Source organism: Larus michahellis, unplaced genomic scaffold (genome assembly GCF_964199755.1).
Source record: "Larus michahellis unplaced genomic scaffold, bLarMic1.1 SCAFFOLD_34, whole genome shotgun sequence".
In the NCBI taxonomy this organism is placed as follows: domain Eukaryota; kingdom Metazoa; phylum Chordata; class Aves; order Charadriiformes; family Laridae; genus Larus; species Larus michahellis.
In genome coordinates this window covers 690202-760188 of record NW_027436399.1, presented here as the reverse complement: position 1 = coordinate 760188, position 69987 = coordinate 690202, and the positions used below count along the sequence as shown (strand labels likewise).

At 52.6% G+C, this 69987-nt stretch overlaps 2 protein-coding genes and 2 pseudogenes across 2 annotated transcripts; 3 read left to right on the top strand and 1 right to left on the bottom strand.

The window, feature by feature from the left end:
* The first annotated feature begins 1935 nt into the window (after nt 1-1935).
* LOC141737307 (olfactory receptor 14C36-like) lies at nt 1936-2522 on the top strand (annotated as a pseudogene).
* Nucleotides 2523-11053: 8531 nt separating this feature from the next.
* On the bottom strand, nt 11054-12451 carry LOC141737360 (olfactory receptor 14C36-like). The gene has a single exon (XM_074572046.1). It carries the CDS (start codon nt 12434-12436, stop codon nt 11504-11506), a length of 933 nt encoding a protein of 310 aa, XP_074428147.1. The 5' UTR covers nt 12437-12451; the 3' UTR covers nt 11054-11503.
* Nucleotides 12452-29378: 16927 nt separating this feature from the next.
* LOC141737306 (olfactory receptor 14J1-like) lies at nt 29379-46487 on the top strand. The gene is made up of 2 exons (XM_074571985.1): nt 29379-29932; nt 46484-46487. Exons 1-2 carry the CDS (start codon nt 29379-29381, stop codon nt 46485-46487), a joined length of 558 nt encoding a protein of 185 aa, XP_074428086.1.
* A 1803-nt stretch (nt 46488-48290) lies between these two features.
* On the top strand, nt 48291-49404 carry LOC141737305 (olfactory receptor 14J1-like; annotated as a pseudogene).
* Nucleotides 49405-69987: the final 20583 nt, after the last annotated feature.

Here is a 69987-nt window from a genome sequence, read left to right as displayed (position 1 = left end):
TTTGGGATGACTGCAGGGGTACCAACCTGGGTGTGCAGCCAGAGGAGCCCAGGGCTGTCCTTCCGCAGACGGTCCCTGCACCCCGGGGGATCACTGCCAGGGCATTTCCAAGGAAACTTTTCAAGAGGCTGGTCAAAGTGGGGATTACCTGAAAGGGAAGGAGTCTGTGCTTTGAGACGAGTCACCTTGTTTGGCTGGGTGGACAGTGGGAGATGGGACTTTATTTTCCCACTCTTGCGAAGGCACGGGGTCGCCCACTCCCTTTGAGTTCTCTGAGCCGCCCCTTTGCCCCTGTGCAGGCAGAGATGCCCTGGAGCAGTTCCCTGCTGCCAGGAGGTGTTTGCAGGGCAGAGCTGAGCACATCGCAGGTGGGATGGAGTTCTCTTTCTGTGAGCACTGCAAAGGAGGAGACCTGGGCACAGAGAAGTGGTTCCCAGCAGAGACAGCTCCAGGCAGCAGAAACCTTGTCAGAGAGGGAGAGGGAGGAGATCCCAGAAACGTGAGGGGAGGGGGGATTCGGGCACCCCCCTGCCATCCGCTGCAGTGCAAGCACCTTTCCTGCAGCAGCTCCCAGGTCTCCTCTCCCACACAGTGCAGCCCCCCACTCTCAGCGTCACAAACGCTCGGCCATCACTTTCCTTCCCAACAGCTCAACCAACACAGAGGGAGATGGGGATTCAGCTTCAGCTGAGACACAAGCACTTGGGTCCTGCCATGCAGATGTTTCCATGGAGGAAAAGCAGCCAAATCCCCTCGCGGACTTTGGAGCCAGGCACCAGAGTGTGCCTGACTGGAAAAGACCTTTTAGGACACCCCATCTTAAAGACATTGGGCTCTTTCCCTGAGGGGGCCCTGCTGAGCTGCAGGCTGCCCTCCAGAAGGTCACAACTCTCCCATGGCATCTCTGTGTTTTCTAAGTACCCGACAGAGAAGACACCACAGCGCTAAGGCCAAGGAGATGCCACGGGACGGCTGTAGGTCGGCAGCTGCAATGAGGCCTCTGTGTCCCTGGCTGGGAGGGGAGAGATGAGATTCCTCTGCTCTCAGCAGTGTCCTGGTCTTCTGGGGGGAACACCTGGGTGTTACTGTCCTCCAGCTCAAAAAGGTGCCTGCCCAGGGCAGCTGGGAGCAGGGCTGAGGGACAGGTCAGCTCTCCACACTCTTCACTGAGGGACAGTCCCTTTGCCTGCCAGCACCCACAGGATTTCACTTGGAGTGCAGCAGGAATGCTCCAAAACTCCTCAGCTCTTGTGTGACAACTGGAACAAAGTCCACAAAGCAAATTCCCCTCAACTTTGCTCTGCCGTCGGGTGAATTAGGAGTGACAATGCTGAAAAGCTCTTCGATATCAAAAGTGGATATAGGCTAAGATCACCCCGTCTTCCTATCGACCAATTGCTGTAGGCAGGACTGAATCCTGCAGAGCCCCCTGCTCCCAGCGGCACCCTCAGCCAGCACCAACCACAGCTCATGAAAGGGACCTGCCAAAGGTCTGCTTGAAAGGGGAGAGGAACTTTCAGAAGTTTTTCTGAGAAACTGAATAGACTTTGGTCTCCTCCTTGAACAGGTCCCCATGTCCAGAGGACAAAAATGTCCAACAGCAGCTCCATCACCCAGTTCCTCCTCCTGGCATTCGCAGACACACGGGAGCTGCAGCTCTTGCACTTCGGGCTCTTCCTGGGCATCTACCTGGCTGCCCTCCTGGCCAACGGCCTCATCATCACCACCATCGCCTGTGACCACCACCTCCACACCCCCATGTACTTCTTCCTCCTCAGCCTCTCCCTCCTCGACCTGGGCTCCCTGTCCACCATTGTCCCCAAATCCATGGCCAATTCCCTCTGGGACACCAGGGACATCTCCTATGCAGGATGTTTGGCCCAGCTCTTTTTCTTTTTCTTTTTCATTTCAGCTGAGTATTTTCTTCTCACTGTCATGGCCTATGACCGCTATGTTGCCATCTGCAAACCCCTGCACTACGGGACCCTCCTGGGCAGCAGAGCTTGTGTCCACATGGCAGCAGCTGCCTGGGGCAGTGGGTTTCTCCATGCTCTCCTGCACACGGCCAATACATTTTCCCTACCCCTCTGCCAGGGCAATGCCCTGGACCAGTTCTTCTGTGAAATCCCCCAGATCCTCAAGCTCTCCTGTTCAAACTACTACTTCAGGAAAGCTGGGCTTCTTGTAGTTAGTGTCTGTTTAGGCTTTGGATGTTTTATTTTCATCGTGCTGTCCTATGTGCAGATCTTCAGGGCCGTGCTGAGGATCCCTCTGATCAGGGACGGCACAAAGCCTTCTCCACGTGCCTTCCTCATCTGTCTGTCATCTCCCTGTTTGTCAGCACTGCCGTGTTTGCCTACCTCAAGCCCCCCTCCATCTCCTCCCCAGCTCTAGACCTGGTGGTGGCAGTCCTGTACTCATTGGTGCCTCCAGCAGTGAACCCCCTCATCTACAGCATGAGGAACCAGGAGCTCAAGGATGCCCTATGGAAACTGGCTCAATGGACGTTGTTTCACCATTAATAAATTGTCTCCCCTTCTCCGCATGTTTTCTAGACTTTCTCTTAGGCAATAAGCCTGCTTTTTTCTCTTGCAGTCATCCTGCTTCTGTATAATTTTCTGGGCTTGTACCACTTGTCTTGAGGTTTGTTCCAGTTGTGTCTGACCCTTGCACAACACTGTGTCAAAGGTGACCTGCCTAATAGCAGCTCTTCAAGAAAAAGGCATCTCCCAGGTGCAGTGCCTGGATGCTAGGTGCTTCCTCCAAAGGTGCTGCCAATAAAATGTCCAACGAACTGGTCTTTCAAAGAGTCTCTTCTCCCTGTGTTCTCCCTGTGTTTGGGGTTAAGCTCACTGTACTGTTGGGTTCCGTGGACCAAATGTTCTGGTTTGAAAGGCTCTCTTCTTGTCTCCAGTGGTAGTGGAGATGGTGCATGAGCTCCCGATTACCTCCTCAGGCTGCTTCACATGTGTCAGGACTTATGGCATACAGCAGACTCTATGGAAATGAATTGGGATGTGTGAGGAGAGAATGGGGACTCACCACGTGCCCTGAGCTGGGAGTGAATGAAGACACAGGAGATGAAACATCCACAGAGGTGAAGTCCCCCACAAGCAAAACACTAAACTGAGGTATGCACAAACAAGGACTCTGCAATGCCCAGAAAGTCAGTGTGGATCCCGTAGGCGTGGGAAAGGGAGGCTGGAGAGGTGTGGGAGCTGCCGGAGGACCCTCAGGGCCAAGGAATGTTGTGCTGTCCTGGGGAGCAGGAGGAGGCACCTCCTCATGCTGGTTTGCTGCACAAGGAAAGGTGACACCATGCCTGGCTCAGTTCCTGGTCCCCGTAAAGGTGCATCAGGATGGGAGGGAGGACAGGAGGCTGTTTCCCACCTCTCTTCCCCAGCACAGGTGTGTCACCCCCCGTACTCGAGGATTTATAACCTGTAACTCCAACAGCAGCGCAGGGGCCCTGCAGAGGCCACAGGTACCATGGGCCCTGCAGGCGTACAGCCCCCTCTCCTTCCAGTGCTGCTCTGGGAGCACCCATTTCTCCTGGCTTTTGTGGTTCCGACCCCACAGATAGATTTTCATTTGGCTTTTTGTCCTGCCAGCTCCAGCTGGAGCTGTTTCTTAGCTCTGTCTGCCTGGGAGGGGGGACGTGAGGCTGTGCCCCCTCGCTCGGTGCTGGCAGGGGGGGCTGTGCTCTTCCTCCAGGTGCCGCTGCCCTGCCAGGACCCATCATCTCCAGTGACACATGCCACCCTGTATGTCCCATGTGCTGCCGTTGCCCTGTCCTTGCCTGCAAGGACTGGATCTGCTCTGCTCCCGTATCACTTCTGAGCAAGACTGTCCATCCCAGTGCTGTCTTTTGGGGGAGCTGCATCCAATTCCTGACAAGGAGGAAGAAAAATCCAGAGGCGGCATTCAAAACGTTTCAGTTTGAATGGGAAAAGACTCCCAGGGCAGGTTCCCTCCCAACCCTGCAACCACCTGGCTTTGAGACCTGCAAGTTGCAGGGTCTCAGGGTGCAGGTTGGAAGGGTTTTTCAGCTTGGCAGTGAAAAACCCCTCGCCCCCCGCAGTGCCCCAGCTGCTTCAGCCCTTTGTCCATCCGGAAAGCTTCTACCCCCACGGTAGAGACTGGCCCCGACCCCTGCAGCTCGGGAACACTTTTGGGGAAAGGAGTGAAGGTCATGGCCGGTGATCCGTCCCCGAGCAGAACCCTGGGTCTCCCGCATCTCGTGGACGTGCACCAACCCGCCTCCACCAGTCACCGCCACGCTCGGCCACGGCGCTGCTTCTCTGCCAGGGGCTGCCCTTTGGGGCCGCGGGGCTGCAGGACCCTTGCCTGCCCTCTCTTGCCCAAGAAATCAGGTTCCTTTCCATAGCACCATGCAAAAGGTCCCTGGGAGGGTCAAGGTCCTGAAGGAAGGTCCCACAGATGGCCCTGCTTCCAGCACCACGTTGGGCTGATCTCAGAGCCATGGCAAACTGTAAAACCCTTCTCCCCTGTTCGGGGGAAGGACCGCTGTGAACAACTTCTAAAGTCAACACCCTTTAGCAGCATCTCTCTTGTGTTTTTCTTCGTCTCTTTCCTGAGCTCCTTGTGTCCCGAAGACAGAGGGATTCCTCTGCCTGGGCTGGGTCACAAACCTCCTGCCCCAGGGCACGAGCACCCCAGCGCAGCCAAGAGGCCGCTCTCCCGCAGGGGAGGTGGAAAGGGTCCCTGGCACTTTGTGTCACAGGGAGCTGTCACGAGTGTTTCTCCAGGGTGACCCAGCTGCAGGTCGCTGGGGGGTTTGGGCCATTCCGGCTGGTGGCTGCACCTCCGTGGATACCTGGATCGCGGGATCCCCCACCTGCCCTTGCTGCAGCTATGACAGGAACGGCGGGCAGAGCCCGCAGCCGTGCGTCACAGCCCTGCTTCCAGCAGCCGCTGGGCAGGGGAGGAAGATGAACGAAGCGATGCAGGGGAGGAGTCCCGCAGAGCTAGCGGCCATGGACCTGCCTCCGACATCGACAGCATTCCTCAAGGAGCTTCTTTGGAGGAGTCTGGGGGTGACACCCGGGACTTCAGTTGTCTCCAGAGGAGGCCAAAAGTCTTTGGGAGCTGCCTGGGAGTAGTCATGGGGTGCTAGAATACGTGGACCTGCCTTGACCATGGCCACGATTCCTCGGATAGCTGCCTTGGAAGAGCCTGGGGCTGCTCCTGGGCCTTCAGGTTGCTGCAGAGGAGGCCAACAGAGTGTGGTAGCTGCCTGGCAGGAGTCCTGGCAGCTGCTGGGCACGGACATGCCTCCTAGAGCAACAGACCATTCTGGGTAGGTGCCTTAGAGGAGGCCGGGCCTGGGGTGTGACATTGTGCCCTGGGACAGGAGGTTGGGGACCCAGGCCAAGCAGAGAAATGGATGGTGGCACCGGAGGCGCTGGGGCCTGGGGGAGTCCAACAGGTTTGGTGGGACCGTCTGGGTGACACTGGTGGGCTCGCCTGCGGCCTCGGCTCACCGACGTTGTGTCTTCCTTCAGCACGGCTGTCAGCACCGTGCTGCTGAGGGTTGCCTGCCCACAGCCTGTTGGGAGCAGGAAATCCAGGCTGTTACCCACTTGTCCTCATCCCGGAGAGTCTCGCCAAGTCTGGCCTGAGCCCCGGACCCAGTACGCAGGACCAGACGGAAGGACTGAACATCATCCCGTGCCGAGGGGTGGTGGCAGTAGAGCCGAGGTGCCGAAGGGCTGCCTTTCGGAAGGCCTTTGCTCAGCTGGCAGGGTCAGGCACCGAGTGTCTCTCTTGGCTCCGAGGTGGCTCCCGCCAGCAGCTCTCTGCCTTGTCCAGGAGCCTTAGCTGGGATGGAGTTCCCTTTGTTTGCCAGCAGTGTGGGAAAGCCCTTAGAGTGGGAGCGACTCCTTGTGCCCCGGAGCCCGCTGTGGCCCCCGCCCTGGGCGTGCCCCCTGCACCTCACAAGAGGCCATTGTGGCTCCCACAGCCACCCCGGCCACGGCCACCAGTGTCTGGCTGTGCTGGCCCGGGCAGCGCCGGGGAGAGATGGGCTCTGAGCGGAGCAGCACTGCCCTGCTCAGGGACATCGCTCCCCACCCTCGGAAGGCCTTGCTCTTCCCCTTGCTGAGCACTTCCATGGCACAGCCATCTCCTTGGCCGCGGCACGATGGGCCAGCTGAACTGCTGCTGGAGTACTGGGCGGGGGGACTAAAGGCAGGCGTCTTCATGTACCTTTGGGGAGAAAGAGTACCACTGACCTATGGAAAGTCATCTGGGAGGGATTTGTTTTCCTCCCGCCTGCCCAGAGGATACCACATCAGTGTCCTCAGACTCCAAGGCACAGAGAAGTCCACAGAAGAGCACGTGCTTCTGCAGCAAGCGCAGAAGCAGCTGGAGCCAAGAGCACCAGAGCCTGAGGAGGGCAGAGAGCGCGCTGACGTGCGGGCAGGTAGAATGCAGAAAAGGTTTTAATTTCTTATCCAACTCCAAGCCCGTAGATCCAGATGCACCTTGAGCAGACAATTCATGGTGCAGTTGGGAGCACCACCTCGGGTTGCAGTTCTCTAACCGTTGCCCTTAGAACACCCTGCAACTCGTGGCTTTGATCATTAATAAGCAGGGCGAATTAGGGTGAGTTTTTCCAGCGGTTAACTGATCTTTATTTGGGTTTCAGTGCACGTTTTGGCACACAAGCCAGCGCCTCTTTCTTTGGTATCTCCAGATGCTCATCAGACATGGCCTGAGGTTTGGGAACCGTGCCACTGCCGGGGCCCCGCCAAGCCTGCCGCACTGCTGCCCGGCTGCACAGAGGCTTTTCTCCATTGACGCAGCGTTTGACCCAGAACGAGGGGGTCTGCTGGGCAAGTTTTTGTCTCTTAGTGCCTGACTAACACAGCTGGTCTTGTGCTCTCTCTAGCCCTTTTCTGAGGAAGGCCCCTCAGCTCTCCCGTGGGAGACAGGTACAATTCAGACCGAGTGCCCACATTTCAGATGGGCTCTTACCTCCAGGGCTCTTCTGGCAGGGGTAGAGAGAGAACGTGCATGTTCTTCACGGTGAGACCTGGTGGTCTGACACCTGCTGAGGGACACCTTCTGCCAGGCGTCCTTCCAAGGAGGGCAGCAGGGGATGCAGAGCACGTGGCACCAGTGAAATTGGTGGTGATTTAGGACACTTGACCTATAGCCTAGAGCCCTTCTCTGCCCTCTGCAGTGTCCCTGGGAATGCTTCCTTCCCCCTGCCCACAGGCATTTCATGACACTAGAGAGCTGCTCCAGTACCTTGATGCTGACAGCGGTTGTTTGGTTGTCATGTCCCACTCAGAAGAGAGAGGGGTGTGTGAGGGACTCAGATTCACAAATCCTCAGCAGCGCGGACTGAGGTGAGACAAATCTCAAGGTCCCTATACAACCATTTATTAGGTCAGTAACCAGGTCTTAACTAGGTCCACAACAGTTGCTTAGGTATGTAACAACTTATGGCAAGCAGTACGGTATGCCTTGTGTTACTTCTCTGAAAGGAATAAGAAGCTAAAATGAAAGATAAAGAAAGAAGCAACGGAGTAGAGAAGGAGAGATCGAGAGAGAGAGATAAAGAGATCACCGGTCCTGGCTCCAGCGTTACTCCAGTCAGCGCGGGTCGCAGAAGTGTCTTGAGGGTCTCTTCAGGGAAAAGTCTGACCAGCCAAAACTCTTCTTTTCTCCAGGGAAATTCTTCCCCCTTTTATGTTCGCCCACTCCTAGGGGCCGTTTTGTCTCAGGTTCCCTGCCCCCGCCCGCCAGGTGACGCGCAGCATGATTTGGGTGGGAGATGAGAGCTACAGTCATATACGTTTAGCATGATCTCGATAATCTTCATTAGCATATGCAGGGGTGTGAACTTTAATAATCATTTCACGCATAATGAGGCAAAGGTCAACACCAGGCATAGTGTCTTTTGTGGAGAAACAGCTCATCCTTCACGGGAGAGAAAACAGGGCTGTTGTGTTTCTTTAAAACTGGTCGTCCAGGCGCCAGTTTTCTTTCTCGAGTCGCACAAGAGATAAGCAGGTGTTGGCCTTATCAGTTCCGTGACAGAAGGCCTGGTACTGCGAGTGTTTGAGACATGAAAAGTCTCTTCAGGCTGCTTTGTTTAGGAGAAATGACTAGTCGTCCCTTATATGAATCCATGTTCACCACTCCCCATAACCTTCCGTTCCTCTACGTGCTTAGAGATGACATCCAGAATGAGCTGTTCCCTCACATCCCTAGGCACGGAGCAGGGACTGACTGGCCTGTACTTTCCCGGGCCTTGTTTCTTGCCCTTTTTGAAGACTGGCATGACATTGGCTTTCCTCCAGTCCTCAGGCGCCTCTCCTGCTCTCCAGGACCTTTCAAAGGTGATGGAGAGCGGCTTCGCAATAACATCTGCCAGTTCCCTTCAGCACTCTTGGGTGCATCCCATTAGGGTCCATGGATTTGTGCGTGTCGAGTTTGCCAAAATGATCTCTAACGCGATCCTCCTCTACCGAGGGAAAGTCTTCCTTTGTCCAGGCTCTCTCTCTTACCTCCAGGGTCTGCGATTCCTTAGGGCCAGCCTTAGCAGTAAAGACTGAAACAAAGGCAGCCTTTAGTAACTCTGCCGTCTTCCCCAGTGTCATGGTTTGGGCTGGGCTGGCCACTAAACCAAATGACAGATGTTCCCTTTTACCTCTCTCCCTTTCAGAGGAGGGAGAGCATCTCCCTTCAGAGGAGAGGAGAGAAAACGAGAGAGAGAGACGTATGAGTTGAAGAGAAACTAAACCAACATAATACTATAATAACAAGAAAAGCTAATAATAATATTGTGACAGTGTGCTCCCCTCCCCAGGCACAAACCTGACCTTTATCTCCTGTAACCCTGCCCAACTGGTGGTCACAATGGGTGCATGTAGTCATGATGGCTGCACCGGGTTGGACGTGGTTTTGGTGAGACAGACAACAACACCATAGCCAAGGGCTAACTTGAGCAATACTGGCACGGTGGTCAATATGCAAATATGAGTATGGGTCATTCATCTTGGCCCCATAAGTAGGGAACAGCCCCCTTTGAGTGGGCTGCACGCCAGGATCTCCCCTTGAGCAGGGACACCCGCTCAAGACGTGCCACAACAGATCCTCGGTAAGTGACTGATAGCATGTAACCTTTGAAATCTTAGCTAAGTGATATAAAGGACTGATTGCGCATTCATAATCCTTTAGGCATAAACCATTGAGGAGTCTGGGACTAAGACGGGATCCAGCCGCCCCTGGACTCCTCTCTGAGAAGGAGTTTAGAAAGCAAGGGGGTCCTCTCTGAACCTCGTGACTCAACGGGAGGGTCTTCCTGACAGCTCTGTCCTCTGTGCAGTAAATAACCAAGTGTTATCTTAAAACGCTGTCACATTTACCATCAAACTGTTAAATCCCTGGTTTATGTCAATAAATGCATTGCTGCTTCTCTCTATGAGTGAAGTGCATTGCTCCATCTGTGACAAATATTAATAAGAAAATAATGGAATATATACAATATATACAAAACCATGTCAAGCTCCCAGGATGACGATCATGTCACCGGCAGGCACTGGGAAAGCCCCAGACTGGAGTCAGTGACGGAAGGGGACTGAACTCAGGGGCTGGATTCAGGAATGGGAACAAAGGCAGACCAACAGCCAGAGGAGCCCTCCTGGGACACTGGACATTGAAGAAAGAGCCTGACCCTTTGATCCCTCAGCTTTTACACTGAGCGTGGGGCAGGTGGGATGGAATACCCCGTTGGTCAGTTTGGGATCCTGTCCCCTCCTCCCCGCAGGTGCCGCCCCTCTACGCTTCTCCGCTTCCCCCCCTCCAACGGGGCAAATAACACAGTGAGCTGAGCTTGGCTGTGACAGCAATAAGGATGAGCAGGTGTGGATGACGAAGAACCTGCGGACACGGCACCCGGAACGAGCCCTGGAGTTCTCATGGCTCTCACTGGCGGCGAACCGCGGGATAAGTAAACAAGCCCTAGCTGCACGGCACCTGGGCCATGGTAAGAGGAAGAAAAGGAGAGAGTGCTGACGGCCGGCCGCGTTGCTGAAGATGAATAGTTTGTCTTTGTTTACACCATGTGTGGTATGTGTGGTATGTGCTGGGTAATCACACGATAAGGATGTAGCAGTGGGAAGTTGCTAGCTCTGAAGCAGAAGGTATTTAAGGAGGCTGTTGCCTAAAATAAAGCGATTTCGTTTGTACACCGAAACGCAGTCCGTGCCTAATGGCCACAAGCAGGAGCCCCTCTGCACACCATTCCTTGGTATTAATTATAAACAAGCCCTTACCACTCTGGAAGCGGGCTATGGTCATAACATTATGCCATGAACTTCAGAGAGTTAGAAGAGGCTTAACTGAAAAGTAAAGTTCCTAAAAAGAAGGTCAGTTCTGTTTTACCTCAAACCAGGACACTGTCTACGTGAACTGACCTCCAGACGCTGTCTCACAGGCCTTCAAGGCACCTCTAGGAACAGCTGATGGCATTTGTGCTCACTCAGGTTCATCCCACCACCCCCGCACGATGGGCATGCTTACGCCTCGTCTGTACGATGCAAACACGGAGTTCTGAGCCAGTCACTCCGCGTCCCTACGTGGAAGGAGAAGCAACGTCTCCGAGCAAGGGTGAGCGGCCAGTGCTGGAAATGGTGGTGGTTCTTGGCTGGTCTGTGACGATTGCCCTGGGGACGCATCCCCAGGGTGTCCAGTGAACAAAGGCACAGACCAGACCCTGCTCTGCTGGACCTTCCTGTCCCTCCCAGGAGCCTGGCTGTGCAAGGACACTGCTGTGTGCTCCCACCCTGCACACTCGCTCGCTTTCACTCTTCACTGATGTTTTTTCTCCTATGCAAATTACTGGCTGTGCGTTTGAGAGCCATTTTGGCAAGAGATCTGAGCCTTCAGGCACTGCCCTGAGGAGATCCCCTGGTATGATGGAAATGCTCTTTTGGAGGCCAGCTCTGTCACAGAAGTGCTCATTCCCTGTCCCTGCCTGCAGCTACAGGACCACCACACCGCAAAACTGCCGCCAAGCTTCAAGAGCACTCAGGCCTTATACCAAGAGACGAGCTAAGAAGGGGAGCGCTGAAGTGGAAAGTGAGCAGCTCTGGGAAGACCAAGCGCTGGTGCTCCTTGTCAGTGCTCCGGTGCCAGGACTCTTTTCCCCTCCACCTCTGCACACAGGATCTGCCCCTGCAGCTCAAGAGAAGGTCTCAAAGGAAGGATCAAACAATTCATTGAAGGTCCTTTATTTTCTTAAGACACAGAGAGAGCATGTCTCCTCCTTCACACAGCCTGTGGGTCACACCACACAGAAGGTGAATAGATACATAATTGGAAATGGCATAAAATAATGACATATTTTGTGGACAATATTAAAATAAAAAAAAAAAAAAACAAACCAAAAAACCCCCCAGAAACTCACAACCAAAACCAACCTGCAATGAGTTCCATTAGGAGTGATTTGCAGAAGAAAACAAGCAGCTCAATGCTTCTGAAACCATCCAGATATCAATTTCCACACTGCATCCTTGAGGTCCTTATTCCTCATGCTGTAGATGAGGGGGTTCAGTGCTGGAGGCACCACCGAGTACAGAACTGCCATCACCACATCCAGGGATGGGGAGGAGATGGAGGGGGGCTTGAGGTAGGCAAACACGGCAGTGCTGACAAACAGGGAGACCACGGCCAGGTGAGGGAGGCACGTGGAAAAGGCTTTGTGCCGTCCCTGCTCAGAGGGGATCCTCAGCACGGCCCTGAAGATCTGCACATAGGACAGCACAATGAAAACAAAACAACCAAAGCCTAAACAGGCACTGACCACAAGAAGCCCAACTTCCCTGAGGTAGGAGTGTGAGCAGGAGAGCTTGAGGATCTGGGGGATTTCACAGAAGAACTGGTCCAGGGCATTGCCCTGGCAGAGGGGCAGGGAAAATGTATTGGCCGTGTGCAGGAGAGCATAGAGAAACCCACTGCCCCAGGCAGCTGCTGCCATGTGGTCACAAGCTCTGCTGCCCAGGAGGGTCCCGTAGTGCAGGGGTTTGCAGATGGCAACGTAGCGGTCATAGGCCATGCTGGTGAGAAGACAATACTCTGCTGCAAGAAAGAAGACGAAGAACAAGAGCTGTGCAGCACATCCTGCATAGGTGATGGCCGTGGTGTCCCAGAGGGAATTGGCCATGGCTTTGGGAAGAGTGGTGGAGGTGGAGCCCAGGTCAAGAACAGAGAGGTTGAGGAGGAAGAAGTACATGGGGGTGTGGAGGCGGTGGTCACAGGCGATGGTGGTGATGATGAGGCCGTTGCCCAGGAGGGCAGCCAGGTAGATGCCCAGGAAGGTCCAGAAGTGCAAGAGCTGCAGCTCCCGCGTGTCTGCGAATGCCAGGAGGAGGAACTGGGTGATGGAGCTGCCATTCGACATTTTCTTCCCCTGGGCTTGGAGACCTGTTAATGGAAAGAAAAGCAGTGAGAAGTTAGGGAAGATTTCTCTCAAACTAAAGTATTCAATTGGTCTTAGAAATCCACCAAACTGGCTCTCGCCTTTGAGGAAGACCTTTTGCAGGTCCTTTTTGTACACTCTGGTTGGTGCTGGCTGATAGTCCACCAGAGAGCTGAGATCTCTGCAGGATTCAGTCCTGCCCTACAGCCATGGGTAAAAAGGAACACGGGGTGATCTCAGATTAAATCCACTCCTGGCATCAAAGGGCTTTTCAGCATTGTCACCCGACTGCAGGGCAGAGCTCAGGGCACCTTGTTGTTTCTCTTGTTCTGTTGTAGTTTCCCCACCACACCTGAGGAGCGTTTTTAAGGCAGAAATCCCTGGCATTTCTGCTGTGCTGCAAGTGAAACCTTGTGGGTCCTGCCAAGAGAGTCAGTACAGTTCTCCTGCCAAGAGAGTCAGGACAGGGAGACACAGTCAGACACTCAAGGATTTCTCCTCTTTGGTGGTTGGGCTGCTGGGAAGGACACTCAGGACTTAATACCCGGGATAGTCAGGGGTGGAGGACTCTACTGTGTGGGGAGAGGAGACCACGGAATGTCTCCAGGGAAGGCACCTGCACTGCAGGGGATGGCAGGGAGGGCCTGGAATCCCCTCTCCCATGACCTTTCCTGTAGTAGCTCCCTTTCACTCTCTGCCCATGTCTCTGCCACCCGGAGCTGTCTCTGCCTGGGGCTGTGTCATTGTCCCCAGGTCTCCTCCCTTTCAGTGCTCAGAGAACCCACCACACCTGCTGTGTGCTCAGCTCTGCCCTCAGGGCAAGTGCCTGCAAGCGCTAACAAGCAGCTTAGAAAAGTTCCTGCTAGAACCAGGGTATCATTGCCTTCTCCAGAACGGAGAAGTAAAATCCTATCTCTCACAACCCATCCAGCAAAGAAGGAGTGGAAAACTCCAAGCAGGGACCCTGTTTCTTTCAGGTAAATGCTGCCTCTCTGTACTTCTCCAAAAGGACCCTCTGCAAATGTCCTGGGGGTGATCTGGAGCTGGGAGGAAACACGACCCATGCAGCACCCTCACGACTGCAGAAGGACCCTGCCGTGACACGACTGGGGTCACTCCTTCCACCCACAGCTTCTCCCCGCAGCGCCATGGGGAGCTCCCCGGGCAGGCTGAGAGCTGACCCTGGCAGGCAGCAGAGTCCCTGGCCCAGCACACAGTTCCCTGGGACACGGGGACCCTGCTCTGAAGGACAGCCCTGAGCACCCCTGCACGCACACCCACCTTCACAGCCCGGCAGCCGTCCCTCGGAGAAGGCAGCCGACATGCCCTGTGCCTTTGGTGATGTGGTAGGGGTGCCCTGCTCTCGAGCACATCCTTCTCAACACCGACGGAGCCTTGAGAGCCTTCCTGACAGATCACATTAGCCATGGGCTATGCCAGCTTTAGGAGACTGCTCCAGGGAGCCTCTCTGCATTATACTGCAGCAGAGACACAGCATGCCCTGTCCCTCTGACGGTGCAGCAGGGAAGCCCTGCTCCACACGTTGTCCTTCTCCTTGAAACTAGAGAAACTGTGAGAGTTGTACTTGCAGATCCCGTAGGCTGGGGGTTGTTCCAGCTTCTGGAGATCCCTCCAGCAGCTGCAGATTCAATGCCCTGCAGCCAGAGACTGTGCAAAGGCTGTGAGGATTTCTCCCAGTGAGCTCTCAGCACTCTCCCACCCCAGGCTGCCTTTAAGATCCGCTGGCCTCACACGTCTCCCCTCGTTACCTGCAGGCAGTGCCCTCAGCCCTGCTGCCCTTTGCAGAGGAGCTGCTCCTGGGCAGAGCTGTCTCTCTGCAGCGCTGCCCGCTTGCCACGAGCTCCCTCCATGCCAGGAGCCCAGCCCAGCTCAGACGCAGAGGACCAGCCCGAGACGTCACTTTCTCTGCCTCCTCGGGGCTCCCTGGAGGTGTCCCTGTGCCTCCGGGGGAACCTGCTGGGAAAGAGACTGAAGTAATACTGTGTGGTCTCTCTTGCACCTCTGGAGAGACGCTTCTTTCCAGCCGGGTAATTTCTCCTATCAGAGAGAGCTGCGCACGAGAAAGGTCTTGTTCCTTCTGGTATGAGACAGGAAACCTGGACAGTGCCAGATCTCCTTTGCCCCCGCTGAGCGAAGGCAGTCGGCTTCGTCAATTGAGGCATCTCCTCCTTGGTTTGTAGTCCTGGGTGTGAAGTGGACTCAGCTCTCACTTAGGGCTGTCACAATCCTACAGGAGGGGGGATTCCTCTTGCCTCTCTTCAGGTGGGCACAAAATAGGCACCTGCTGCATGGGAGCTGCTGGTCTCAGCTCCCAGCGTCATTCCTGGAGATGGAGGCCAGCAGTGAGCTCTTCAGACTCAAACACCTACTGACATTTCAGGTCTCAGACGTGGTCCAAGATACGTGCCGGTAACTGCAAGATCTAACGGAGCAGTTCATAGAGACAGGGCAGTATCTGCTGCCACCATCTTTGAGATTCACAAGGAATTCCTTTGGCCACCAGCACGTGCCCACATTTCGGACAACTGAACCTTTCCCTACTCTTTCAACCCAGGGCAGCCTTCTGAGGTAGTCAGGGGACCAGATGTACCCATTGCCATTGACCTCATCCATCTTCTCCATCAGCCGTGTATACTAGATCCCCACTGACTGTAACGGCAGATGTCTCATGGACATCCCCACATCACCTAACCTAATTCAGGGCAGCTACTCAATGGCCATGGACAGGCCTGTTGTGCCACAGGAGGTGCCAGGGCTCTCCAGCACAACTGCAGGTGGCCGGCAGGGACTGCACAGGACCTACGGGAAAGGCATCGCCTTCAGAGTGGGTGCGAGACACACACTCCAGATGCCATGTCTCATAGATTCAGTTTCTGTTGGCCGGCAACTGAATCCCACGAGGGCAATGAGGCAGGGTCTGACCCACCTCCATCCAGTCGATGCAGAGCAGTTCAGGAACAGGAAGCACATCACACTGGGATCTCCACTCATTTGCCTATTTAAGCAACACAAGGAAGTCTCCAGAATAATGACCCCAGGTCTTATTGGAGACATTAATGACCCTGACACCACTGCAAGGGGAACACAGCAGCATGCATACTGTCCAGCAGGTTTCTGCGTCTCTTGGGACAACTTCTTTGCACAGGCGCAAGGTAGGCCACCAAAGGTGTTGCTGAGTCCAGTCAATTCAGAGGGAATTCTGATCAGGGGTGTGAAAATGTCAGCCTGGGCTGTAGCGACCATGAAATAGTGGGGTCTCAGCTCCCAAGGGGAGTGAGAAAAGACTGAAGCCAGACTACAGATGCTGGGTCTCTAGAGGAGAAATGGGGATGGCTTTAGGTAAGCTAGAGCTTCCCAAGTGTAGAGCCTTGCAAGGCAAGGGTTCGAGGGCACCAAGAGGAGAGGCTGCTGCTTCAGGAACAGTTAAAGAAGAAACAAAGAGAATGAGTGGCCACTGCTGGAATTTAGTAACAGCAGGTGTAGATGAATCTGAGATTCCCTGTGTCCTTCTTGCCTTGGTCTCCTCCAGCAAGCTCTCCCAGGCCTTTGTGCCTTGAGGCAGGACTCTGGAGGGAAAAAAAAACGTGGTGAATTTGGATAGAGTCAGGAGTTACTTGAGCAAACACAATCCTTACCAGTCTATGGGACTGGAGGGGTGGCATCCGAGGGAGCTGAGAGGGCAGGACGATGCCACAGTAAAGCCACTCTCCATCATCATTGAAAGCATCTGGAGTTTGCGGGAACTCCCTAACAACTGGCAGCACCCAAATGCTGCAGGCACTTTCTGCTGTGACCCTGCTTTGCGTAGAATGTTGGTCTATAGAAATCTTGCAAGGTCACTTCCAGCCTGAACGGAAAGTTCCCAGAACAGGCCAATGTCTGCCACCCTGAGACCCGGAATCTGCACTCTGCTCTTCGTCCTCACTCCCTCGGGAGCTGAGACTCCACTCTTTCTTTGCTACTAGAGCCAAGGCTGACAAGGATGACACAGGTTTTCTGATCCAGGTGAGCATCGCCTTGCTTGGCCCATCTGGCAGCTGTGCTAAAAAGCTGAGGCAAAGAGCCTCCAGACACCTAAAGGAGCATTTGCACCGTGCTCTCCTGGGAATGTCAGGGGGTGCTGGGCTGACTTTTGGCTGCCAGGTGCCCACCCAGCTTCACTCCCGCTCCCCCTCCTTCTCCACTCGCCTTGCTGTCTGCAGGGCTGTTTCTCTCCATGTGTCTCACTCCTCTCTCTTACAGTGACTGCACGCTGCTGTTTAGCCTTGCTTCAATATGCTATCACAGAGGTGCCACGAGAATTGCTTACTGGCTCAGCTTTGGGCAGTGGCATGTCCCTTTTGGAGCCAGCTGAAAGTGGCTCTCTCTCACATGGAGTCACCTCTTGATCCCTTTTCTCCTAAGCCACCTCTGCAGCCCCCTCACCCCTACCAAAACCTAGCCATGCCAACGCAATACACAAGGGTCATTGATGTCCCCGGTAACAAGTTAAGTCACTGATGAGCCCAAGACTTCCTCAGGTTGGTTAAATAAGAGTTGGTCCCCTTCCTCTCCTTCATTATAGGTTCTTTGTGTCACAGCAGAGATGTGCTGGACCTCAGTCGTGGCACCAGGGCCAAGCTCAGGCATGCAACAAAGCCAGCTGTTACCAAGTGCCCAAGTACCGTGCAGGCAAAAGGTTTGCGTCAGAGCATGCTGGGGGGGATGGCAGATGGCAATGTAAAGGGGAAAGGAGGAGATCAATCCCTGCTCTCCTCAGGACGAGAGAGAAGCAGGGCTGGACTCTGCAGCCCCAGCAGGAGAGGGCTTTGCTGTCTGCGGGGTCTCTGCAGCCCCAGAGGGCCTGTGGTGCAGGTGAAGCTGATCTCCAGGCAGGACAAGGGGCTTTTGCAAGTGTCCTTGGCTATGGGTATCCGGAGATCCAGGAACACTGTGAAAATCATTGCTCTGTTCCTTGACTGCATCATCAAAGGGATGACTGAGGGATGTGGGAGAAGCACTCCCTGCATCTACTGGATTGAGATGGGACAGCACTTGCCTCACTGCAGTTGCTTGAAGGAAAGCACTGAACGCCTCAGAAGGTCTCTTGGGGTCTCTTACACGGCTGCTCTGAATGGGGATGATGTTCGCGCAAGTCCTGTGCTGTCCCTGCCGGCTGCACGCAGTTGTGCTGGAGAGCCCTGGCACCTCAGGCAGCTCCACAGGATAGAGTTAACCTTGAAATTGGGCAGCTGCCCTGAATTAGGTTGGGCATTGTAGGGGTGCCAGTGAGAACCCAGCCCTAACTGCCAATGGAGATCTGGTAAAGACAGCTGGTGGAGAAGAGAGAGAGACGTAGCTCTTCAGATGGCAATGACTCCATTTGCTCAGAGGAATAGCTCTATAGGCTGCCCTGTACATAGTGAGCAGGAACAGGCTTCATTGTCCTAAAGGTGGCCATCTGCTGTCACTTCAGCTGCCCAAAGCAATGCCCCAAGAGCCTCCAAAATGATGGCCCCAGACGCTGCCCTGTCCCTCTGAACTGCTCCACCAAAGTTTAGAGATACCTGCACATGTCTCGGGCCACCTCTGGCACTTCAAATGTGCACTGTGGTTTGCAGGGGTACAGGAGATTCCTCCCTTTCATTGTCTGGGTGTCCTGTCTCATAGGTGGAAAAGAAGAGGTTGTTCTGGGACCTAACTCTGCCTCTGATAGGGGAAATGATACTGCCGGAAAGGAATGTCCCCCCCAACAGCTGAGGGAGGAAACATCAGTCATGACTTCAGCTTGTTTCACAGCAGGTTCCCCTGGAGCCTCAGGGACATCTTTGATGGAGCCACAGCGAGCCGAGAAAGTGCCACCTGATTAGGTCAGAAGTCCTTGAGTGCATTGCATGGAGGAGACTCAAGCATGCACATCATGTGCATGTGGGGAGAGGAACCCGAGTTGAGCACAAGTGCCACCAGCTATTCCCAGAGCGTCCACGAAGGCCTGTGGGACACACTCTGTCTTCGGGTAACTTGACTTTGAGAGGAACGTCCTCTGGGAAACCACATGGATGCCGCACTGGGATGTGCTTCCGTGAACCAGGGTGCCTATGTCCATACCTCATGCCATGAGGCATCTCAGATGGGCACCACACCACAGGGCTGAGGTGCCTCCCAGCATCTGGGAGTGGCAGCAGGAGGCCAGAGAGTCCCTACGCCTCTGCACGTGGAAGGGAAGGGCTCGCGGCTTTGAACACCCCTGTCAGAGCCCTGACAATTCTGCGTGTGACTTCAGGAACAACCCCACCGGCCCAATGAGATTTCTCTCACCTGCCTTTTCCGGTCCATCGCAAGTGCCTCTGTGTGCTGCCTCACCCTCCCCTGTCCTTATGGCCCATCCCTTGTTTCACACAGTCTGAAAGCAGCGCGTCCACAGAGCACTTCGCCCGCGCAGTCCGAAAGGGTTCTGCAAGCAGGAGTGTCGCTGCCCTCCAGCAGATGGCTTTTCTCACCCTTCACACAGAACAGAGCACGTCTAGGGACTATGATGCACTCAGGATGCATTTGTCATCATCAGTGGAGTTTCCCCTAATGGGAATGGGGAACGTCCCCAGCCTTCAGAAAAATCTCTTCCTCCTCCCTCCCATGACCTGCCCCATAATTGCAGTTGGGAACAGCCTCAGCATGGGGCTGCTGGTGGAAAACCTGGAAACCTGCTACAGCTCCGCCACCCTGACTGTCCTCCCACTGGGCACAGCACCATCTCTGCTCACAGCGCTCTTAGGGCTATTTCCTGCACCTTTGGCAGGTACAGAGTGGCTCCTGCTGGTGGCCACATGCTATGACCAGTACTTGGCTCTGTGCCACCCCCTGCTCTCTGCAAGACTCCTGAACTGGAAGGGTTGTCGCTAGAAGACAGCTGCACCTTGGCTGGGGGGATTTCTGTCATCTGCAGTAATCATTTCGTTCTTGTCCCACATACATTGGCTGGCCCTGATGTACTAGACCACTTTTGTGATTTTGCCCCAAGGCTGGAGCTCTCCTGCAGTGACACCATGACGCTCATGCTCTCAGCTTTGGAAACGTGCTGTTTAGATCCAGTCTTCCCCTTCCTGGTCACACCGGCATCTTGTGTGTGCATCAGAGCTTCCATGGCCACCGAATTAATTCGCATCAGGTGCAGGGATGCTTTACATGTGCCCTTATACAGCCCTGACCATATCAAGAATCCTTCAATACTCCTTCAGGAGTTTGTTTGATTTCCCAAGGAGTATCAGTACCTATTAAAAAAAATATAAACATACATATGTCCAATGCAGCAGTCTGCATCTCTGTTAGAAGCCTTGAAGCAGTGTCCGGGGGAGCAGGGCTTGAGGTGTGAGCATCCCGTGAGTTGACGGATCCCCTTTCCCAGCAGGTGGGGTCAGGGCTTGGCTGTCCTGCTTGGTGACACACATCAAGGGCTTTCACAACCACATGCCACGTTTGATTTTCCACCTCGAAGCAGCACCTCTGACTTCCTGCTTCACCAGCCTCCAAGGACTCTCGGAAACTCTTGGAGGTTTGCTGCTGACTTTTACTTGTCTTGAGGCTTGTTCAGTCTTTCAGGATCTGCAGTTCAGGCACTTGGCACCAGAGGGCTCATTAACATGCAAAACGCCCTAACAAGTCAAGTCTCTGGGCATATTTTTCCTTAAAGTCTTCAATTCTCATGTGCTTAATTAGAGAAGTTTCAGGAATGTAATCAAAGTGAAATAATATGATTACTAAACAACAAGAAGAAAGGATTTCTTTTATCTTTTTCCTACTTTATTTTTCTGCTTATACATGAATGGAGATCAGCAGTCTCTACGTGATACTGATCCTGAGCGTCTGCTAATGCAGCCTGAACAGATATGAAAATCAAGACCCTTTGTGTTCCACAACCTATGGCCAGTCTTCATCCTGCCCCCAACCCAGCATTTCTCTCATCAGCCCCCTGGGACTTACAGCAGCCCTGTTCAAATCTGAGCTTCCTCCACTGAAGCTGCGCGGTTCAGCCCATTGGCACCGGTTCCCACCTGGGTTACTTGGAGAACGAGCAGCACACGGACACAGAAGGGTGTTTGTCACTTGCCAACAAATGGAAACAAAGGAATGCATAGTTCAGTAAAAAAATGAGACATTCCTCAGCAATGTGTAAAGTCCACATTACCCCCACCGAAATCTGCTTCCTACAGTGGCTACCCTTAGACCAACAGAAAACATAATTTTTGTTAAATCACAGATCCCAAGACTTCCCAAAAGATTCCCTGTCCTGGACTTTCTTTCTTTGTCCATAATTGTTCTTTGCACGCAGTGAGGCACACACTCACGTCACGAGCTCCCTCGATTCGCAGAGAGAAGCAAAGAGACAAAGTAAATCAAATGGTCTTTTGAATACACAAATCTGCCTAAAGGGGGCCCTGAGCAGCAACAAGCTTTTGGACAAATCATGGAATAACAGAATGATGGAATGTGTGGGGTTGGAAGGGACCTTGAAAGGTCATCTAGTCCAACCCCCCTGCAGTAAGCAGGGACACCGACAACTAGATCAGGTTGCTCAGAGGCTCATCAAACCTGGCCTTGAATGTCTCCAGGGATGGGGCCTCCACCCCATCTCTGGGCAACCTGTGCCACTGTCTCACCACCCTCAGTGGAAAGAACTTCTTCCTAAACTCTAATCTAAACCTGCCCTGCTCTAGTTTAAAACCATTGTCCCTCGTCCTAAGGCTACATGCCCTTGCAAACAGCCTTGCAACAGCTTTCTGACAGGGCCCCTTCAGGTACTGGAAGGCCGCTATAAGGTCTCCCCGGAGCCTTCTCTTCTCCAGGCTGAACAACCCCAACCTCTCTCAGCCTGTCTTCATAGGAGAGGTGCTCCAGCCCTCTGATCATCTTCGTGGCCCTCCTCTGCACCCGCTCCAGCAGGTCCATGTCCTTCTTGTGCTGAGGGCTCCAGAGCTGGACACAGTACTCCAGGTGGGGTCTCACGAGAGCAGAGTAGAGGGGGAGAATCCCCTCTCTGGGTCTGCTGGCCATGCTTCTTTTGATGCAGCCCAGGACACGATTGCCTTCTGGGCTGCAGGCGCACATTGTTAGCTCACGTCCAGCTTTTCATCCACCAGGACCCCCAAGTCCTTTTCCACAGGGCTGCTCTCTATCAAGTCATCCCCCAGCCTGTATTGGTAACGAGGGTTGTCCTGACCCAAGTGTAGGACCTTGCACTTGGCCCACCTTGATTGCCGGGTCCAGTTTTGCACCCCCCACCACAAAAAAGACATTGAGGGGCTGGAGCAGGTCCAGAGAAGAGCAATGAAGCTGGTGAGGAGTCTGGAGAACAAGTCTGATGAGGAGCAGCTGAGGGAGCTGGGGCTGTTCAGCCTGGAGAAAAGGAGGCTGAGGGGAGACCTTATTGCTCTCTGCAACTCCCTGAAAGGAGGGTGTACAGAGGTGGGGGTCGGTCTCTTCTCCCAAGAAACAAGCAACAGGAGAAGAGGAATCGGCCGCAAGTTGCCCCAGCAGAGGTTTAGACTGGATATTAGGAACAATCTTTCCCCTGAAAGGTTTTTCAGGCATTGGAACAGGCTGCACAGGGAAGTGGCTGAGGCACCATCCCTGGAGGTAATTAAAAGACGGGTAGACAGAGCGATGGCTCCTCTCGCTCCAGAGGCACCCAGCTGCGGCCACCACAGCCAGTCTCCCAGCAAGCGGCTCGAGAGAGCAGACGCACATTGTTGCATCGTCACGTTGCCGCGACACCGCACTGCACATCCTCATGTTGCCACGCCGCTGCCCGGCTGCTGCCCAGCCACCCCGGGGCCCACCTGGATGGCCGTCTGGACACGCGTGTGGGCCACTTGCTCTCGCTTTGGACAGTCAAGATGTGGCTTGGTCTCTAAAAATGACTGGCTGGATCCTAAAAATTCTGTTTGAGAGCTTGACAATGGGTCTTTGAATCTTAAAATGGGCTTTGGAACTTGTAAATGAGGCTTTGTACCTAAAAATGAGGCTTTGGGTTCAAAAGCATGATAATTTGGTCCCTAAAAGAGGGGGTTGGACCATAAAAATGAGGGTTTTGACATCCAAGATGCATCTTGGACCCTAAAACTGGCTTAATCTTAAAAATGCCTTTTTGGAGCCTGAAATAGAAGCTTTGGAAACAAAAAATGTGTTTTTGTACTCTTGAAAGGAGACTTTACAAAACACAACTGAGTTTGGGGACCCCTCCCCAGCCGCCAGTGGGGTCGATAGTGTCCCCATATCTCACTGTGACGTGGAGGTGGACAAAACTGATGCTGCCATGGAACCAGCCCAGCAGGCGGCCGCTGTCCCCACAGCCCTGGGCATTGGGCACCTGTGGGGACAGGGAGGGGTACGAGAGACCTGGAGGGACAGAGACAGGGCTGGGGACAGTGGTGTGGCCAGGACACCACACCTGTGGGGACAGCGATGGGGACATGGCACCTACAGGGATGACACTGGGGTCAGGGATAGGGTCAGCTGCAGGTTGTACACCTGCCCCTCCTCTGCGCTCCCACATGGGGAAGTCAGGGGGCTGAATCTGGCACGTGTGTCCCCCTCCCTGCAGTGTCGCCACACCCCAAGGTGCTCTCCCCATCTCCTCCCCGAGGAGCTGCATCTGTGTGTGTGGCATCTGTGCTGCTGTTGGCTCTCGGCCTGCTGGAGGAGGTCTTGCTCTCTTTGAAGAGCCTCCAGTCTTTCAATCCGCTGCTTGATCACCGTGAGGTGCCTGTCAAGAGAAAGGAAGGCAGCTGAGAAGGAGCCGCTCTGTCCATCTGGGCCAGGCTGTTTTCCGCTCAGCCGCTCCCGTCATCCTGCTCCCAGCTGCTTTGCTCCAGGAGCCCCGGCAGCAGCTTCCAGCTGCCTGCCCAAGGCTCCAAAGACAGACTGTGCCAACGTGTTTGCATCCGGCACCGGCTCCTTCCACCGCCGGGCTTTGTCTGTTCACTGGGCCATGAGGCTCCAGGACTTCTCTCGGGGACCACGGGCCCCCTTCAAGAGCAAGCGTTACTTGGCCTTTTCTCACCTCTGCTTCCTCCTCCTCTCTCCACCTGGCAAACTCTTTCTCTCCTCCTGCAGCAGCCACTCTCGCAGGCAAGAAACGTCAATCCTTCCCGGCAGTTCAGGGGTATCGTCTAATTTGGCCAGGTCTTGCCGGAGCTTTTTCTGAAAGGTAACACCGGTTTGGGGTTCACTGTTGCCTGGACAAGCGCTCACGCCCCTGCATGCTGAGGCGTCCCGCAGGCCCAGCCTAGCGACGAGGGCAGGAGAGAAATGCTTCCCTCGGGACCCCGCGTGCTTGCAGGTGACTTTTCTGCCCATGCCCACCCCGCTCTCTGCGCTAGCTCTGCTGGCGGCCCAGTCGTCCTTTCCCTGCCACACCACGCGTCCCAGCAGCACAGCCCTCACTTCTGCATTGGGTGCCTCCCCTCCCCGAGATGCCGCAAGGGAAGCCCCAGCCCTCGGCACCGTGTCGCTGACCGGTGCCCACCAACACCCGCTGTGTCTGCCTCCTCTCGCATGAACCATCATTAAGAAGAAAGGGGATGTGCTGTTTGGTGCTGGGATGTAGAGCTACATACGGGATTCCAGGAACTCTGGGGCTTGGAAATCTTGCGCAATAAGTGAGCATTAGCAAGGCTTTGGAAGAAACGGGATGGGCTGTGGGGAGCTCACAGGCAGTGGCAAATCCTCAGAAACCCACAGCTTGGTGTTGGAAGCAAGGGAGCAGACCCAGGCACAGGAGAGCGTAGCTGTGTTTTGGGGATGGCCAAGGGCCTTGGTGGGGCTTTGACACCCCAAGAGAACGGAGACCCTTGTCTGCTCAGCTGTGGCTTCTGTCTCTTCCACTGAGCTCAATGAGAGGACACCAAGTCCTTACAGCTCCAGCGCCTTGTTGCCTCCTCACCCACCCTCTCCAGAGCCTGGGAGGTTCCTACTGCTGACCTGCACCTGGCACCTCATCACTGCCACATCACCCAAACAGAGCCCAGAGCATCTCAAGAGGCAACGGACATCCCTCCCCAGGGGATGGGCGTCCAGGCTTGGCCATCCTGTTTGGTGAGGCACATCGAGGCCTTTCACAGTGATTTCCACATTTAAATTTCTTCCCGGCCCATGTGTCTCCGACTTCACCACTGCTTCACCACACCACAGGGACAGGAACTTTGTCTGCTCCTTCCCTCCATGGTCTCTGCAGTGAGGGACTTCAGCAGGGTCTGATAACACCCTCAGAAACCTGGAGGTTAGCTGCTTTTACTTCTCAAGAGGACTAGTCAATCTTTCAGGATCTGCACTTCAGGAACTCGGCACCAGAGCGCTCCTTACCACAAAAAACACACGAAGGCGCCAAGTCTGGGCATAGTCCTTTACTCTTCAGCTCTTCTCTGGCTCATTAGAGAGTTTTCAGGAGTGCAGTCAAAATGAAAAGATGTCCAAGCAAAGAGGCCAAGTCAATTTAACGCTTGATTTTGAAGAGCCAGTTCTGCATTAATCCCAACACATTTGGCTTACAGAAATGTCTTCAGGAAGAGTCTGCCCCATCTAGACCCATGTGGATGGACTGGCACAGCCACCCCCAGCAGGGGGAATCCCCATCTCCTAGGCTGAGGTGCAGTCAACATGCAAACCTCTGCAGTGCCCACTTGTTACAGGCCTCCAGGCAGAGTGTGACTCATTCCACATGACCCTCTGAGCCTCTGTCAGCTCATTGTGCTTCCTCCACCCATCCCTGCAACCCTCAAGCCTCTGGGAGCTTTGGCTTTGGCATCCTCCCGACATCCTGGGGCCAGGTTTCTAAATGCCTCCTCTGCAGCTTCCCCGCCTTCCACCTCCTGTGTGCTGCCTTTTTGCCCTGCAGCCCAGTCCGTTTATACCAGCAGCCTCCTGAGACGAGTGTTTCTCTTCATGGTATTCCAAGACATCATTCCTGTGCTTGGAGGAGGCCGTCCTGTAATGCCTATACGATTTCCCGAGCTCCTTCACCCTTCAAAACTCCTTGCCATGACACCACTTGCATCATTCCCCCGAGTACATCAAAGTCTTCTCCTCTGGAGCCACCCACGTGTGTTCCTCTGCTGGCCTTCCTCACTCCTCTTTGGCCTCTGGGACCCCGCTATTTCCTGGTCACTCCAGCAAGGCTGACACTAATTGTCACATCCCTGACCAGCTCTTCCTTGTTGGCCAGGACCAGGTCTAGGTGAGCACCGCCCTTCCTGGCCCACCAGCCAGCTCTGCTAAGAAGTCGTCTCATGATGCTCCAGGCTGCTGGCACCTTGTTTCTCTGCCTGGCCAGTGAATGCCTGGGCAATTACTGTTCCCCACAGGAATCTCCTCATTTACCTGGAGACTTCTTCGTGTTCCTATTTAAGACTTGTTCTACCAAGGCCTGGGAGACCTCACTGGTGGTAACTGAGGCAGAGAGGACATTGAATATCTCGGATCTACCTACACCTACTCCTACTAAATTCAGCACTGGTCCTACATTATTCCCTTTAATTCGTTTAACTGTTCCTGAATTACCTAAAGCTCATCTCGGTGCCCTGGAATTCCTATTTGAGTTTCAGTTGAGTTTTGATATGCACCACTGCTGGATCTGGAGGATGCTGCCCTGGAGGACAAGATGTATCCAGGCACACTGTGAAATCTATTGGTCTTTTCATTGATTGTATCATCAGGGCAGTGAGTAAAGACCCCCGTGTGACGTCCTCCATGTCCATGCAATGCCTGCAGCTGTTGTGTGGAGAAGGGACAGACCTCGCCTCTCTGATGACTGATGACTGAATGCATCAGTCAACGGCACAAAAGCACCAAATAGAACGCTCTAGCATGCCATGTGGGGCATCTGTGATGCATCCGCACTGAAAGGGAATTGATTTCCTGTAGGTCCTGTGTGGTCCATGCCAGCCCTGGCACCTCATGTAGCTCTGTGGGCCTGGATTTGAACATTATATTGAGTTGCTGCCCTGAATTCTGTTAGGCAAAGTGGGGCTGAACATGGCACAAATGCCATTAGAGTCACTGGAGATCTGGAAAATTGAGCTGATGGAGCAGAGAGAGACCAAGCTCTCCCTGTGTCCCAGGACTGCGGTCGTTCATATGAATACCCCTAAAGACTGCCATGAACATACAAGTAGGAGAAGATTCTTTTGGCCTTTATTTGGGCCTCAGCTGTCATTTCACTCGGCCAAAGGAATTTTCCACAAGGCTCATTCAGGGTCCCTGAGACATTGCCCTGTCTCTATGAATGGCTCCAGTAGAGCCTGCAGTTATCAGCTCACACCTTTGACCACCCCTGACACCTTCAATGTCACCAGGCATTGTGTCCTGCTCTCCATCTCCATTGATGAGCAAAGGAGCTGAGACAAGGAGTTCACGTGCATGTGCGTATTTTATGCACACCTGAACACCTACGGCAAGAGGAATCCCACCTCCTGTGGGTTGTGGCAGGCATGGAAGGCAGTTGTGTCTCCTTCAAATGCCAGGAATTGAAACGCAGGATGAGATGAAGCACAGATTCAGCTGAATCCCTTCCCTCAGCAGGGGTAAGGCAGATGACTGCCTGTCACTGTCTGGGAACACTTTCTAATAATAAGAGCAAAAAAGGTGATATTTTGATGTAACTTTGAGAGGAGAATCAAAAGTTCTGGAAAGAAGTGTCTCTGCCCAGCTGAGGGAGGGAACATCAGTGGTGACTTCATCCTGTTTCCCAGCAGGTTCCCCTGGAGCCCCAGGGACACCTGGAGGGAGCCCCGAGGGGGCAGAGAAAGGGCTGCCTTGGGCTGGTCCTCTGCTGCTGAGCTGGGCTGGGCTCCTGGCATGGAGGGAGCTGATGGCAAGCGGGCAGCGCTGCAGAGAGACAGCTCTGCCCAGGAGCAGCTCCTCTGCCAAGCGCAGCAGGGCTGAGGGCACTGCCTGCAGGCACCCGAGAGGAGCCAGGCACAGAGAGGATAAAGGCAGCTGGGAGTGGGAGGAGAGTTCTGAGCTCGTTCTCTCCTGGCTTCTCTGGTGTGGAGAAGGAGGCCGTGCTTCCGAGCAGGGATGCCCTGCTGCACCATGGCAGCGACAAGGAAGGAGGGCTGCCTTCTGCGAGGGACTGTGGCAGGGTTTTGAAGACAGGTGGGTGTGCAGGCAGGGGTGCCCAGGGCTGTCCTTGAGAGCAGGGTCCCTGCAGCCCAGGGCTCTGTGTGCCGGGGCAGGGACTCTGCTGCTTGCCAGGGTCAGCTCTCAGCCTGCCCAAGGAGTTCCCCCCCGAGCGTCTGTGGGGAGAAGCTGTGGGGAAAAGGAGAGACTCCCCTCAGGGCAGGGTCCTTTGGCTCTTTTTCGAGTGTGTGCTGTGTGGGTCAGGGCTGCCCACAGCTGCAGATCTCCCCCAGAGCACTGGCAGAGGCAGCATTTACAGAGGAAAGACAAGGCAGGGGCTGCCTGGAAGATGAAGACATTGCAGGGTCTGTGCTCTCAGCTGTCTCCTGAGGGAAAGGAGCTGTCACTGTTCCACTGAGGGATCAGCAGATCTGCCAGAAAGCTCACAAAGTGCCTTCAGCCCCTCCTCTCCCTACACACAGCACCAGCAGCACCTTTGCTTCCAGCATCAGGCTTTCTCTCCTCTCCTCCTGAGGAGCCACAAAGAGGGAGATGGCCCTGGGCAGTGCCCTGCTGCCAGGAGGGGTCTGCAGGGCAGAGCTGAGCCCCCAGCGGGTGGGATGGGCTGTGGGAGCAGGGACAGGGAGGAGACGTGGGCACAGAGCAGCAGCTCCTGGCAGGGGCAGCTCCAGGCAGCAGAGACATGGGCAAGGGCTGGGGGAAACTGCCAACACACACTGGGGAGGGGGCGTTCAGGCATCTCTCTGTTGGTCCTTCACTGGAGACGTCTTCTGGGTGTTCTTTGGTGGGCAATGAGCTGACTCTCCCCTCAGAACACCTCGTCTCCGGGACCCCAGACTCTCTGCTTTGCCTGTCCTGCTGGGCTTGCCAGCTGCCCCCAGAAAGGCAGAGCTCTCCTGTGGGATCCTAGGGAGGGCTGAGCCTTTCCCTGGGGGTCGGGCACTGTCCTCGCAGAGTCCTTTGATTGTCTCTGTGAGGGGTTGTGTCCTGCTCTCTCCATCACAGCTCTAACTCTGGTTTGGGAAAGAGAAGAATTTGTATATTTGTCCGTTCAAACAGTGCTCCGCTGTTCCCATATGAGTTCAGTTATTTGCTTGGGTTTGTTTTTTAAGAGGAATTTGTGTGTGAAGTCATCTTCAAGGCAGCACAAGCAGAAGCGCAGGGCAGATGGAAAAAAGACTGATGGACACTGCAGCTCTCCTGGCTTTGCACTAAACCACAGAGATCAGAGCCTTGTGTCCTGTCCTGTCTTAAGACTCCACATTTTCCACATTTTCAGTCATAAAAATAAGGATTTCTTCCCCTAAAAAGAACAGTTACCGGATGTGATGGTAGAAAATCAAAAACACACAGAAAAGGAGACTGTCTTTGCTATAAGGCATCTGTCCTAATTTTTTTTCTGTTTTTTTCCTCCTTTGGACAAGGCCCCCATGCCAAGAAAGAGCAAATGTCCAACAGCAGCTCCATCACCCAGTTCCTCCTCCTGGCATTCGCAGACACACGGGAGCTGCAGCTCTTGCACTTCGGGCTCTTCCTGGGCATCTACCTGGCTGCCCTCCTGGGCAACGGCCTCATCATCACCGCCATCGCCTGTGACCACCGCCTCCACTCCCCCATGTACTTCTTCCTCCTCAACCTCTCTGTTCTTGACCTGGGCTCCATCTCCACCACTGTTCCCAAATCCATGGCCAGTTCCCTGTGGGACACCAGGGCCATCTCCTACTTGGGATGTGCTGCACAGGTTTTTTCTTTCTTATTCAGTGCTGCAGCAGAGTTTTCCCTTCTCACTGTCATGGCCTACGACCGCTACGTTGCCATCTGCAAACCCCTGCACTACGGGACCCTCCTGGGCAGCAGAGCTTGTGTCCACATGGCAGCAGCTGCCTGGGGCAGTGGGTTTCTCAATGCTCTCCTGCACACGGCCAATACATTTTCCCTGCCCCTCTGCCAGGGCAATGCCCTGGACCAGTTCTTCTGTGAAATCCCCCAGATCCTCAAGCTCTCCTGCTCACACTCAGACTCCCTCAGGGAAGTTGGGCTTCTTGTGGTCAGTGCCTGTTTAGGCTTTGGTTGTTTTCTTTTCATCGTGCTGTCCTATGTGCAGATCTTCAGGGCCGTGCTGAGGTTCCCCTCTGAGCAGGGACGGCACAAAGCCTTCTCCACGTGCCTCCCTCACCTGGCCGTGGTCTCCCTGCTTGTCAGCACTGCCGTGTTTGCCTACCTGAAGCCCCCCTCCATCTCCTCCCCAGTTCTTGATCTGGTGGTGGCTGTGCTGTACTCCGTGGTGCCTCCAGCAGTGAACCCCCTCATCTACAGCATGAGGAACCAGGAGCTCAAGGATGCCCTGTGGAAACTGATGACCAGATGATTTTCAGAAGCAATAAACTTCTTCGGTCTTGTTTTGGAAACCACTCAGAATGTAACTTGTTACAGGGGAAGCCCATCCTCTGTAGCTTTTGTTAGTTTTGGTTTGAGTTTGTGATTTTGGCATTGGTTTTCTTTGTATAATGCTGTCCACAAAGAAGTGTCATCATTTTTGCTGTTTGTAATTGTGTATCTACCTTAACTTGTGAATCCCACAGACATTGTAAAAGAGAACCAGTGCTCTCTGTGTCTTTAAACAAAAGAAAGAATCTTCTAGCGACTTGTTTGCCCAAGATCCTTCCTTTGGGACCTGCTCTGGAGCTGCAGGGCTGTGCCTGTGAGCAGAGGTGGAGGGGAAAGGGTCTCAGCACAGCAGCACTGTCAGGGAGCACCAGCCTTGCTCTTTTCAGACTTATTCTCTTTCTGTTTCCACACTCTCCTGCTGAGCGCAGGTGTTGCTGTAAGGACCGAGTGCTCTGGCAGCTCATACTCCTGCTGTGTGCTGTCCTGTCCCCACAGGCAGGGACAGGCACTGGGCGCTTCTCCGGCAGAGCTGGCCTCCCCAACAGCTCCTCCGTCACACCGTGGCATTGCCGCAGGGCGGTGCCTGAAGGCTCAGGCCTTCTTCCAAAGTTGCTCTCAAGGAAATGCCCAGGAAAGCGCCCCGCAATCGAAAACACCTGTGTGCAGCTTAACTGTGTGAGTGTGCAGGGGGGGACAAGCAGCAGGTCCCTCGCCCAGCCAGGGCTCCTGGGAAAGACAGGAAGGGCCAGCAGAGCAGGTTCTTCTCTGTCCCTGGCTGTGATGGACACTAGGGGTAAGATGCCCTCGGGTAATGCTTACAACTTATCCAGTAACAACCACCACTGGCCTCTCGCCCCAGCTTGGGGAGGTTGGTTGGTCTTCTGAAGAAGTCCATGTTTGTATTGTAGGAACCAGATGCAAGCATGCACATCGTGTGCGTGGGGTGAGATGAACCCGAGTAAGCCCAAACACCATCAGCTATTCCCAGGGGTTCAATGAAGGCCTGTGGGGCAGACAGTGTCTGGAGGTCACTTCACTTGGAGAGTAACGTCCCCTGGGAAACCCCCTGAATGCAGCACTGGGATGGGCTTCCTTGCCCCCAGGTCCCTATGTCCATTCCTCACGCCGTGGGGCATCTCAGAGAGGTGCCGAGCAGGGAGACACAGCGCGGGGCTGAGGTGCTGCCGGCCTCTGGGAGTGGCAACAGGAGGCCATGGAGTCTGCTGCAGGGCCTCTGCCCGTGCCAGGGAAGGACTCGTGTCTCTGAACAGCCCTGCCAGCGCCCTGACAGTGCTGGGTGTGTCACCAGGAACAGCCTGTGTGCTTCTCAGCAAGAGACAAGGGCAAAATAAGGTGAAAAAACTAATGGGTCAAAATAAAAGTAAGTAGAAAGAAGAAAAATCAAAAAATAAAAAACATTAAAAAAAAAAAAAAGAAAAAGCTTAAAAGCAAAGGCCACATGCAGAAGAAAAGGCAAACCAAGGAAGATTTTTTTCTCTATTTCCCATCATCAGACAATGTCAAGTCACCTCCTGGGAGGCAAGGATTCAGTACATGTAGTGGTTTTTATGGAAGACAAATGTGTTAATAGCGAATGTCCTCCCAGTTCCTTTCTCTCAGCTTTTATGGCTGAGAATGTTGCCACATTGCATGGAATATCCCTTTGGTCAATTCAGTAAAGCTGTCCCATCTATGGCCCATCCCAACCACTTGCCCACCCCGAGTGTACTGCCTTTAGAGGAGGTTGGAGGGACAGCCTTCATGCAGTGCGAGCGCTGCTCAGCGATAGCCAAAACACTGGTGCGGGATCAGCACCATTCTAGGCACGAGTAGGAAGCACAGCAGGGTATGGCTGCTATGAGGAAAGTTAACTCCATCCCAGCCAGGCCCGGTACAAGGGTGTTCAGGGGTCTCTTCCAACCTGAACCATTCTAGGGTTCAATGGATCTCTCCTTGGAGAGCTCTTTGAAGACAGAATAGAGAGAGGAAGAAGAAGAAACAGAGCGGCAGAAGTAGAGATGCAAAATGCACCATTCTAAATATAGAAGTTCCTCTGAGGAATATTTCTCCCCTCAAAATATTGGTAGGAAATCTGTGAGAGAAATTTGATGAAAGAAGCACCCTTTTTAACTGCTCAGGGACTGGGTGACAAGGAGGGTGATGGGTGGGTATGGACTCATAGAATCATAGACTCATAGAATGATAGAATGTATTGGGTTGGAAGGGACCTTGAAAGGTCATCTAGTCCAAGCCCCCTGCAGTGAGCAGGGACATCTTCAACTAGATCAGGTTGCTCAGAGCCTCATCCAGCCTGGCCTTGAATGTCTCCAGGGATGGGGCCTCCACCCCCTCTCTGGGCAACCTGGGCCAGTGTCTCACCACCCTCAGTGGAAAGAACTTCTTCCTAATGTCTAATCTAAACTTACCCTGCTCTAGTTTAAAACCATTGCCCCTCTTCCTATTGCTACATACCCTTGCAAATGTCGAGCCATTGACCACTACCCTCTGGATGCCATCATCCAACCAATTCCACATCCTCTGAACAGTCCATCCATTCAATCCATATCTCTCCAATTTAGAGAGAAGGATGTTGTGGGGGACCGTTTCAAAGGCCCTACGAAGCCCCGATATACAACATCTGTAGCTCTTCCGCTGTCGACTGATGTGGTCACTCCATTGTAGAAGGCCACTAGATTGGTCAGGCAGGACTTGCCCTTGGTGACGCCATGCTGGCTGTCTTGAATCACCTTGCTGTCCTCCATGTGCCTTAGCACAGCCTCTAGGAGGATCTGTTCCATGATCTTGCCAGGCACAGAGGTGAGGCTGACAGGGCCGTAGTTCGCAGGGTCCTCCTTTCTACCCTTTTTAAAAATGGATCTCATGGTAACAGCATCAGAAAAAAAAAATCCAATCAAAACAAAAACAGAAAAAAAAAACAACACAAATTTGAACATCGTGGGAGCACAACTGGGATGGACAGACTAGCACACTGATATCACCCTCAGGGACTGAGCAGCTGCCTTCTGCTTCCTCATCATCTGGAGGCACTACTGTGTGTCACCCAAGTCAGACCCTTGGGTCACATGAACCATTTTTCAGTTCTCATAGACTATACTCATTATTTCTCCATCGACTCTGACAAGAGCCGAGTTACCCAGATATCCAGGCTGTGGACGGCATATTTCTCATGCAGTGACCGCTTGGAGTAGCTCTACTGACCTCTCTCCATATTTGCCATTCTACAGCTTTGAGAGGAGGAAATCACCCTGCAGCGCCTGGCCCTGGCCATGGCTACTCCAAGCCATGGCACTGATTCCTCACAGCCTTTCTGACTTTGGTCTTTCGGTCCTGGTGGGAGATGATATTATTGTCTTAATCCTAATTTTGTTGGGTAACCCAAAAGGAGAGACTGGAGGCTGTTGGGTTACATGTAGGGCTTCAGAGAAATCAGGGAGTGCATTAACCTCACACAAGGGCAGGAGATACTTCCCGCTGGAAGGGGTTATTTGTGCTATTGGCCACACAGCCACCCAAGGCAGCTGGGGTAAGAATCACTCAACCAGGTTTTAGGCATTGGGGTGAAATGAATCTGCACAAATACAGAGATTTGCAGTGTAGTGACGTGACCCCGTCCTTTTTTCCTTCTCATGCACGCAGCTCAAATACAAGCTTTGTCTCCAGGCCCCTTCTGGATGTGAACCATCACGCAGACAACAGAAACAGTGTGAGTTCAGCCTCTCGGGGCAAACTTTGTCTAACATGGGGATAACGTGGGGCACAGGCACAGGTTTGAACGCAGAGAGGTGGAGGTGCGGAGAAGCCTTTTCTGTTGCTGCGCCGTTGAGGTAAACCCAGATTGAATCGGTATCTTTTCTGCTTCCCTGGGTTTTTGGGGGTTTGTTTTTTATTCCCCTTCCATGAGTTTAGCAGTTTCCCTTTGAGCAGCTAAATCTCATTTTTCAGTTTCTCCACTTTTTAAAGACATAGCTGAGTCATGACTGACATCTCATGATGGATGAGGGAAATGTCTCAGCCTGCAACTGGAAATAGGTGAAGTTGTGAGGAGATAAATGTGTTGCTTCAGACAACAACTGGTATGAATACAGCAAAAACAGAGAGTGAAGGTGAATGAGCAGGAAAAAAAGGAAACCTGCCCAGTCCATAGAGCTCTGCAGAAGGGGGCTGGAGCTGTACATAACATGAGGTGATACAAGTGGGATCACAACTTAGAGAAAATTTTTCAGCAAGGCTGTGTGAGAGAGGACCAGATAAACAAGAGACTCCACAGTGTGCGGAAGTGATGGGAAGAAAGGTCTTGGGGTAAAAGCATGAGAAACAACGGGAGAGATTTGGGTTGCAGAGATTTGAAGTAGTCCTGTCCAGGTCTGAGAAGGCTGAGTTGGGCTGGGGGATGGTTCCATGGCAGCATCAGTTTTGTCCACCTCCGTGTCACAGTGAGACCAGGGGACACTGTCGACCCCACTGTGGGCTGGGGAGGGGCCCCCAGGCTCAGTTGTGTTTTGTAAAGTCTCCTTTCAAGAGTACAAAACCACATTTTTTGTTTCCAAAGCTTCTATTTCAGGCTCCAAAAAGGCATTTGTAGGATTAAGCCAGTCAGTTTTAGGGTCCAAGATGCATCTTGGATGTCCAAACCCTGATTTTTATGGTCCAACCCCCTCTTTTAGGGACCAAATTATCATGGTTTTGATCCCAAAGCTTCATTTTTAGGGTACAAAGCCTCATTTACAAGTTCCAAAGCCCATTTTAAGATTCAAAGACCCATTGTCAAGCTCTACACAAGCATTTTTAGGATCCAGCCAGTCATTTTTAGAGACCAAGCCACATCTTGACTGTCCAAAGCGAGAGCAAGTGGCCCACACGCGTGTCCAGATGGGCCTCCAGGTGGGCCCGGGGGTGGCTGGGCAGCAGCCGGGCAGCGGCGTGGCAACATGACGATGTGCAGTGCGGTGTCGCGGCAACGTGACGATGCAACAATGTGCGTCTGCTCTCTAGAGCCGCTTGCTGGGAGACTGGCTGTGGTGGCCGCAGCTGGGTGCCTCTGGAGCGAGAGGTGCCATCGCTCTGTCTACCCGTCTTTTAATTACCTCCAGGGATGGTGCCTCAGCCACTTCCCTGTGCAGCCTGTTCCAATGCCTGAAAAACCTTTCAGGGGAAAGATTGTTCCTAATATCCAGTCTAAACCTCTGCTGGGGCAACTGGCGGCCGATTCCTCTTCTCCTGTTGCTTGTTTCTTGGGAGAAGAGACCGACCCCCACCTCTGTACACCCTCCTTTCAGGGAGTTGCAGAGAGCGAGAAGGTCTCCCCTCAGCCTCCTTTTCTCCAGGCTAAACAGCCCCAGCTCCCTCAGCTGCTCCTCATCAGACTTGTTCTCCAGACTCCTCACCAGCTTCATTGCTCTTCTCTGGACCTGCTCCAGCCCCTCAATGTCTTTTTTGTGGTGGGGGGCGCAAAACTGGACACAGCACTCGAGCTGGGGCCTCACCAGTGCCCAGTACAGGGGGACGGTCACTTCTCTAGTCCTGCTGGCCACACTGTTCCTGATACAGGTCAGAACGCTGTTAGTCCAACCTGGCCTTGTGCCCCGGGATTCTGGGTTTGTTGGGTTGGAGTTTGCGGTGGATTTTGGGTTTTTGGATTTGGCTTTTGGATTGGATGTTGAGTTTCCTAGACTGGATTCTTTTTGTTGGATCTTTCCTGTTGGATTTTTGGGGTTGTTTTTTTCATTTATTTAAGTTGTTTTTTGGGGTTCACGTTTTGGGGTTGGATTTTGGGTTTGATTATGGGTTGGTTGGTTGGAATTTTGGGTTGGATTGGATTTTTACCCCTGGGTGGGCGTGTCAGGCAGCCATTGTGACATGAGGGCGGCAGGGCCAGCGCTGAGTGTCTGGCGGTGGTGGCATGGCAACCGCTGATGTGCTGCCCGCAGTGGTGGGGCCGCCATCGGCAGGGACATGTTCAAGCAGGTCAGGTTCCTCCAATGCCATCCAAGCTGGCCTTGAGCCCTGGGATTTTGGGTCATTTAGGTTGGATTTGGGTTTTTTGCGGTTTTTTTTAGGGTTGGATTTTTTATGTTGGATTTTTTGGTTGAGTTTTCCATTGAGTATTTGGGTTTTTTGGGGTTGGATTTTTTAGATTGGCTTTTTTATGGTTTTTTTGTTGTTGTTGTTGTATTTTGGGTTGGATTTGGGGTTTTTCGGGTTGGATTTTTAAGGTTAGATTTTTTCTGTTAACCGAGCTGAATTTCGGGTTGGATTTTGGGTTGGGTTTTTCATTTTTTTCGGGTTGGATTTTTTGGGTTAGAAATTTTGGGTTGGATTTTTTCGGATTGGATTTTTTGGGGTGGATTGTTGTTTTTTTTCAGTTAGATGTTGGGTCATATTTTGGGTTTTTGGAGTTTGATTTTTCGGGTTAGAAATTTCAAGTGGGTTGGGTTGAATTTAATGTTGGGTTTTTTGGGGTTGGATTTTTCTGGGTTCAGGTTTTGGATTTTTTTGGGTTTGAATTTTTGCGTTGGATTTTGGGTTGGATTTTTGATTGTATTTCTTGGGTTGGATTTTTGGGGTTAGATTTTCACCCCTGCACGGGCGTGTCAGGCAGCCATTGTGACATGAGGGCGGCAGGGCCAGCGCTGAGTGTCTGGCGGTGGTGGCATGGCAACTGCTGATGTGCTGCCCGCAGTGGTGGGGCTGCCATCAGAAGGGACATGTTCAAGCAGGTCAGGTTCCTCCAACACCGTCCAAGCTGGCCTTGAGCCCTGGGATTTTGGGTGGGTTGGGTTGGATGTTGGGGTGGATTTTGTTTTGTTGGGTTGGATTTTGGATTGGATTTTGGATTTTTTTGGGTTGGATGTTTGGGCTTGGGTTTTTTGGGCTTGGATTTTTTGGGGTGGATTTGGGGTTTTTTTCAGTTAGATTTTGGGTTGGATTTTGGGTTTTTGGGTTGGATTTTTGGGGTTGGACTTTTTGGATTGGATTTTTGCAGTAGGTTGGGTTGAATTTTGGGTTGGGTTTTTTGGGGATTGGGTTGTTTGGAGTTGGGTTTTGGACTTTTTTGGGTTTGATTTTTTGGGTTGGATTTTGGGGTTGGTTTTTTTGGGTTTGATTTTTACCCCTGCATGGGTGTGTCAGGCAGCCATTGTGACAAGAGGGTGGCAGGGCCAGCGCTGATTGTCTGGCGGTGGTGGCATGGCAACCGCTGATGTGCTGCCCGCAGTGGTGGGGCTGCCATCGGCAGGGACATGTTCAAGCAGGTCAGGTTCCTCCAACGCCGTCCAAGCTGGCCTTGAGCCCTGGGATTTTGGGTCGGTTGGGTTTGAAGTTGGAGTGGGTTTTTTTTTAATGGTTGGATTTTGGCTTGGATTTTGGATTTTTTGGGCTTTACTTTTTTTGGCTTGGATTTTTTGAGGTGGATTTTATGTTTTTTGAGTGATATTTTGGGTTGGATTTTGGGTTTTTCAGGTTGGATTTTTGGGGTTTGGTTTTTGGGGTTGGATTTTTTGGATTGGATTTTTTGGATTGGATATTTTGGGTTGGTTGGGTTGAATTTTGGGTTGGGATTTTTTGTTTGGGTTTTTTGGGACTGGGGTTTTTTGGGGTTCAGTTTATGTTTTTTTGATTAGATTTTGGGTTTTGGGGACTCGATTTTTGGGGTTGGGCTTTTTGAACCCTGGGATTTGTAGTTGTTTGGAGTGGATTTTGGGGTGTTTTGGGTTGATTTTTTGGGGTTGGGGGTTTTTGTTGTTGGGTTTTTCTTTTTGGGCTAGATTTGTTGGGGTTGGATTTTTGGACTGGGCTGTCCCCAGGGCCCTGCATCCCCCATGCGTTTAAACTTGCCTGTCTGATACCAACCAAATCCCTTTGATTTGGCTGAAAATAAAAGTATTCCAGTGCTTGACAAACCTTTCAGTGAAGAAATTTTTTTCCTACTATCCAATCTAAACCTTCCCTGGCACAACTCCTGGCCATTTCCTCTTGTCACGTAACTCGTTACTTGGGAGAAGACACCAACAGCCACCTCGCCACTTCCAAGCCTGTAGTGCTGCATTGGGTTTTTGTGACCCAAGGGTAGGACCCGGCACTTGGCTTTGTTGAACCTCAGGCCACTGGCCTCTGCCCATCGATCCAGCCTGTCCAGATCCCTCTGCAAAGCCTTTCTACCCTCAAGCAGGTCGACACTGCCAACCAACTTGGTGTTGTCTGCAAACTTATTGAGGGTGCACTCGATCCCCTCATCCAGATCATTGATAAAGACATTAAAAGGAACTGGCCCCAGTTGTAGGCCCTGGGGAAAACCACTTGTGACCAGCTGCCACCTGCATTAAACTTTGGTCACCACCACTTTGGCCACTCTTTGGCTCAGCCATCCAGCCAGGTTTTCACCTGGCATAGAGTACTCCCGTCCAAGCCACGGGCAGCCAGTTTCTCAGGGAGAATGCTTTGGGAAATGCTGTCAAAGGCGTTTCTAAAGTCCAGGTCTCTGTTCGGCCAGGCCAGTCTTCTTCCCCACCAGCTTGTGTTTAGGCACATGGGGATGGCCTGATCCTGCGCCTTTAAAAGTTCCTTCTTGAAAAACGTCCTGCCTTCCTGGACTTCTTTTGCCCTTCAGGACTGCCTCCCAGGGGACTCTGTCAACCAGGCCTCTCAAAAGGGCAAACTAAGATAAGCAGGTCCAAAGCCCAGAGAGTTATTGCCATTAGGCACCTCCTGATGGTGGAGGGAGGGGAAGCCCAAAAGAAGGAACTCCGTGACACTGGTATGGTTCAATAGTTTGCATCCAAGCTGCAGTGAGTAATGTCAGATGGTCAGTGGAGGAAACAATGCTTCAGGAGGTTAAAGGAAGATGAGACAGAGCGAAAGAACGTACAAGGACGAGAAAAGAGGTTCATGGGGACATTCGCGCAGAGGCTGGAAGGAAAATAGAAGATAGGAGAGGAGAATCATCTGAGAGCAAGAAGACATCCTTTGATGTACAGAGAACAAACTTGCTAAGTGAGTCAGAGTAGGACTGCACTATAAAATGTATGCCAGTTATTGCATTCGAGCTCTTTACCCAAGAGCCTCTTTACAGTCGATGGAGAAAAAAATTGGTGTTTCTCAGTCGTTCTTACTCTAGTCTATTTAAATATATCTTTTAGGATGGGCTAAAAGGAATTCTACTGAAAGATAAAACACCTCAGCAAAGTAGCTTTAACCTTTGTCTCCTAACCTTAGGAGAGAAACAGAGAAAGCAGCGTGGAGATGGTGACAAATGAGGAGAGATGTGGGAAGTACAGGTAAGCAGGACAGCCAGAGAAAAGGGGAAGGTTTGGTTTTCAGGGAAAACCAGAGCCAAAGAGGGCAAAAAGGAAAAGCCTGCGTTAAAACTATCCTCTTTTCAGGATTGTCTTTCCATCCATGCTTGAACTTTGCCAGGTAGAACAGAAAGCTTTGTAAACAGACTCCTCCTCAGTCACTGACCACTTTCTCGCTGAAAACCAGTTTTGGTAAATCATTCTGGCTGTGAGGGGGAAAAACAAAAGACGATTTCAAAAGCAACACAAAAGAGGGGAAGAAACAAAAGTGATGGCAGGGAGGAAGGCCCCTCCTGTGCAAACCAGGGATGAGAACAGCTGTTTCCAGCTTGTGTGCGTGCCTCAGCCTGGCAAATGGGGAATGCCCACGGCTTGGGGTAGCCGTGCCCAAGGAGCTGACCTTGCTTGCCCAGGGAGAGAGCAGTGTAGGGGCAGCAGTGAGGGACTTAAAGGCAGAAAGAAGGAAGGAAATATCAGGGGGTGTCATGCAACAGTGAGCTAAGTTGAGTTTTGATCCTGAGGCAGAAGAAGAAGGGGGATGTGCTGTTTGGTGCTGGGATGTGGAGCTACATACAGGATTCCAGGAACTCTGGGGCTTGGAAATCTTGCGCAATAAGTGAGCATTAGCAAGGCTTTGGAAGAAACGGGATGGGTTGTGGGAAGCTCACAGGCACTGGCAAATCCTCAGAAACCCACAGCTTGGTGTTGGAAGCAAGGGAGCAGACCCAGGCACAGGAGAGTGTAGCTGTGTTTTGGGGATGGCCAAGGGCCTTGGTGGGGCTTTGACACCCCAAGAGAACGGAGATCCTTGTCTGCTCAGCTGTGGCTTCTGTCTCTTCCACTGAGCTCAATGAGAGGACACCAAGTCCTTACAGCTCCAGCGCCTTGTTGCCTCCTCACCCACCCTCCCCAGAGCCTGGGAGGTTCCTACTGCTGACCTGCACCTGGCATCTCATCACTGCCACATCACCCAAACAGAGCCCAGAGCATCTCAAGAGGCAACGGACATCCCTCCCCAGGGGATGGGAGTCCAGGCTTGGCCATCCTGTTTGGTGAAGCACATCAAGGCCTTTCACAGTGATTTCCACATTTAAATTTCTTCCCGGCCCATGTGTCTCCGACTTCCTGCTTCACCACACCACAGGGACAGGAACTTTGTCTGCTCCTTCCCTCCATGGTCTCTGCAGTGAGGGACTTCAGCAGGGTCTGATAACACCCTCAGAAACCTGGAGGTTAGCTGCTTTTACTTCTCAAGAGGACTAGTCAGTCTTTCAGGATCTGCACTTCAGGAACTCGGCACCAGAGCGCTCCTTACCACAAAAAACACACGAAGGCGCCAAGTCTGGGCATAAGTTTCCTTTAGTCTTCAGCTCTTCTCTGGCTCATTAGAGGGATTTCAGGAGTGCAGTCAAAATGAAAAGATGTCCAAGCAAAGAGGCCAAGTCAATTTAACGCTTGATTTTGAAGAGCCAGTTCTGCATTAATCCCAACACATTTGGGTAACAGAAATGTCTTCGGGAAGAGTCTGCCCCATCTAGACCCATGTGGATGGACTGGCACAGCCACCCCCAGCAGGGGGAATCCCCATCTCCTAGGCTGAGGCACGCAGTCAACATGCAAACCTCTGCAGTGCCCACTTGTTACAGGCCTCCAGGCAGAGTGTGACTCATTCCACATGACCCTCTGAGCCTCTGTCAGCTCATTGTGCTTCCTCTCCGCATCCCTGCAACTCTCAAGCCTCTGGGAGCTTTGGCTTTGGCATCCTCCCGACATCCTGGGGCCAGGTTTCTAAATGCCTCCTCTGCAGCTTCCCCGCCTTCCACCTCCTGTGTGCTGCCCTTTTGCCCTGCAGCCCAGTCCGTTTATACCAGCAGCCTCCTGAGATGAGTGTTTCTCTTCATGGTATTCCAAGACATCATTCCTGTGCTTGGAGGAGGCTGTCCTGTGATGCCTATACGATTTCCCGAGCTCCTTCACCCTTCAAAACTCCTTGCCATGGCAGCGCTTGTATCAGTCCCCCGAGTACATCAAAGTCTTCTCCTCTGGAGCCACCCACGTGTGTTCCTCTGCTGGCCTTCCTCACTCCTCTTTGGCCTCTGGGACCCCGCTATTTCCTGGTCACTCCAGCAAGGCTGACACTAATTGTCACATCCCTGACCAGCTCTTCCTTGTTGGCCAGGACCAGGTCTAGGTGAGCACCGCCCTTCCTGGCCCACCAGCCAGCTCTGCTAAGAAGTCGTCTCATGATGCTCCAGGCTGCTGGCACCTTGTTTCTCTGCCTGGCCAGTGAATGCCTGGGCAATTACTGTTCCCCACAGGAATCTCCTCATTTACCTGGAGACTTCTTCGTGTTCCTATTTAAGACTTGTTCTACCAAGGCCTGGGAGACCTCACTGGTGGTAACTGAGGCAAAGAGGACATTGAATATCTCGGACCTACCTACTCCTACTCCTACTAAATTCAGCACTGGTCCTACATTATTCCCTTTTCTTCGTTTAACTGTTCCCGAATTACCAAAGATCCTCTTGGTGCCCTGGAATTCCTATTTGAGATTCAGTTGAGTTTCGATATGCACCACTGCTGGATCTGGAGGATGCTGCCCTGGAGGACAAGATGTATCCAGGCACACTGTGAAATCTATTGGTCTTTTCATTGATTGTATCATCAGGGCAGTGAGTGAAGATCCCCGTGTGACGTGCTCCATGTCCATGCAATGCCTGCAGCTGTTGTGTGGAGAAGGGACAGACCTCGCCTCTCTGATGACTGATGACTGAATGCATCAGTCAACGGCACAAAAGCACCAAATAGAACGCTCTAGCATGCCATGTGGGGCATCTGTGATGCATCCGCACTGAAAGGGAATTGGTTTCCTGTAGGTCCTGTGTGGTCCATGCCAGCCCTGGCACCTCATGTAGCTCTGTGGGCCTGGATTTGAACATTATATTGAGTTGCTGCCCTGAATTCTGTTAGGCAAAGTGGGGCTGAACATGGCACAAATGCCATTAGAGTCACTGGAGATCTGGAAAATTGAGCTGATGGAAGAGAGAGAGACCAAGCTCTCCCTGTGTCCCAGGACTGCGGTCGTTCATATGAATACCCCTAAAGACTGCCATGAACATACAAGTAGGAGAAGATTCTTTTGGCCTTTATTTGGGCCTCAGCTGTCATTTCACTCGGCCAAAGGAATTTCCCACAAGGCTCATTCAGGATCCCTGAGACATTGCCCTGTCTCTATGAACGGCTCCAGTAGAGCCTGCAGTTATCAGCACACACCTTTGACCACCCCTGACACCTTCAATGTCACCAGGCATTGTGTCCTGCTCTCCATCTCCATTGATGAGCACAGGAGCTGGACAAGGAGTTCACGTGCATGTGCGTATTTTATGCACACCTGAACACCTACGGCAAGAGGAATCCCACCTCCTGTGGGTTGTGGCAGGCATGGAAGGCAGTTGTGTCTCCTTCAAATGCCAGGAATTGAAACGCAGGATGAGATGAAGCACAGATTCAGCTGAATCCCTTCCCTCAGCAGGGGTAAGGGAGATGACTGCCTGTCACTGTCTGGGAACACTTTCTAATAATAAGAGCAAAAAAGGTGATATTTTGATGTAACTTTGAGAGGAGAATCAAAAGTTCTGGAAATTGCCATTGTTCACCAAGGTACACATTCCCATGGTGAGAAGCTCGGAAACACCAAATGAAAGTACAAAGGAAGCCAAACTAGGACCATGGAGGAAAGGGTAAATAGAGGTGGGCTATTTGCATGGGAGGGTACAGGGATGGTCAAAGGGAGGAACCTGTGAGTGGGAAAAGAGGGAAAAAGAAATGGTGAAGCAATGGCAAAGATCAGGGCTGTTTGTGGGGACCTGCCAAGCAGCCCTGCATCTGAGCAACCATGCCTGGAGTGGGAGAAGAAAGTCTGACCAGACTTTCTGATTGACTTCCGAGGTCACCAGGAACCTGACTGATTTCCCTCCCCTCATGAAGGAAAGATCCATGGTGGAGTGAAATGCAGAATCGTTCATGCTGGAAGGAAGCTGAGGAGATCTCTAGGCCACCCTCCTGCTCACAGCAGGGTCAGCTATGGGGTCAGACCAGGTTGCTCAGGGCTTCCTTCATTTTGGGCTTGAAAAGCTCTGGGCTTGCAAAGCTCCAAGGACGGAGATGACACAAGCTCTCTGGGAACTCTCCTCCAGTGTTTGCCTGTCTTGACAGGGAGGATGTTTTGCTCATTTGTGTCAGCTGATGCCATTGGCCATCATCCTCCCATCACGCACAATACTCAAGAGCCCGTCTGCATTTTCTTGATGCTAGCCAAGAAGATGTGGGAAGGCTGATATTAGGTCTCCCCAAAGCCTTCTCTTCTCCAGGCTTTGCACCTCTGCAGCAAGGTGGCCAATGGCTTTCTGGGCTGCACTAGGAAGAGCACTGCCAGCAGGTCGGTGGAGGTGATCCTTCCTCTCTACTCAGCCCTGCTCCAATTTGTCTTGCCCATCTCCCTCGGTGTTTGCTACCCTACTACCTTCACTTAGAGGTGGTGGTAGGGCTTCAGGTTAGTGGTTGTAAATAGGTAAAGGCCTCTCATGAATGTTTTCACAGTCAGTGTCACAGAAGTCTAAACATCCTCTGAACAGACCTTACCTCTTCAAACCTTCCAACCCCTACTGTTCTGCGATGCTGATTCTTTGATTCCATTGTCATTGCCCAGAGGGGCTACCACAGATGTAGACTGCTCCAGGGCAGGTATTTATATTTAGGCCGATCAATGATGTTGTTGCTTTAATGTTTTCTTGTTGTGGTATATGCTGCTGTTGTTAGGGAAATCACACAAACACTTGAAGGACAACGGAAGGGCTACCACCTTAGTGGCCCTCCAGTGAGCTGGCTCCTGTTTGCCCCTGTCTCACTGTCACTGGGCAGGGTGTGGTGTAAAAGGTGCTGAGCAGAGCAGGACAATCACTTCTGGCTGTGCTCCTGCTCATACAGCCTCAGATGCTGTTGGCGGCCTTTGCTGCTGGCTCTTGTTTGGCCTGATAAAGCTCAAGGAGCCCCTGGGCCATTTCCACAAAGCTGCTGCCCAGCCACGCAAAATGATCCAAAATGGATCAGAGCAGCCCTGCTCTGACATCAGCCTCAACATCCTTGGATTCATCCTGTCTGGTCCAATGGACGACCAAAGGTTGACCTTACCTATGTAGCCCCTGACTTGATCTCCACCCACTGCTGGATTTCGCATGGGGTTCTGCCTCTTAGGCACACGGAACCGGGAGACCTTGCTGGTGAAGACGCAGGCCCAGAGTACCTCGTACCTATCTACACCTACTCTCTGCAAATTCAGCCGTGACCACACATTATCTTTGTTTATTCTTTAGCTGTTCCTGAAGGAGTAACTGCTCATTGTTGTGCCCTTCAAATCCCTTGCAAGTATCAACTCTACGGGAGCTTTGGTTTTCCAAAACCAACCATATTCCTCAATTCCTCCTTTGTTTTCATCCTTGCATCCACCTCTTCATGCTTCTTTTATTCTATGGAGCTTCCCCATGAGTGTCTGGTTTCCCCCAGCTCTTCTTCTGGTAGCTCTGCCTGTTGTCCTGACTATGGGTATGACCGCACTCTCGTACTTGAAAGACGCTGTCCTTGCAGACCACTGTACTGCAGACCCTCTGCTGCCCTTCTGTGCTGCTCACATGGGCTCCCCCCAAAAAAGTCAGAAGACTAGGCCAAAGTCTGCTCCTCTGAGGTCTGTCATCTGCATTCTTCTATTCTCCTTCTCCTTGGGAGGTGAGACCCCACTATTTCATGGTCACAACACCCAAGGCTAGCACTGTTTTTTTCATGAAAAAACAACATTTCCACTAGTTGAAAATATCCATTGTGTTGACATCCTTTGATTCAGGCAGACTGTGATAATTATTGGCATGCCCAAAACTGGGCAGAGAAGAGCCTCACAAAGTTCAGCAAAGGGAAAAGCAAGCCCTGGACCCAGGGAGAGATAGTCCCCTGCACCAGTACAGGTTTGGGGCTGAGTGACTGAGAGCTTCTCAACACTTTGGCATAGAAGGACCTTTGTGTTCTGATAGACAAGCAGCTGACCGAGAGCCAGCAGTGTGCCCTTGCAGCAAAGCAGGCCGACAGCCTCCTGGGTGCGTTAGGGAGAGCGGTGCCAGCAGGTCGCGGGAAGCGATCCTTCCTCTCTACTCAACACTGGTGACGCACTTCTGTGGTGGTCAATAATTTACATTTACTTCCTTAACTGTTCCTCAACTTCATTAACTGTTCTGTAACTCCCCATCCTTGTGCCCTTGAAGTCCAGGGGAGCTCTGGCTTTTCTAAAACCTCCCTTATTTCTCAATTCCTCCTTTCTTTTAATTCTTCCTCAGCCTCTCATATGCTTCCTTTTCCTATGGAGCTTCCCCATGGGGAGACCCCACTGTTTCCCAGGTGAGACCCCACTATTTCATGGTCACGACAGCCAAGGTTGACACTGGTTTTCACATCCATGTCCAGCTCTTCCTTCTTTGAGAGTGCAAAATTCAGATGGGCATCAGCATTGTAGACCACCCTGGCAGCTGGGCCTTGACCAAGACCTTCCAGAAACATCCAGGACTGTTTGCATGCTGCTGTGGTCCCCCTCCACTGAAAGCCAGGACTATTAAAGTCTACAAGGGGACTTCAGTAGGTTCTTTGTCTCCCACCACAATGTCACCCTTATTAGTCTCTCCTCTGACACTCTCCCACCAGGGCTCACCCAACATGTTCATCCCAGAGAAAAGCTGCACACATCTCAGCAGCTCCTTCACACAGAGGACACATCCCTCCTGATTCTTCTGGCCTCCTGATCATCCTGAAACCACCCATCACAGCAGCCCAGGTGTGTGAGCTGTCCCAACACCCCTCAGCTGTTCTTCCCTCCAAGTGGAAGGAAGAGGTTGCACACACAGCTCCAGCTCCTCCTCTCTGTGCCCCAGGCTGAGGGCATCAGGGGCATGTCTGGGCTGCAGCACCTCAGCTGTGGCACATTTGGGCTCACAGCAAAATTACCACAAAAAAACCAGCTTCCATTTGGGCATACCTGAATGGAGGCAAGAGGAATCCCACCTCCTGGTGATTTGGGGTATTTGTGGGATGGAGGTAACTACCTTTAAACCCCAAAGACTCCAAACTCATTGTCTGAGCTGAATCTCTTCCCTCAGAACAGGTAAAGGAGATTCTTCCCTAATATTGTCTGGGTGTCCTGTCAGTTAATAAAACAACAAAGTTTTCTTAGACCTCCATATCTCTGATTGAGAAATGACAGTGCTGGAAAGAAGTGTCTCTGCCCAGCTGAGGGAGGGAACATCAGTGGTGACTTCATCCTGTTTCCCAGCAGGTTCCCCTGGAGCCCCAGGGACACCTGGAGGGAGCCCCGAGGGGGCAGAGAAAGGGCTGCCTTGGGCTGGTCCTCTGCGTCTGAGCTGGGCTGGGCTCCTGGCATGGAGGGAGCTGATGGCAAGCGGGCAGCGCTGCAGAGAGACAGCTCTGCCCAGGAGCAGCTCCTCTGCCAAGCGCAGCAGGGCTGAGGGCACTGCCTGCAGGCACCCGAGAGGAGCCAGGCACAGAGAGGATAAAGGCAGCTGGGAGTGGGAGGAGAGTTCTGAGCTCATTCTCTCCTGGCTTCTCTGGTGTGGAGAAGGAGGCCGTGCTTCCGAGCAGGGATGCCCTGCTGCACCATGGCAGCGACAGTGAAGGAGGGCTGCCTTCTGCGAGGGACTGTGGCAGGGTTTTGAAGACAGGTGGGTGTGCAGGCAGGGGTGCCCAGGGCTGTCCTTGAGAGCAGGGTCCCTGCAGCCCAGGGCTCTGTGTGCCGGGGCAGGGACTCTGCTGCTTGCCAGGGTCAGCTCTCAGCCTGCCCAAGGAGTTCCCCCCCGAGCGTCTGTGGGGAGAAGCTGTGGGGAAAAGGAGAGACTCCCCTCAGGGCAGGGTCCTTTGGCTCTTTTTCGAGTGTGTGCTGTGTGGGTCAGGGCTGCCCACAGCTGCAGATCTCCCCCAGGGCACTGGCAGAGGCAGCATTTACAGAGGAAAGACAAGGCAGGGGCTGCCTGGAAGATGAAGACATTGCAGGGTCTGTGCTCTCAGCTGTCTCCTGAGGGAAAGGAGCTGTCACTGTTCCACTGAGGGATCAGCAGATCTGCCAGAAAGCTCACAAAGTGCCTTCAGCCCCTCCTCTCCCTACACACAGCACCAGCAGCACCTTTGCTTCCAGCATCAGGCTTTCTCTCCTCTCCTCCTGAGGAGCCACAAAGAGGGAGATGGCCCTGGGCAGTGCCCTGCTGCCAGGAGGGGTCTGCAGGGCAGAGCTGAGCCCCCAGCGGGTGGGATGGGCTGTGGGAGCAGGGACAGGGAGGAGACGTGGGCACAGAGCAGCAGCTCCTGGCAGGGGCAGCTCCAGGCAGCAGAGACATGGGCAAGGGCTGGGGGAAACTGCCAACACGCACTGGGGAGGGGGCGTTCAGGCATCTCTCTGTTGGTCCTTCACTGGAGACGTCTTCTGGGCATTCTCTGCTGGGCAATGAGCTGACTCTCCCCTCAGAACACCTCGTCTCCGGGACCCCAGACTCTCTGCTTTGCCTGTCCTGCTGGGCTTGCCAGCTGCCCCCAGAAAGGCAGAGCTCTCCTGTGGGATCCTAGGGAGGGCTGAGCCTTTCCCTGGGGGTCGACACTGTCCTCGCAGAGTCCTTTGATTGTCTCTGTGAGGGGTTGTGTCCTGCTCTCTCCATCACAGCTCTAACTCTGGTTTGGGAAAGAGAAGAATTTGTATATTTGTCCGTTCAAACAGTGCTCCGCTGTTCCCATATGAGTTCAGTTATTTGTTTGGGTTTGTTTTTTAAGAGGAATTTGTGTGTGAAGTCATCTTCAAGGCAGCACAAGCAGAAGCGCAGGGCAGACGGAAAAAAGACTGATGGACACGGCAGCTCTCCTAGCTTTGCACTAAACCACAGAGAACAGAGCCTTGTGTCCTGTCCTGTCTTAAGACTCCACATTTTCCACATTTTCAGTCATAAAAATGAGGATTTCTTCCCCTAAAAAGAACAGTTACCAGACGTGATGGTAGAAAATCAAAAACACACAGAAAAGGAGACTGTCTTTGCTATTTTTTGTCCTAATTTTTTTTCTGTTTTTTTCCTCCTTTGGACAAGGGCCCCATGCTAAGAAAGAGCAAATGTCCAACAGCAGCTCCATCACCCAGTTCCTCCTCCTGGCATTCGCAGACACACGGGAGCTGCAGCTCTTGCACTTCGGGCTCTTCCTGGGCATCTACCTGGCTGCCCTCCTGGGCAACGGCCTCATCATCACCACCATCGCCTGTGACCACCGCCTCCACACCCCCATGTACTTCTTCCTCCTCAACCTCTCTGTTCTGGACCTGGGCTCCATCTCTACTACTCTTCCCAAATCCATGGACAATTCCCTCTGGACACCAGGGCCATCTCCTACTTGGGATGTGTTGCACAGGTTTTTTCTTTCTTTTTCAGTGCTGCAGCAGAGTTTTCCCTTCTCACCGTCATGTCCTATGACCGCTACGTTGCCATCTGCAAACCCCTGCACTACGGGACCCTCCTGGGCAGCAGAGCTTGTGTCCACATGGCAGCAGCTGCCTGGGGCAGTGGGTTTCTCCATGCTCTCCTGCACACGGCCAATACATTTTCCCTACCCCTCTGCCAGGGCAATGCCCTGGACCAGTTCTTCTGTGAAATCCCCCAGATCCTCAAGCTCTCCTGCTCAGGCTCAGACTCCCTCAGGGAAGTTGGACTTGTTGTGGTTAGTGCCTGTTTAGCATGTGGTTGTTTTGTGTTCATCGTGCTGTCCTATGTGCAGATCTTCAGGGCCGTGCTGAGGATCCCCTCTGAGCAGGGACGGCACAAAGCCTTCTCCACGTGCCTCCCTCACCTGGCCGTGGTCTCCCTGTTTGTCAGCACTGCTGTGTTTGCCTACCTGAAGCCCCCCTCCATCTCTTCCCATGTTCTAGACCTGGTGATGGCTGTGCTGTACTCAGTGGTGCCTCCAGCAGTGAACCCCCTCATCTACAGCATGAGGAACCAGGAGCTCAAGGATGCCCTGTGGAAACTGATGACCAGATGATTTTCAGAAGCAATAAACTTCTTCGGTCTTGCTTCTTCCGCTACCACACCTTGCCACCTTGCTCTCACCTCAGCATCTTCCTTCCTTTACTGATGTCTCTCCGTCCTCCCTGGCTGTTCCTTGAAACACAAAGCCATGGGCTGATCCCGTCTCCCTCTGGGTGACTTGTTACACCACAGCACTGCCCTTGGAGTGACATTTCTTCTTCCTCATGTGCAGTCTGGACCTCCCCAGCTGCACATTGCATCGCTATTTCTTTCTCATGCTGTACCTTACGAGAAAGGAAAGGCCCATCATCTCTGAAAGCAGCCTTCAAGCACTCTCAGGTTACTGCAATACTGCCTGGAGCCCCCACAGTGCTGGGCCAAGGAACTGCAGGTCCCTCAGCTACCCCACGCAGGTCACGTGCACGAGGTCCCGCACCCCACCTTGGCAGACCTCCACTCAACACTCTCTAGTTCATCACTACTTCTCAGAAATGGGGAGCAACACACTGGGACACAGCCACGTGTGTGGGGCCACACCGGTGCTGAGTTGAGGGGGATGAGAACTCAGGTTCTCTGGGTGGCCCACGCTCCTCCTAATGCAGCCCCATATGCAGCTGGCCTTGTTCATAGTGTCCCTACTCTACGGGCTCGTAGGGCATCCCTCGTAGTGCCCAGGCTCTTCTCCTCAGAGTCTCTGCTCAGCCCGTCAGGTCCCAGCCTGTCCTGATGTATGGGCTTATTCTCCCCCTTCCCCCCCAGCACCCACCAAGGCAGGACTGACCACTTCTCCTTGTAAAACTTCAAGGGACTTCCACTGCCCGAATCCCAGAGTTTCTCAAGGTCCCGGTGGACTGAAGCACCATTTGCTCAGCTTTTAATGTTTGCACGCAGCTGGCTCATCTTGACTGGGGTGTCTCTCACAAGAGAACAGCATGAGGAGTTGCAGGGCACTACAAATACTCCTTCCTAGAGAAACTATGGGTCTGGTACTGGTCAAGCCATAGGTCTGGACCCAGAGGGGAAGTTGCCCTTTCTGGGAGGGAGCAGCAGGAACACATGGGGTTCTGCCTGGGGGTGGAAGATGAGTCAACTGAGAGCTGAAGGGCCAGCACGAGAGGGCAGGACACGGGCACCGCTGTGGTGGGTGGATGTCTTCTATGGATCCCCTGACCAGGAAGAGGAAGCAGATGAGGCCTTCTTCAGACACCTGGAAGAAACCTCATGTTTGCAGGCCCTGGTCCTCATGGCCGACCTAAACTATCCCAGCATTTGCTGAAGGGGCAAGAGAGTGAGGTGCAAACCACCCAGGAGGGGTTTGGAGCTCATTGGGGATGTCTTCCTTACAAGGGGGACTGTGATGCCATGAGGTGAAGTGCCCTGTGGGACTTCCTCCTGACAAACAGGGAAGAGCTGGTCGGGGCTGTAACAGTCAGGGACGGGAAGGTAAAGGTGAGGCTCCTGAAAGAAGCAAGCCCATAGCTTTTTCCTTTGGGTTCTTCCCCTCTTTTGTGTTGCTTTTTAAATCTTCTTTTGTTTTTCCCCCTCACAGCCAGAATGATTTACCAAAACTGGTTTTCAGCGAGAAAGTGGTCAGTGACTGAGGACCTTTCCCTCCTCCCTGTCTTGCTTACCTTTACTTCCCACGTCTCCTCATTTGTCACTATCTCCATGCCACTTTCTCCACTTTCTGAGGTGTTTTCTCTTCCAATAGAATTCCTTTTAGCGTATCCTAAATGATGTATTTAAATAAGACTAGAGGAAGAACTAGAGGAAAAAGACTAGCTTGAGAAACACCAATTGTGGTCTCCATTTACTGTAAAGAGACTCTTGGGTAAAGAGCGCATGTGCAATAACTTACCTACTGTTTCTAGTGAAGTCCTACTCTAACTCCCCTAATAACTTTGTTCTTTGTACATCAAAGGATGTCTTCTTGCTCTCAGATGATTCTCCTCTCCATTCTGTTTTCCTTCCAGCCTCTGCGCGAATGTCCCCATGAACCTCTTTTCTCGTCCTTCTACGTTCTTTCGCTCTGTCTCATCTTCTTTTAACCTCCTGAAGCATTGTTTCCTCCACTGACCGTCTGACATTACTCACTGCAGCTTGGATGCAAACTATTGAACCATACCAGTGTCACGGAGTTCCTTCTTTTGGGCTTCCCCTCCCTCCACCATCAGGAGGTGCCTAATGGCAATAACTCTCTGGGCTTTGGACCTGGTTATCTTAGTTTGCCCTTTTGAGAGGCCTGGTTGACAGAGTCCCCTGGGAGGCAGTCCTGAAGGGCAAAAGAAGTCCAGGAAGGCAGGACGTTTTTCAAGAAGGAACTTTTAAAGGCGCAGGATCAGGCCATCCCCATGTGCCTAAACACAAGCTGGTGGGGAAGAAGACTGGCCTGGCCGAACAGAGAGCTTTGTCTCAAACTCAGGGGAAAAAAGGAGATTATGACATTTTGAAGAAGGGGGAGGCAACTCAGGAGGAGTACAAGGATATTGTGAGGCTATGCAGGGAAAAAATTAGAAAGGCCAATGCCCAACTAGGTCTTTACCTGGCTAATGTCATAACAGACACTAAAACATGTTTCTATGATTACATTAGAAACACAAAGAGAGCTAAGGAGAATCCCCATCCTTTATTGGATATGGCGGAAAACATAGTGACAAAGGATGAGGAAAAGGCTGAGGTACTTAATACCTTCTTTGCCTCCGTCTTTACTAGTAAGACCAGCAGTTCTCTGGGTACTCAGCCCCTGAGCGGGAAGACAGGGATGGGGAGCAGCATGAAGCCCCCATAATCCAAAGGGAATAGTGAGGGACCTGCTACAGCACTTAGACATACACAAATCTATGGGGCCAGATGGGTTCCACCCACAGGTACTGAGGGAGCTGTCGGAGATGCTCACCAAGCCGCTTTCCATCATTTATCAGCAGTCCTGGCAAAGCGGGGAGGTGCCAGTTAAGTGGAGGTTAGTAAAGGTGACGCCCATCAACATAAACGGCCAGAAGGAGGATCCTGGGAAGTACAGGCCTGTCAGTCTGACCTCGGTGTGGGGAAGATCATGGAACAGATCATCCTGAGTGCCATCATGTGGCACATGAGGGCAACCAGGTGATCAGGCCCCGTCAGCATGGGTTCATGAAAGTCAGGTCCTGCTTGACAAACCTGATCTCCTTCTATGAGAAGGTGACCCACTTAGTGGATGAGGGAAAGGCTGTGGATGTTCTTTACCTGGACTTTAGAAACGCCTTTGACAGCATTTCCCAAAGCATTCTCCCTGAGAAACTGGCTGCCCGTGGCTTGGACGGGAGTACTCTATGCCAGGTGAAAACCTGGCTGGATGGCTGAGCCAAAGAGTGGCCAAAGTGGTGGTGAACAAAGTTTAATGCAGGTGGCAGCTGGTCACAAGTGGTTTTCCCCAGGGCCTACAACTGGGGCCAGTTCCTTTTAATGTCTTTATCAATGATCTGGATGAGGGGATCGAGTGCACCCTCAATAAGGTTGCAGACGACACCAGGTTGGTTGGCAGTGTCGACCTGCTTGAGGGTAGAAAGGCTTTGCAGAGGGATCTGGACAGGCTGGATCGATGGGCAGAGGCCAGTGGCCTGAGGTTCAACAAAGCCAAGTGCCGGGTCCTACACTTGGGTCATGAAAACCCAATGCAGCACTACAGGCTTGGAAGTGGCGAGGTGGCTGCTGATGTCTTCTCCCAAGTAACGAGTTACATGACAAGAGGAAATGGCCAGGAGTTGTGCCAGGGAAGGTTTAGATTGGATAGTAGGAAAAACATTTCTTCACTGAAAGGTTTGTCAAGCACTGGAATACTTTTATTTTCAGCCAAATCAAAGGGATTTGGTTGGTATGAGACAGACAAGTTTAAACACATGGGGGATGGAGGGCCCTGGGGACAGCCCAGTCCAAAAATCCAACCCCAACAAATCTAGCCCAAAAAGAAAAACCGAACCCAAACACCCCCAACCCAAAAAAACCCAACCAAAACCACCCCAAAATCCACTCCAAACAACTAAAAATCCAACGCTTCAAAAAGCCCAACCCCAAAAATCGAGTCCTCAAACCCCAAAATCTAATCAAAAAACCATAAACCGAACCCCCAAAAACCCAATCCCAAAAAACCCAAACAAAAAAACCCAACCCCAAATTCAACCCAAACAACCCGAAAAATCCAACCTGAAAAATCAAACCCCAAAAATCAAACCCCAAAAATCCAACCTGAAAAACCCAAAATGCAACCCAAAATATCACTCAAAAAACATAAAATCCACCCCAAAAAATCCAAGCCCAAAAAATCCAAGCCAAAAAAAGTAAAGCCCAAAAATTCCAAAATCCAAGCCAAAATCCAACCATTAAAAAAAACCCCACTCCAACTTCAAACCCAACCAACCCAAAATCCCAGGGCTCAAGGCCAGCTTGGACGGCGTTGGAGGAACCTGACCTGCTTGAACATGTCCCTGCCGATGGCAGCCCCACCACTGCGGGCAGCACATCAGCGGTTGCCATGTCACCACCGCCAGACACTCAGCGCTGGCCCTGCCACTGTCATGTCACAATGGCTGCCTGACACACCCATGCAGGGGTAAAAATCAAACCCAAAAAACCCAACCCCAAAATCCAACCCAAAAAATCAAACCCAAAAAAGTCCAAAACCCAACTCCAAACAACCCAATCCCCAAAAAACCCAACCCAAAATTCAACCCAACCTACTGCAAAAATCCAATCCAAAAAGTCCAACCCCAAAAATCCAACCCAAAAACCCAAAATCCAACCCAAAATCTAACTGAAAAAAACCCCAAATCCACCCCAAAAAATCCAAGCCCAAAAAACCCAAGCCCAAACATCCAACCCAAAAAAATCCAAAATCCAATCCAAAATCCAACCCAACAAAGCAAAATCCACCCCAACATCCAACCCAACCCACCCAAAATCCCAGGGCTCAAGGCCAGCTTGGATGGCGTTGGAGGAACCTGACCTGCTTGAACATGTCCCTGCCGATGGCAGCCCCACCACTGCAGGCAGCACATCAGCAGTTGCCATGCCACCACCGCCAGACACTCAGCGCTGGCCCTGCCGCCCTCATGTCACAATGGCTGCCTGACACGCCCGTGCAGGGGTGAAAATCTAACCCCAAAAATCCAACCCAAGAAATACAATCAAAAATCCAACCCAAAATCCAACGCAAAAATTCAAACCCAAAAAAATCCAAACCCTGAACCCAGAAAAATCCAACCCCAAAAAACCCAACATTAAATTCAACCCAACCCACTTGAAATTTCTAACCCGAAAAATCAAACCCAAAAAACCCAAAATATGACCCAACATCTAACTGAAAAAAAACAACAATCCACCCCAAAAAATCCAATCCGAAAAAATCCAACCCAAAATTTCTAACCCGAAAAATCCAACCCGAAAAAAATGAAAAACCCCACCCAAAATCCAACCCGAAATTTAGCTCGGTTAACAGAAAAAATCTAACCTTAAAAATCCAACCCGAAAAACCCCAAATCCAACCCAAAATACAACAACAACAACAAAAAACCATAAAAAAGCCAATCTAAAAAATCCAACCCCAAAAAACCCAAATACTCAATGGAAAACTCAACGAAAAAATCCAACATAAAAAATCCAACCCTAAAAAAACCCGCAAAAAACCCCAAATCCAACCTAAACGACCCAAAATCCCAGGGCTCAAGGCCAGCTTGGACGGCGTTGGAGGAACCTGACCTGCTTGAACATGTCCCTTCTGATGGCAGCCCCACCACTGCGGGCAGCACATCAGCGGTTGCCATGCCACCACCGCCAGACACTCAGCGCTGGCCCTGCCGCCCTCATGTCACAATGGCTGCCTGACACGCCCGCACAGGGGTAAAAATCAAACCCCAAAATTCCAACCAACCAACCCATAATTAAACCCAAAATCCAACCCCAAAACATGAACCCCAAAAAACAACTTAAATAAATGAAAAAAACAACCCCAAAAATCTAACACGAACAATCCGACCCAAAGAATCCAGTCCAGGAAACTCAACATCCAATCCAAAAGCCAAATCAAAAAACCCAAAATCCACCCCAAACTCCAACCCAACAAACCCAGAATCCCGGGGCACAAGGCCAGGTTGGACTAACAGCGTTCTGACCTGTATCAGGAACAGTGTGGCCAGCAGGACTAGAGAAGTGACTGTCCCCCTGTACTGGGCACTGGTGAGGCCCCAGCTCGAGTGCTGTGTCCAGTTTTGCGCCCCTCACCACAAAAATACACTGAGGGGCTGGAGCAGGTCCAGAGAAGAGCAATGAAGCTGGTGAGGAGTCTGGAGAACAAGTCTGATGAGGAGCAGCTGAGGGAGCTGGGGCTGTTTAGCCTGGAGAAAAGGAGGCTGAGGGGAGACCTTCTCGCTCTCTACAACTCCCTGAAAGGAGGGTGTACAGAGGTGGGGGTCGGTCTCTTCTCCCAAGAAACAAGCAACAGGAGAAGAGGAAAGGGCCACAAGTTGCCCCAGCAGAGGTTTAGACTGGATATTAGGAACAATCTTTCCCCTGAAAGGTTTTTCAAGCATTGGAACAGGCTGCGCAGGGAAGTGGCTGAGGCACCATCCCTGGAGGTAATTAAAAGACGGGTAGACAGAGCGATGGCACCTCTCGCTCCAGAGGCACCCAGCTGCGGCCACCACAGCCAGTCTCCCAGCAAGCGGCTCTAGAGAGCAGACGCACATTGTTGCATCGTCACGTTGCCGCGACACCGCACTGCACATTGTCATGTTGCCACGCCGCTGCCCAGCTGCTGCCCAGCCACCACGGGGCCCACCTGGAGGCCCGTCTGGACACGCGTGTGGGCCACTTGCTCTCGCTTTGGATAGTCAAGATGTGGCTTGGACTCTAAAAATGACTGGCTGGATCCTAAAAATGCTTGTTTAGAGCTTGACAATGGGTCTTTGAATCTTAAAATGGGCTTTGGAACTTGTAAATGAGGCTTTGTACCTAAAAATGAAGCTTTGGGTTCAAATGCATGATAATTTGGTCCCTAAAAGAGGGGTTTGGACCATAAAAATTAAGGTTTTGACATCCAAGATGCATCTTGGACCCTAAAACTGACTGGCTTAATCCTACAAATGCCTCTTTGGAGCCTGAAATAGAAGCTTTGGAAACAAAAAATGCGTTTTTGTGCTCTTGAAAGGAGACTTTACAAAACACAACTGAGCCTGGGGGCCCCTCCCCAGCCCCCAGTGGGGTCGACAGTGTCCCCTGGTCTCACTGTGACACGGAGGTGGACAAAACTGACGCTGCCATGGAACCAGCCCAGCAGGCGGCCGCTGTCCCCACAGCCCTGGGCATAGGGCACCTGTGGGGACAGGGAGGGGGACAAGAGACCTGGAGGGACAGAGACAGGGCTGGGGACAGTGGTGTGGCCAGGACACCACACCTGTGGGGACAGCGATGGGGACATGGCACCTACAGGGATGACACTGGGGTCAGGGATAGGGTCAGCTGCAGGTTGTACACCTGTCTCTCCTCTGCGCTCCAACACGGGGAAGTCAGGGGGCTGAATCTGGCACGTGTGTCCCCCTCCCCGCAGTGTCCCCACACCCCAAGGTGCTCTCCCCATCTCCTCAGTGTCCCCCCCAAACCTGTGAGCAGCAGAAGGGTCCACGTCACCTCCGTGCTGGTGACGACCGCCTGTCTGACGCCGAGGGAGGAGGGGAAGCTGATGCAGAAGATGTGCTGGACGTCGGCTGGGTCGAACACCTCCAGGGTGTCGCTCTGCTTCTGCTCCGTCAGCATGCAGGCGTGGGGGGGCTCCCCACGGGGATCCACTGTCACTGTGGGGAGGAGGGGACGGTCACCCAGCATGGCGGTGGCAGGGGGGGAAGGGGGAGTGAGGGGTCGGCATACATCCCTGACGCCGTGGGAGAGGGCCTGGCAGGAGCAGGCGTGACGGCCAGAGTCACGGAGCAAGAGGTGGGTCCTGCTGTAACCCAGGAGGAAGAGGTGCTGCTGGGCAAGCGCCAGCTTGTCGTAGCCATGAGAGGGGGAGACAGGATGGAGGCCATCAGTGCTCGCTGCCAGCCGCAGCCCAGGCTCTGCAGGTACAGCCCCTTGGCGTCTGGAGAGGGGGACGCCGTGACATTGTCACTGGCTGTGGGACAAAGTGCCACCACCCCCACGCCCCCGTGGCAACGGCCGACTCCCAGTTGAGGATGGCGGCCCTCTTGCAGGGCCAGGCGCTGGAGGGGGAGAGGGGTGCGGAGGGGAGGCAGCGGCACGTCGGGTCCAGGCTCAGCAGGTCGCGCAGCGTCAGGAAGGAGATGATGTGCAGCAGCTGTGGGGAGAGAGGGGCGGAGAGCATCAACCCTGGGCACCCCCGGCTTTGAGGGGCAGGCCCCAGCACCGCCATCTCCCCCTGCTCAACGCACCGTCTCGGGGGGGCGTCCTCCCCCTCCTCACAAGCCTTCAGGCTGCTGTGGCGTCGCTTGGGCTGGCGGGAGGGGAGTGGGTGAGGTGATGGTGGGCGGCCCCGCAGCCAGCATCCCCCTCCTCCTCCTGGGTGCTCAGGCTGCACAGCAGCAGCACCCGCCCTTCCCCTGAGGTGATGCTGCCTCCGATTGGTCCCCTCGGCTGTCACTCTGCCCTGGGTTGGGGCCTGCCCTGCCTAGAGGCGGCTGCTGATTGGCTCCCAGGTGGTAAGGCTGCCCAGACACAGGTCACCTGAGGTGATGCCATCTCTGACTGGCTGCCTGGGCTGTCACTCTGCCCAGGATCTTTTCTTTCATTGGCTCTACTTCTGCCTTGCTCCTCCCATCAACTGATGGGTAAGACGCTTATCAATCATCTGTGTGCTGCTCAAACTCCAGCTGTGATTGGTGGAGCCCACATGCCCTGCCCCCACATGGTGCCAAGGGTTGGTTTTGACTCCTGCCACCTTCCCTGCAGGCCTCGAAGCTTGATTGGTTGGTTACACATCAATCGTGTGCCTTGCCCCCGCCTCCTCAAAGCTGATTGGCTATTCAGGGCCCATAGGCGGGACACAGAGGGGAGGGCGGACGTTGCCAGGCGACAAGCTGCGCCTTTGGGCTCAGACCGTCAGGTTGGAACTGTGGGCCCTGAAGAAATGTTCTGGGTCAGAAAAGATGGCTTTGAGTCCCAAAACTGAGGATTTCAGCCTTAAAAATGGGGCTCTGGCAGGGCTCCAGCCAGGCTGGAGGGGACAAGAGGATAAAAGGAGTTCCCCGGGCATAGAGAAAGGCAGCGGGAGGGCTCTGGGTGGCACCCAAGGGCACACGGAGGGCCGTGGTGGGTACCCAGAGGCACGCCAAGGGCTCGGGGTGGGCATCGAGAGGCAGCCAGAGGGCTCTGGGCTGCGGCAAAGGGCACATCTAGAGCCCAGGGCCGCACCAAGGGGCAAGCAGAGGGCCTTAGGAAGCACGCAAAGAGAAATGGAGGTCCTTGGGAGGCACCCAAAGGCCATTTGGTGGCCCCTCAGCTGCCCCGAAAGGCCCACACACTGGTCCCGGGGGGACAGGGGAAGGAAACAGGCCTTGAGAAGACAAGAGGAGGGGTCCCGTGGCAAAGACAACAAGCTGAAGCCCATCCATTGGCAGGACACCAAAAGGCCCAGCGAGGGCCCTGGGTGGGAACCCAAAGGCCCATCAGGGCTCTTGAGGGGACCAGAGGATAAAGGCACAGAAGGCGGCGCAGCCTTCAGCAGCACCTGCAGATGGGACTCGCCTGCGGCATGAGTAGAGCTTTGCAGGGCTGGACCAGCCCCTCAGAGAGCCCAGCTGCAAAGCTTCCTACACAAGGCTAAAACCTTGGCTGCTTTTCTCTTCCCTACTTCACATTCCCTGTAAAACGGGGTCTTAGCCTGACCAGGGCTGTAGGAGGGAGGAAGACGAGGGAAAACGTTGCAGGGAAAATGCCCAGACACGGTGTGGCCTGGCGTGACTCCTGTAGGTACAAGCAAGCCCTTGAGAGCGTCCTGGTTTGAGGTAAAGCAGAACCAATTTTGTGTTCAGTAATTTTACTCTGCAGCCAAGCCTCTTCTAACCAACTGAACTCTCCGACATTAACAGCGTATTGTCCAGGCACTGTTCGCTCCCAGAGAGATAAGACCTGGTTGTTTCTAGTTTATGCCAAGGAACGGTGTGCAGAGAGGCTCCTGCTCATCCTTATTGCTGTCACAGCCAAGCTCAGCAAACTGTGTTATTTGCCCCGTTGGAGGGGGGGAAGCGGAGAAGCGTAGAGGGGCGGCACCTGCGGGGAGGAGGGGACAGGACGGGGGATCCCAAACTGACCCACGGGGTATTCCATCCCACCTGCCCCACGCTCAGTATAAAAGCTGAGGGATCACATGGGGCAGTCTCTTCTTTCGACGGCCGACGTCCCAGGAGGACTCTGTCAGTTCATCTGACTTTAATCCTGAACCGTGCATTCCCAAACCCAGATCGGGAATCCAGCTCCCGTCCATCGCTGAGTCCAGTCTGGGACTTTCCCAGTGCCTGCCGGTGACGTGATCGTCATCCTGGGAGTCTGATACAGTTTTGTGCATATCGTATAGATTTCAATAGTTTGTTTTTATTTTATTATTTTATTAAAGTAGTTAGTTGCTTCTGTGACTCCAGAGGTGTAATGCCGGGACTGCTGAAGGCCTTCTGTTGGCTGGCGAGCATCTCGCTCAGCGCCTCAGGGGAGGGGTGGGAGGAGAGTCCGTGAGCTCTCCTCTTTGATTTCTCCTGCTTCCTCTGCAGGTGGGACTGTTGGAGGGAGGCTGAGAGGTGGCAAGACCTTCCTTGGTTGAAGCTTCTCTGAATTCTGCTCTGACATCCTTTCTTCCTCTGACTTCTTCTTCAAGGTTTCCACAACTTCAGGGTCAATGGTTCTGGCATACCCGACCGATTCTGCACGCAGCTGCTGAATTCTGGAGATGGCTTTTTGCGTGCTCTCCTTGGCAGTCTGGCGACTCACTCGAGAGACTGGCAGTCTGGCGACTCACTCGAGAGACATCAGCAGCCTTTTGCAGCGGCTGCAAGATGAGCAGCTTTGCCCTCTTGCTTGCTTCTGGGATCTGCCATTCCGATGCTCTGGGTGATCCTGGTCCTTTCACCATGGCCCAAAGCTTCAGGGTCTCAGGAAACTGGCAGACAAAGTCCTGCTCAAACTGAGAAGCTACAAAGGATGACAAGGTGGAGCTAACGCTTCCAACAGCCTCTTTGGTCGCTTTGTCAATAGAAGAGTGGGAAGAAGCTCTGTTGGAAGCTGCTTGTTGCGCCTCCCTCCATCTCTCTTCTCCAGATCTTCCTGCTTGGGTGGCTCTGCCGGCAACGAGCTCTGATAGCTTCTGCCTGGCTGCCGGCCCTGGCTCAGCTGCACCAGACGTGCTGGATACCGACTGCTCCCCAACGCTCTCCAACACACTGGCCACAATCTCTCGAGCCACCAGTCTAATTTCACCCTGACGATCCACAGAAGAAGTGTCCAAAGGATCTGCCCCTCTGGCACTGGCAACCAAGCTTCCGCTGACCTCATCGGGGGCCCTCCTTAAGACGTGGACGGACTGGTCCAGCGCCTTCACCTGCTCCAGCACTTCCTCGACCATGGTCTCGGCCTTCTCTTTAGCCTCCTGGTCTTTGGCCAGCGTAGCCTGCAGCAGCGTAGGCTGGATGCTTTTAGGCGCTTCTTCTTCTTTGGCACACTTTGGAGACTAGAATGAGGAGCAGATGATGAGGGACTGTGTTCCTTCACGTCGGTTTGCCTTCCTCTTCCTCCTCACAGGACCCCTGCCCAGAGGAGTCCCTAGCAGTCCAGCTTGAAAACCTCTGGTTTCTCTGTAGGCTAGCGGGCACAGGGAGGTTTCTGGCTTCCTGTGGCCACGAGCCAAGTGTTGTGGGCACTTCTTGGCATCCAGCAGGTGCCATGTTGCTTAGAGCAAAGGGCACTGTACCTGCCCTGGACCTCAGCACGGTGAACCAGGTGCCACGGGCCGGCCCTCCACTGCAAGCTAGTGGCTGCCTGAGTACCGCAGATCGTGTCTGGAGGACAGGCCCCAGGGCACAGCGAGCCCCCGCACGGGCTGGTACTTCCAGTGGGCTCATTGGCTCCAGCCGCGGGAGGCGCTGGGCAGCGTTGCAGAGCGGAGGGAAAGTGGTGGAAGGTACTGGACCAGGCTCCTTGCTCCAGTCTCTTCTGCCACAGGTCCCAGCCGCTCACGGGGCACTGCTGCCCTGTATCAGGGGACAGTTTGCCCCTTTTCAAGGCCAAATGCCAAGAAGAGTTTTTTTGAGAGCAAAAAAGGAAACAATCCCTTTTCTTTTGGCACCTGGCTGTTGTCTGACAGCCCAAGGAAATGTCCTTGGGACAGGAGGCAGTCTGAAAGTCGAGAAAGTCCAAAAAACCCTCTTTTTTTGGGTTGCATTTTAGGGTTTTTTTTTTGGATTTTGTTTTTGGCCTTGATTTTTCCCTTTGCGTGGGCGTGTCAGGCAGCCATTGTGACATGAGGGCGGCAGGGCCAGCGCTGAGTGTCTGGCGGTGGTGGCATGGCAACCGCTGATGTGCTGCCCGCAGTGGTGGGGCTGCCATCAGAAGGGACATGTTTAATCAGGTCAGGTTCCTCCAACGCCATACAGCCTGGCCTTGACCCCTGGGATTTTGGGTCATTTAGGTTGGATTTGGGGTTTTTTGCGGTTTTTTTTAGGGTTGGATTTTTTATGTTGGATTTTTTGGTTGAGTTTTCCATTGAGTATTTGGGGTTTTGGGGGTTGGATTTTTTAGATTGGATTTTTTATGTTTTTTTTGTTGTTGTTGTTGTATTTTGGGTTGGATTTGGGGTTTTTCGGGTTGCATTTTTAAGGTTGGATTTTTTCTGTTAACCGAGCTGAATTTCGGGTTGGATTTTGGGTGGGGTTTTTCATTTTTTTCGGGTTGGATTTTTCGGGTTAGAAATTTTGGGTTGGATTTTTTCGGATTGGATTTTTTGGGGTGGATTGTTGGTTTTTTTCAGTTAGATGTTGGGTCATATTTTGGGTTTTTTGGGTTTGATTTTTTGTGTTAGAAATTTCAAGTGGGTTGGGTTGAATTTAGTGTTGGGTTTTTTGGGGTTGGATTTTTCTGGGTTCAGGTTTTGGATTTTTTTGGGTTTGAATTTTTGTGTTGGAATTTGGGTTGGATTTTTGATTGTATTTCTTGGGTTGGATTTTTGGGGTTAGATTTTCACCCCTGCACGGGCGTGTCAGGCAGCCATTATGACATGAGGGCGGCAGGGCCAGCGCTGAGTGTCTGGCGGTGGTGGCATGGCAACTGCTGATGTGCTGCCCGCAGTGGTGGGGCTGCCATCAGAAGGGACATGTTCAAGCAGGTCAGGTTCCTCCAACACCGTCCAAGCTGGCCTTGAGCCCTGGGATTTTGGGTGGGTTGGGTTGGATGTTGGAGTGGATTTTGTTTTGATGGTTTGGATTTTGGATTGGATTTTGGATTTTTTTGGGTTGGATATTTGGGCGTGGGTTTTTTGGGGTGGATTTGGTTTTTTTTCAGTTAGATTTTGGGTTGGATTTTGTTTTTTTGGGTTGGATTTTTGGGGTTGGACTTTTTGGATTGGAATTTTGTGGTTGGTTGGGTTGAATTTTGGGTTCTTTTTGGGGGGTATTGGGTTGTTTGGAGTTGGGTTTTGGACTTTTTTGGGTTTGATTTTTTGGGTTGGGTTTTGGGGTTGGGTTTTTTGGGTTTGATTTTTACCCCTGCATGGGCGTGTCAGGCAGCCATTGTGACAAGAGGGTGGCAGGGCCAGCGCTGAGTGTCTGGCGGTGGTGGCATGGCAACCGCTGATGTGCTGCCCGCAGTGGTGGGGCCGCCATCGGCAGGGACATGTTCAAGCAGGTCAGGTTCCTCCAACGCCGTCCAAGCTGGCCTTGACCCCTGGGATTTTGGGTCGGTTGGGTTTGAAGTTGGAGTGGGTTTTTTTTTAATGGTTGGATTTTGGCTTGGATTTTGGATTTTTTGGGCTTTACTTTTTTTGGCTTGGATTTTTTGGGCTTGGATTTTTTGGGGTGGATTTTATGTTTTTTGAGTGATATTTTGGGTTGGATTTTGGGTTTTTCAGGTTGGACTTTTGGGCTTTGATTTTTGGGGTTTGATTTTTTGGGTTGGATTTTTCGGGTTGTTTGGGTTGAATTTGGGGTTGGGTTTTTTTGTTTGGGTTTTTTGGGATTCGGTTTTTTGGGGTTCGGTTTATGTTTTTTTGATTAGATTTTGGGTTTTGGGGACTGGATTTTTGGGGTTGGGCTTTTTGAAGCGTTGGATTTTTAGTTGTTTGGAGTGGATTTTGGGGTGGTTTTGGTTGGGTTTTTTTGGGTTGGGGGTGTTTGGGTTCGGTTTTTCTTTTTGGGCTAGATTTGTTGGGGTTGGATTTTTGGACTGGGCTGTCCCCAGGGCCCTCCATCCCCCATGTGTTTAAACTTGCCTGTCTCATACCAACCAAATCCCTTTGATTTGGCTGAAAATAAAAGTATTCCAGTGCTTGACAAACCTTTCAGTGAAGAAATTTTTTTCCTACTATCCAATCTAAACCTTCCCTGGCACAACTCCTGGCCATTTCCTCTTGTCACGTAACTCGTTACTTGGGAGAAGACACCAACAGCCACCTCGCCACTTCCAAGCCTGTAGTGCTGCATTGGGTTTTTGTGACCCAAGTGTAGGACCCGGCACTTGGCTGTGTCGAACCTCAGGCCACTGGCCTCTGCCCATCGATCCAGCCTGTCCAGATCCCTCTGCAAAGCCTTTCTTCCCTCAAGCAGGTCGACACTGCCAACCAACCTGGTGTCGTCTGCAACCTTATTGAGGGTGCACTCGATCCCCTCATCCAGATCATTGATAAAGACATTAAAAGGAACTGGCCCCAGTTGTAGGCCCTGGGGAAAACCACTTGTGACCAGCTGCCACCTGCATTAAACTTTGGTCACCACCACTTTGGCCACTCTTTGGCTCAGCCATCCAGCCAGGTTTTCACCTGGCATAGAGTACTCCCGTCCAAGCCACGGGCAGCCAGTTTCTCAGGGAGAATGCTTTGGGAAATGCTGTCAAAGGCGTTTCTAAAGTCCAGGTAAAGAACATCCACAGCCTTTCCCTCATCCACTAAGGGGGTCACCTTCTCAGAGAAGGAGATCAGGTTTGTCAAGCAGGACCTGACTTTCATGAACCCATGCTGACGGGGCCTGATCACCTGGTTGTCCTCATGTGCCACATGATGGCACTCAGGATGATCTGTTCCATGATCTTCCCCACACCGAGGTCAGACTGACAGGGCGGTAGTTCCCAGGATCCTCCTTCTGGCCGTTCATGTTGATGGGCATCACCTTTACTAACCTCCACTTAACTGGCACCTCCCCGCTTTGCCAGGACTGCTGATAAATGATGGAAAGCGGCTTGGTGAGCATCTCCGACAGCTCCCTCAGTACCTGTGGGTGGAACCCATCTGGCCCCATAGATTTGTGTATGTCTAAGTGCTGTAGCAGGTCCCTCACTATTCCCTTTGGATTATGAGGGCTTCATGCTGCTCCCCATCCCTGTCTTCCCGCTCAGGGGCTGAGTACCCAGAGAACTGCTGGTCTTACTAGTAAAGACGGAGGCAAAGAAGGTATTAAGTACCTCAGCCTTTTCCTCATCCTTTGTCACTATGTTTTCCGCCATATCCAATAAAGGATGGGGATTCTCCTTAGCTCTCTTTGTGTTTCTAATGTAATCATAGAAACATGTTTTAGTGTCTGTTATGACATTAGCCAGGTAAAGACCTAGTTGGGCATTGGCCTTTCTAATTTTTTCCCTGCATAGCCTCACAATATCCTTGTACTCCTCCTGAGTTGCCTCCCCCTTCTTCAAAATGTCATAATCTCCTTTTTTCCCCTGAGTTTGAGACAAAGCTCTCTGTTCGGCCAGGCCAGTCTTCTTCCCCACCAGCTTGTGTTTAGGCACATGGGGATGGCCTGATCCTGCGCCTTTAAAAGTTCCTTCTTGAAAAACGTCCTGCCTTCCTGGACTTCTTTTGCCCTTCAGGACTGCCTCCCAGGGGACTCTGTCAACCAGGCCTCTCAAAAGGGCAAACTAAGATAACCAGGTCCAAAGCCCAGAGAGTTATTGCCATTAGGCACCTCCTGATGGTGGAGGGAGGGGAAGCCCAAAAGAAGGAACTCCGTGACACTGGTATGGTTCAATAGTTTGCATCCAAGCTGCAGTGAGTAATGTCAGACGGTCAGTGGAGGAAACAATGCTTCAGGAGGTTAAAAGAAGATGAGACAGAGCGAAAGAACGTAGAAGGACGAGAAAAGAGGTTCATGGGGACATTCGCGCAGAGGCTGGAAGGAAAACAGAATGGAGAGGAGAATCATCTGAGAGCAAGAAGACATCCTTTGATGTACAGAGAACAAACTTGCTAAGTGAGTCAGAGTAGGACTGCACTATAAAATGTATGCCAGTTATTGCATTCGAGCTCTTTACCCAAGAGCCTCTTTACAGTCGATGGAGAAAAAAATTGGTGTTTCTCAGCCGTTCTTACTCTAGTCTATTTAAATATATCTTTTAGGATGGGCTAAAAGGAATTCTACTGAAAGATAAAACACCTCAGCAAAGTAGCTTTAACCTTTGTCTCCTAACCTTAGGAGAGAAACAGAAAGCAGCGTGGAGATGGTGACAAATGAGGAGAGATGTGGGAAGTAAAGGTAAGCAGGACAGCCAGAGAAAAGGGGAAGGTTTGGTTTTCAGGGAAAACCAGAGCCAAAGAGGGAAAGAGGAAAAGCCTGTGTTAAAACTATCCTCTTTTCAGGACTGTCTTTCCATCCATGCTTGAGCTTTGCCAGGTAGAACAGAAAGCTTTGTAAACAGACTCCTCCTCAGTCACTGACCACTTTCTGGCTGAAAACCAGTTTTGGTAAATCATTCTGGCTGTGAGGGGGAAAACAAAAGACGATTTCAAAAGCAACACAAAAGAGGGGAAGAACCAAAAGCGATGGCAGGGAGGAAGGCCCCTCCTGTGCAAACCAGGGATGAGAACAGCTGTTTCCAGCTTGTGTGCATGCCTCAGCCTGGCAAATGGGGAATGCCCACGGCTTGGGGTAGCCGTGCCCAAGGAGCTGACCTTGCTTGCCCAGGGAGAGAGCAGTGTAGGGGCAGCAGTGAGGGACTTAAAGGCAGAAAGAAGGAAGGAAATATCAGGGGGTGTCATGCAACAGTGAGCTAAGTTGAGTTTTGATCCTGAGGCAGATGAAGAAGGGGGATGTGCTGTTTGGTGCTGGGATGTGGAGCTACATACGGGATTCCAGGAACTCTGGGGCTTGGAAATCTTGTGCAATAAGTGAGCATTAGCAAGGCTTTGGAAGAAACGGGATGGGTTGTGGGGAGCTCACAGGCACTGGCAAATCCTCAGAAACCCACAGCTTGGTGTTGGAAGCAAGGGAGCAGACCCAGGCACAGGAGAGTGTAGCTGTGTTTTGGGGATGGCCAAGGGCCTTGGTGGGGCTTTGACACCCCAAGAGAACGGAGACCCTTGTCTGCTCAGCTGTGGCTTCTGTCTCATCCACTGAGCTCAATGAGAGGACACCAAGTCCTTACAGCTCCAGCGCCTTGTTGCCTCCTCACCCACCCTCCCCAGAGCCTGGGAGGTTCCTACTGCTGACCTGCACCTGGCATCTCATCACTCCCACATCACCTTGCCCCCAGCAAGAGCCCAGAGCACCCTAAGAAACAAAGGAGCCCCCTCTGCAGGAGAGAGGGGACTGACCTTGGCCAGCCTGCTTGGTGAAGAACATCAAGGCCTTTCACAGTGATTTCCACGTTTAAGTTTTCTCCTCTACCAAGTGCCTCCAACTTTATGCTTCACCAGACCACAGAGACAAGAACTTTGTCTGCTCCTTCCCTCCATGGTCTCTGCAGTGAGGGACTTCAGCAGGGTCTGATAACACCCTCAGAAACCTGGAGGTTAGCTGCTTTTACTTCTCGAGAGGCTTGCTGAGTCTTTCAGGATCTGCACTTCAGGAACTCGGCACCAGAGGGCTCATTATCACACAAAACACACGAAGGAGCCACGTCTGGGCACAAATTTTGTTTAGTCTTCAATTCTTTGGCTCATTAGAGACATTTCAGGAGTGCAGTCAAAATGAAAGGATGTCCAAGCAAAGAGAACAAGTTATTTAAATGCTTGGTTTTGAAGAGTCGTTTCTGCATTAATCCCAACACATTTGGGTAACAGAAATGTCTTCGGGAAGAGTCTGCCCCATCTAGACCCATGTGGATGGACTGGCACAGCCACCCCCAGCAGGGGGAATCCCCATCTCCTAGGCTGAGGCGCAGTCAACATGCAAACCTCTGCAGTGCCCACTTGTTACAGGCCTCCAGGCAGAGTGTGACTCATTCCACATGACCCTCTGAGCCTCTGTCAGCTCATTGTGCTTCCTCTCCGCATCCCTGCAACTCTCAAGCCTCTGGGAGCTTTGGCTTTGGCATCCTCCCGACGTCCTGGGGCCAGGTTTCTAAATGCCTCCTCTGCAGCTTCCCCGCCTTCCACCTCCTGTGTGCTGCCTTTTTGCCCTGCAGCCCAGTCCGTTTATACCAGCAGCCTCCTGAGACGAGTGTTTCTCTTCATGGTATTCCAAGACATCATTCCTGTGCTTGGAGGAGGCCGTCCTGTAATGCCTATATGATTTCCCGAGCTCCTTCCCCCTTCAAAACTCCTTGCCATGACACCGCTTGTATCAGTCCCCCGAGTACATCAAAGTCTTCTCCTCTGGAGCCACCCTCGTGTGTTCCTCTGCTGGCCTTCCTCACTCCTCTTTGGCCTCTGGGACCCCGCTATTTCCTGGTCACTCCAGCAAGGCTGACACTAATTGTCACATCCCTGACCAGCTCTTCCTTGTTGGCCAGGACCAGGTCTAGGTGAGCATCGCCCTTCCTGGCCCACCAGGCAGCTCTGCTAAGAAGTCGTCTCAAGATGCTCCAGGCTGCTGGCACCTTGTTTCTCTGCCTGGCCAGTGAATGCCTGGGCAATTACTGTTCCCCACAGGAATCTCCTCATTTACCTGGAGACTTCTTTGCGTTCCTATTTAAGACTTGTTCTGCCTACTGTGCCTGATCAAGTAGTTTATAACTGCCAAGACAGGGTCACCCTTACTGGCTTCTCCTCCCATCCTCACTCACACAAGGTACTCACCCTATTGCCCATCTCATAGAGGAGCTCCATAGATCTGAGCTGCTCCTTCACACAGGCGGCATCCCCCCATCCTCATCCTCCCTGCCGCTCCCTCCAGCAGAGCCCGTGTCCTTCCATTGCAGCACCACAGCTCAGCAAGCTGTGCCACCACATCTCATTGAATTCAAAATCACCACAGGGCTGGGACAAGACACGGGGATCCTCCTGGAAGGGCACAATTGGGCGGCAGCAGCTCAGCTGTGGCACCAGGGTGGAGCGCAGACTCCTCACAGGGAAACCTGAGCACCGATCCTGACCAGAACAACCATTGTCCATCGAGCAGTTTGTGCTGGGCTGGGCTGTGCTGCACGTACAGCGTGGCCTTCACACCCGTGCTGTGCTGCACAGGTCCCTTGGCTGCAGGACAACCTCAGCAGCATGTTGTCACACAGGAGCCCACAGACAGGTCCCACTCTCTGCCGGACATTACGCCTCCTGCGAGGCCTTGCCTGTATGCGACCCTGCAGCAGGAGGTTCTCATGGAAACTTCCTTTCTGTTTGAGTGTAGAGATGCTGAATAGTGTTGTTCCCTGTAAGAAAATCCTACAGTAGCTTGAAAGAGAAAAACAGGAGACTGTCTTCTATGGATGGGGTCTGCATGGTGTGCTGTGTTCAGTTCAAAGGCCCATTTAATGCACACATCCTGGAGTTCCCACCAGCTAAAAAGACATAGGATTGCCCCTGGGATACTCTCCGTACAGTGCTAGACCACATGAACAGCGTTTCAAAACATACATTATGAAGTGGGAGTGCCTTTCTTACTGGGATCATAACAGACCAACACTTCCTAGTGAAAAATCACTCTCTCAGCACCCCTGGATGCAAACCTCTGGACCCGTGGACTGGTAAGGCTGTAGTTTGCTCCAGTAACCCTCGACTGGATCCCCATCCACTGCTGGTTGTTCTCCTCCAGAGTCCTGCCTCAAAGCACCAAGGCCTGGGAGACCTCGCTGCTGGTAACTGAGGCAAAGAGGACATTGAATATCTCAGGTCTAGTCCTACTCCTACTAAATTCGACAGTGCTCCTACATTATTCCCTTTTCTTCGTTTAACTGTTCCTGAATTACCTAAAGTTCATCTCGGTGCCCTGGAATTCCTATTTGAGTTTCAGTTGAGTTTTGATATGGACCACTGCTGGATCTGGAGGATGCTGCCCTTAAGGACAAGATGTATCCAGGGACACTGTGAAAATTATTGGTGTTTGCGTTGATTGTATCATCAGGGCAGTGAGTAAAGATCCCTGTGTGACGTGCTCCATGTCCATGCAATGCCTGCAGCTGTTGTGTGGAGAAGGGACAGCCCTCGCCTCTCTGATGACACCGGATGACTGATGCCTCTGACTGAAGGCACCAGTGAAGGGAACAGACACCCAGC

Excerpts from the sequence above, each read along its gene's own strand:
- LOC141737360 (XM_074572046.1), bottom strand. The coding sequence starts at position 12,436 with ATGTCGAATGGCAGCTCCATCACCCAGTTCCTCCTCCTGGCATTCGCA.
- LOC141737306 (XM_074571985.1), top strand. The coding sequence starts at position 29,379 with ATGGCCTACGACCGCTACGTTGCCATCTGCAAACCCCTGCACTACGGG.